The sequence below is a fragment of the Ursus maritimus genome, unplaced genomic scaffold, assembly GCF_017311325.1.
Source record: "Ursus maritimus isolate PB19 unplaced genomic scaffold, ASM1731132v1 scaffold_34, whole genome shotgun sequence".
NCBI classification, from domain to species: domain Eukaryota; kingdom Metazoa; phylum Chordata; class Mammalia; order Carnivora; family Ursidae; genus Ursus; species Ursus maritimus.
This window is the reverse complement of record NW_024426008.1, coordinates 24831568-24901405: the sequence shown is the minus strand read 5'-3', so window position 1 is coordinate 24901405 and position 69838 is coordinate 24831568. Positions and strand designations below refer to the sequence as shown.

At 40.6% G+C, this 69838-nt stretch overlaps 1 protein-coding gene and 1 non-coding gene across 2 annotated transcripts; both read left to right on the top strand.

Moving 5' to 3' along the window:
* The first annotated feature begins 14142 nt into the window (after positions 1-14142).
* Positions 14143-62148, top strand: LOC121100132 (serine/threonine-protein kinase MRCK alpha-like). Its single transcript, XM_040620318.1, is given in 11 exon segments — positions 14143-14213; positions 16218-16346; positions 16695-16814; positions 18216-18280; positions 20671-20747; positions 33226-33336; positions 46508-46591; positions 48892-48997; positions 50160-50296; positions 50966-51105; positions 61978-62148. Coding segments are annotated over 11 exon segments (1140 nt in total). The 3' UTR covers positions 62078-62148.
* Positions 41372-41583, top strand: LOC121100175. Its single transcript, XR_005831910.1, has one exon. It is a non-coding gene; the product is annotated as a small nucleolar RNA U3 (small nucleolar RNA).
* Positions 62149-69838: the final 7690 nt, after the last annotated feature.

The window sequence follows — 69838 nt, the reverse complement described above, 5'->3', positions numbered from 1 at the left end:
GCCTGTCGAATCAGTGGTTTCGACTGAGTTTCAGTGACCATTTCTAGGACTGTTAATTAGAATTCGCTTCATTCATTCACCAACGGGTATTTCCTGGGCGTTCTCTTCGGCACTGGAGTCCCAGGACCACAGACAGGGGACGTCCCACCCTCCTGGAGTGTACCCTGTCGTGGGAAGACTGACCATAAACGTGCACAACTAAAGATGTGGACTAAGGTCATGAAATGCTCTGTAGAAGAGGAAAGTATGCACAGAGATAAAGAATTACAGAGTGGACAAGGCAGGCCTCTCTGAAGACATATCATCTGGACAGAACTCAATAGAGCGAGGGAAGGAGACCCACGAGTGTCTTGTGAAGGAGTGACGCAGGCAGAGGGAAATGATGGGGAGATGCTTGGAGGGTTCACGAAACCCCAGATTGTGGCTGGCGTGGGGTGAGCACGGCTCCTGCTTGGCCCCCAGTGGCAGGGGTGGGCGAGGTGGGAAGTCCTCATGCCTGACACACCGTTTGAAGGCGGAGCTGATAGGATATGCTGCTGTGGGGTGGGAGGGAAAGGGGATCAGGGACACCCCAAGATCTTCCCCAAGACTACACTGTGTGTAGTCACCGTTTCTAAGATGGGGAAGATGGAAGGAGAGGAAGTCTGGGAGTGGGCATCGGTCCCCCACATGGAGACGTGCCAGGGGCAGGTGGGTGTTCGGGTCTGCAGTTAGAGGAGAGGCCGGAAATAGAGGTGTACAGCTGACAGTCTGGTGGCTGGAAGAGATTCTGAAACCCCAGGGAATGAGTGTAGACACAGGAGAGAAGAGGGGAGGGCCTCTGCCTTGGAGAGGCCCTGATCTACTGGGGTAGGTTTTCTCAAGAAGCTCCTGGGTGATATGCAGCTCCCCAAAGAGGGAGCAGACAAGAAAGAAGCCGGCATGGGACAGCTCATTCAGAAAAGAAAGGGAGGAGATCCCGGATGGCAGCCAGGGGGCAGGCCTCCCTACCGTGTGACAAGATCACAATGGATGAGGGGGAATGGACCTGGGTGGGTCCACCACCCAACAAATTAAGAAAAAGAGGCAATTACGCACAGAGAAGCAGGGAGCAACTAGTCCCATGAGCCAGGACCCCTAACTTGTTACTGTCATTTGGGTGCCCTGTTGCAGACGATGACTTCTCTCTGGTCCTCTGCGGAGGAGGGACAGAGGGACAGGGCAGCTCTGGGGGGCCCTGGGGCAGAGGCCACCCTGGCTCTGAGGCCCCTATGCAGCCCCAGGCCAGAAGTCCCGGATCCTTAACAAATCTCTCTCTCTGTTCCCTATACTGGGCAGAATATAAAGATTCTTTCAAATGACCGCACTGGTTTTTAGTTGAGAGTCTTCTTTTCATCAGTGACCTTTACTATTGCTACTGTGCAGCCAGGGTGAGTTATCTACAAAGGGCTGCAGGGCCTGTCAGTTAAGTTTCTGGAATGTGGAAAATACTCCGAGTGCCTAACATCTCTTGAAGGTTCACTGAACCACATGGGGTTCCAAGTGAGCCCTGTGTGGCCCGTGAGTGTGCTGGTGGTGGCACTGGGGGCAGCACTGGGCCTGAGTGCTGGGCCCACGGGGGGCTCGCCGAGATGGCAGGCCAGGGATTTGCCACCTCCCTGTGAAGTGCTGCCCAGGGTGGCCGCTCCTGAATCGGGCCAGGCACGGGCCTGGCACCCGCCCCAACTTCCTCCCACCTCCTGCGGACAGAATTTTACCTGCTTTACCAAGGTAGACCCTGCTCTGTTCTTCCAAAGGGAACAAAATGTAATCAAGATAGAATTTCCAAAACAAAACAATACAGAATCTGATTTCCAAAGTTAAAAATGAAAAGAATTCACCTGGGGTCAGAGGAGTCAACCGAACAATGAATTGGAACTGCTAGAAAGAGAAACATGAGAGATTATGTTTGTCTGTGCAGGCCGGGACTGTCTCTGCGCTGGGCTGTGGCGGCAAGCTGTTCTAGAGGGGAGCCCCGGGAATGCTTCGGGCACACAGACGGGATGGTGAGCTGAAAATCACCACGGACCCTGGACCTGGAGCAGAGCAGTGCTGTTTAGATGGGGACCCTCCTGCCCCTCCACGATGTGTGCATCATGTCAGGGAGAGCAGAGGGTGCACAGTGGCTACGTGGACAGGGTCCAGCCCCACATCCCCTCTTCCTGCTGTGTGAACTCGGGCTAGTTGCCAAACCCCAGTGCCTGGTTTCCTCATCTGTCAGGCGGGTATGATGTCAGTGGTCGTCTCCTCGTGTGACCGTGGGGATAACAGAGCTGGCATACGCTAAGTGTTCAGAACTGTGCCCTGCACGAGGCCAACACTCACTGGACATTTTACTGTGCTTGTGTCCGGAAAAAAACCTGGTGTTCTAAAATGAAAAATTTCTACCAAAAACCTTACATTTTTCCTTTTATTTTGCTTCGTGTTCTATGTTATTTTCAAACCTAGTCCCACTAGTCTTCATTTCTGAGCACACGGCATGTTTTAGATTTGGTTCTGGGAGCTTCCAGGGAGCTTATTCGTGCAGCAACTCAGAACCTCTGGGTCCGTGGAGGGTCCTGCAGGGTTTCAGACGAGGAGAGTAGAATTGTGAGCTTGTGCTGCTCAGAGAGAACCTCCTGGAAGAGAGACGTGAGCTGGGCCACTTATGGAGGTGGCGGAGGAAGCGAGAGAGGCGAGCAGGGGGTCAGGCTCTCAGGAGAGGGAACAGCGTGGGCACGGACAGGACGGCAGGGATGGACAAAGTCCTCCCAGCACACTCGGTCACCTTCCCTGGTGACAGGGAAGAAGAGAAGGCAGAGCTGCTCAGATCCTGCCAGGTGGTCACCAGGTGCCCATGCAGCAGCTAGGCCCACGCTGCCAGCCGAGATGTGTCACTGGCATGTTTCATTCATGAAGCAGCTTTTGAAATTGAGCATTGCCATCCGTCTCAAAATGACACATGACCCAGGAGTGTGCCTGTCTAGGGCAGCTCGGGGTGTTGTGTGGAAGTGCTGAGTCACTAGACTGTACACCTGAAACTAATATCACTCTGCGTTAGCTAACTGGAATGAGAGCTGGCCCGATCTGTCAGTCCTGGGGGAGGAGCCCGAAGAAGTGGTGGTAAAACCAGGGAAATGCTGCGGGGAGCCCGAGGAGGGGCTCTGAGTTCCTCGGAGTCCCTATCACTACCCCTCCCCACGCCCCACATTTTCTTGATTTGGAAAGTCAGCTCATTCTCCGTCTTGCACAAAGTGCCTTACAAAGGCAAGGCCCAGCCCCTCCCAGATGGAGCCTTGAAGTCACTCCTTCATCCCAAATCTGGATTGAGTTGGGTTCAATTAGCTTTTTAATGTGAAACTCAGATGTGCTTTTTTTGCAACCTCAAGCTCTCAAACAGAGTCAATTTTTTTAAAATGTCACAGACTGAAGGAAATTAGTAACCACTCTTTTTTCATTCCAAACATGTGTGTGTTCAGGTGTGTGGCAATGCCATCTTGAACCCAGCGTGCATCCTGTTTGGGTGGGAAAGGGTGAAGGAGCCAAGGAAGGTGGGAGTGTCCTGTGTCTTCCTGAATATCTTGATGAGAATTAAGTGCAGGGTTTCTGGAGTCAAACTTTCAGGATCCACAAGGAGCAGGACAAGTTTGACAACATCATGTTCTCCTTTGTTAGATTCCTTTGAGTTGGATTTCTCAATAGCAGGTTTGCACAATAGCATTTAAGACGCCTACAGAGCTACCCGTTTTAACACTGTGTTCCCTGTTTATCCCTCTGATTAAATGTGGATTTAAATCCTGGAACTGCATTCTTAGGGAGGGTAAGAGGTTTTCCCAGTCCAAACTATGGTTGTTGACACATGAGTTCTAACACCTTTTAGAATTCCTGAGGAAACTGGAAGGTGGTTAGGAATTTACTGACTAACCTACCTGAAACACTTCCTCCTCACTCCCTATAGGGAAAATCAAGAATGAAATCACCATAGAACTAATTGCAGAACAATGTTGCTCATGTCTTTGTTACTCGTGGTTATGTTTTCTTTAAATTAGTAAACCTTTTGGGAGCAGTTTTAGGTTCATGGCGAATACTGAGATGAATGTACAGATATTTCCCAGCTAGCCCTGTGTTCCCCCACTATAAACATCCCCACCAGAATGGTACGTTCATCACACTTGGTGAACCCACACTGACACATCATGATCACCCAAAGTCCACAGTTTGCCTATGGGTTTAAATGTACGATGACATGTTTCCACCCCTGTAGTAGTACTATGCACAATAGTTTCACTGCCCTAAAAATTCTCTGGGCTCTGCCTATTCATGCCCCCATCCCCCCAGGAACCACTGTCTCCACAGTGTTGCCTTTTCCAGAATGTCACAGAGTTGGAATCATATAGTATGTCACCTTTTCAGACTGGCTCCCTTCACTTGGTGATACACGTGTAAGTTTCCTACATGTGTTCTCATGGCTTGACAGCTCCATTTCTTTTTAGTGCTGAGTAACATTCCATTGTCTGGATGCAACATAGCTTATCACTATCCATTCACCCAGTTGGTTGATTCCAAGTTTTGGTAATTATTAATAAAGCTGCTATAAACATCCATATGTAGGTTTTGGTGTGGTCATAAATTTTCAAATCATCTGAGTAAATATCAAGAAGCATGATTCTTGGGTTGTATAATAAGAGTACCTCTACTTATGCCCATCCACAAACATCCATAAATACACATATTAAATACATAGTGGCTGTTATTATTTTGAACAAACTGTTATCAGATCAGTTAAGAATAAGAAAAGTTTTTATTTTACCTTCACTTATTCCTTCCTTGATGCTCTTCCTTTCTCTATGTAGATCTGAGTTTCTGATCTATTTCATTTTCCTTCATCCTGAAAAACTTCTTTAAAGGTTTCTTACAAGGCAGGGCTGCTTGCAACAAATTCCAGTTTTTGTTTGTTGGAGAAAGTCTTTATTTCCTCCTCACTTTTATATACGTAAGTGTAGTTTTTTTGGACATTTATCCTACTTGTTGCTTTCTGAGCTTCCCGGACCTGTGGTTTGGAGCTTAATGTTAATTTGGGGAGTATTTCAGTCATGACTGCCTCAAATTTTGCTGCTGTTCCTTTGTCTCCTTCTTCTCTTTTTTTTTTTTTAAGATTTTTTATTTATTTATTTGACAGAGACAGCCAGAGAGAGAGGGAACACAGCAGGGGGAGTGGGAGAGGAAGAAGCAGGCTCCCAGCAGAGGAGCCGGATGTGGGACTAGATCCCGGAATGCCGGGATCACGCCCTGAGCCGAAGGCAGATGCCCAACAACTGCACAACCCAGGCGCCCCTCCTTCTTCTCTTTCTGATGCTCCTGTTACACGTATGTTACAATTTTGCAGTTGTCCTACAGTCATTGGATATTCTTTCATATTTTTTCCCAGTCTTTTTTATGTTTGATTTTTGGTTTTGGAGTTGCTATGCTCACATCCCCAACTCAGAGAGAGATTCTTTCTTCAGCCATGGCCAGTCTACTAATGAGCCCATCAAAAGCGTGCCTCAGTTGTGTTAAAATGTTTTGGATCTCTGACTTTTCTTTTTTTCTTTTCTTTCCTTCTTTTCTCCTTTCTTTTTCTTTCTTTTCTTTTCTTTCTTTCTTTCCTTTCTTTCTACCTTTCTTTCTTTCTTTCTTTCTTTCTTTCTTTCATTCTTTCATTCTTTCATTCTTTCATTCTTCCTTCCTTCCTTTCTATTATGATGTCACCATACAGTACATCATTAGTTTTTGATGTAGGGCTCCATGATTCATTGTTTGTGTATAACACCCAGTGTTCCATGCAATACATGCCCTCCTTAATACCCATCACCGGCCTAGCCCATCCCCCCACCCCTCTCCCCTCTAAAACCCTCTGTTTGTTTCCCAGAGACCATAGTCTCTAGTGGTTCATTTCTTTTAAACCTTTCTTAGAATTTCCATCTCTGCTTACAATGCCCATATGTTCTTGCATATTGTCTACATTTTTTAATTTAAGTCCTTAGCATTTAATCTGAGTTGTTTTATTTTTTTTTAAAGATTTTATTTATTTATTCGACAGAGATAGAGACAGCCAGCGAGAGAGGGAACACAAGCAGGGGGAGTGGGAGAGGAAGAAGCAGGCTCATAGCAGAAGAGCCTGATGTGGGGCTCGATCCCAGATCGCCGGGATCATGCCCTGAGCCGAAGGCAGACACTTAACCGCTGTGCCACCCAGGTGCCCCATCAGAGTTGTTTTAAATTCCCCAGTCTAATAATTCCAACAGCCCCACCATATCTGAGTCTGGTTCTGATGCCTGCTCTGTCTCTTCAATCTGTGTGTTTTGCCTTTTGGTATGGCTTGTGATTTTTTCTAGATAGCCAAGCATGATGCACTGGACAGAAGGAACTCCCAGAAACACCCTTTAGTAATGTGGTCGTGAGGTGTGGGAGGAGGGGAGGTGTTCTCTAGCCCTGTGATTAGGTCCCAGTCTTTTGGTGAGCCTGTGTCCCTGGACTATGAACTTCACCAGCTTTTAAAATTGTCCATATATTTACCTTTATTGAAATCTTTATTTCTCTATGTACACTTGAGTTACTCTTTGACCTTTAATTGCACCTTGCAGGACTCCCTTGACCTTTTTTTTTTTTTTTTTTTGAAGGGCAGGTCTAATCACAGCTCCCTCAGCTATTGTTTTTTTCATAATGCCTTGATTTCTCCCTCACTTACAAAGAGTGCTTTAACTAGATATGGGATTTCTTGGTGACAGTTTTCCTGTTTGCACTTTGAATATATCAGCCAACTGTCTTCTGGCCTTCTAAGTTTCTGATGAGAAATCTGCTTGCAGCCTTACTGGGGACCCCCTGCCCTGTGTTGACTCAATTTTTGTCTTTAGCTCTTAGAAGTTTAATTATAGTGTGTCTCATTGTAGGTCTCTCTGAGTTCATCCTACTTGGGGTTCACTGAGCTTCTTTGATGTTTATGTTCATGTCTTTCTTCAAATTTAGAATTTTTCAGCCATTATTTCTTCAAGTATTCTCTCTGCCCCTTTCTCTGTCTCTTCTGTTTCTGGGATTCCCATGACATGTGTATTGGTCATTTTGAAGGTACTGAAGTTCTTCTGGGTTCTGCTTGCTTTTCTTCAATCTTTTCTCCTTTGTTTCTCAGCCTTTATAACATCAAGTGTTGTCTTCAATTTCATAGATTCTCTTCCTGCCTGACTAGCACTGCCTTCCAATGCTTTTCCCACGTTTACCATTTCAGTTACTGTACTTTTCAGTTCCACGGTTTCTTTCTGGTTTCTTTGTAAGTTTTCTGTCTCTTTATTGATGTTTCCATTTTGTTCACACATGGTTTCCTTGACTTCCTCCAAGTCTTCTTTTAGTTCTTTAAGCAACCTTAAGGGCGTGATTTTGAAGTCTTTGTTTAATAGATACTCTGTTAAGTCTTTTCAGGGACAGATTCTGTTGAATTAATTTTTCCCTTAGAATGGGCCATACTTTCCTATTTCTTTGTATGCCTGGAATTTTTTTTGTTGAACACTAGACATTTGAATTTAATAATGTGGTAACTCTGGAAATTTGAATTTCCTCTTTCCCCAGGGTTTGCTATCTTTAATTAAAAAAAATTTTTTTTTAAATTGTGGCCTCTCTGTACCAAGGATCAGCTTGCAGGATAAACGTAATTTCTTCTTAGGACTTTTCTAAGCCTTTCCTTGGGCATACACAGTCATTTTCTGCTTTTTCCTGTATCTGCAGTTGTTTTTGAATGTCCTAGTCTTTAATGTCTGGCTCCTGAAGCAGAAAAGAAAAAAAAAATGGAGGAGTAATAAAATGGAACTGGTCCTTGAAATCTCCTGGATATGTCTTGAGCCAGGGATTCGCAACACTGGGGGAAGAACAACAACAGTTGTTTGTCTGCACCTCTGTGATCAGAAGCAGCAATCAGGGATCATGGCACAGATTCCCAATATTTGGAGGACAGAGTCCTTTTTGCCTGCTCTACGTCCTGCAAACTGTGTGTGAGCTGTTTCAGGAACACACGCACAGCTGCCTGCCACATGGCTGGGGGTAGGGAATGGGTAGCTGCTACTGTGTTAAGAGCCTAAATTGCTCAAAATTGAATGCAATTTACCACCCAAGCCTTCTCCTGGAAGTTGCAAGCCTTCAATAGACACCAGATTTCCCAAAGAGTTACACTGGACAGATTCTGCCAGTGCAACTGTCATCTAGGTGGGGAGGCAAAACTCCTGGTGCCTCCTACCCCACTGTCTTCCCAGAGACTGCTCCTGCCAGGGCTTTTTCTACAGCAATTGCTGCCTGGTGCATTCCCACCAGCAGTGTAGGAGTGTCCCAATTTCTCCACGTCCTTGCCAACACTTGTTATTATCTGTCTCAATAAATGTTCTTTCATCGATGAACAGGTGAGTAGCAGGGACGACCAGAGGAACAGAAAAGAACTGTTCAGAAGAGAAAGGACTAATGGAAAACTCTGTGAAAAGGGAGCAGGGGGCGGGGGGGGGGGAGGAGTGGCAGGGAGCAGAGGGCCAGGGTATGAAAAGGCTGCAGAACACTAGGGCGTGAACAAGGGCAAACAAATGGAAGGGGACAGACAAAAGCAAATGGGTGGGCTGGGACAAGGCCACAGATGGAGGAGCAACTGGACAGATGTGAGCATCAGGACCTGTGGACTGGAGGCCAGAGGCCGGGGCTGTCGGTGAGTGTGGCTGCAGCTCCACTGACAATGGTTTGGGATTCTGTTAAGAAAACTCAAGCCTGCCTGGTGTGTAGTGGATCCATGGAAAATACTACTTTGCAGGACAGAACTTTTGGCCATTTGTGCTGTAACAATCCTTCCTTCGTCATGAAAAACGTCGATCTGACAAACTGGCACTTGGGGAGCCCACAAGGCTGGACTATTCTCTTCCCAGGAGACAATTTATACGAGTTACAAAGGAGGGAATGGAGGTCTGGTGAAGTCTGCATGTCTGCCTTTTGATGCGAGAACTTTTAGATGCTTCCTATTTGGTGATGTTTCTCTTAGAGGTGGCTCCCCTCTCAGTTCCAAATGAGAAAGAAGGAGTTAGGATCCGATGCCATTACTCTCAGTCATCTCAGACATGAATGAGGGAGGCAGGTGCTTAGCCTCGAGGTCAGGTGTGTGGACACACACTTGCCTCTTTGTCTGCTTTTCTAGGAGGGATGGGTGGTGGCTCTTTCTGTGAAACCACTCAAGGAAAGAAATCTCACTAGCAGAATATCTGACTATTACTTAATGTGTGTGGAAAACTGAACAAGTGTGGCTGAAAAAGTCTTCTGACGGGGCCTGTTCCTTACTGTTCTAGGTTTTTCCATTCCCTGCCTGCCTGGGAGAAACGAGCCTCTCTTAGGTCCAGTGCATTCACCTCAGACCTTCTGGCAGTCAGGCTGTAGCAGAAGGCCCTGAGGAATGGAGCACCTTTGCTGTGGGGCTGGTCCTTCCGTAGATTTGATGATAAAGTTGCTTAAAATACAGTGGGTTAGTGTGTTTCTCCTTTCTCCTTTTCCTTTGTTGTATTTGGTGATCTCTTAGAACAGTCAAAATGGAGGATAGTGGGACAAGGCTAAAGGAAATCCCCAAATAAGAATTTTCTCTCCTCTAGTGGCCAAAAAGGAGATCAGTTCATTGAGCCAGAAATGAGTCAAATAGAAAATGATTCCAAGGTTACCCACAACTGTAGGGAAAAAGAAGTTTTAAGAATTCAGAGAAGCACCACAACAAGATACACATCAAATGAACCGTCCTTGAAGATCCCCTGTGTTTCCTGACTGCAACTTAATTTGTATAATTTAAGAATTTTACAGACAAGGGGCACCTGGGTGGCTCTCAGTCGGTTAAGTGTCCAACTCTTGATTTCGGCTTAGCTCATGATCTCAAGTTTGTGAGATCCAGCCCTGTATCGGGCCGTGGGGAGTCTGCTTCTCTCCATCTCCCTCCACCCCTACCCGCTGCTCGTGCTCTCCAAAATAAATATCTTAAAAAAATAAAAATTTTACCAACAGTAAGTCAATATTATTTTGGGTATACAGTTGTGTGAGTCTTAACACATGTACAGATTACTGTATCAATGGAATCATACAGAGGTGCCTGAGTGGCTCAGTTGATTGAGTGTCTCTTGATTTGGCTCAGGTCATGATCTCAGGGCCGTGGATCAAGCTCCAGGTCGGGCTCTGCACTCAGTGTGGAGTTTGCTTAAGATCCTCTCTCTCCCTCCCCCTGTGCCCCCGCCCTCCCCTTTCTCTCTCTAAAATAAATAGATAAAATCGTTTAAAAAAAATGTAGTTATATGGGGCGCCTGGGTGGCACAGCGGTTAAGTGTCTGCCTTTGGCTCAGGGCGTGATCCCAGCGATCTGGGATCGAACCCCACATCAGGCTCTTCTGCTATGAGCCTGCTTCTTCCTCTCCCACTCCCCCTGCTTGTGTTCCCTCTCTTGCTGGCTGTCTCTATCTCTGTCAAATAAATAAAATCTTAAAAAAAAAATTTAAAAAATGTAGTTATAGGGGCGCCTGGGTGGCACAGCGGTTAAGCGTCTGCCTTCGGCTCAGGGCGTGATCCCGGAGTCCTGGGATCGAGCCCCACATCAGGCTCCTCCACTGTGAGCCTGCTTCTTCCTCTCCCACTCCCCCTGCCTGTGTTTTCTCTCTCTCTGGCTCTCTCTCTCTCTGTCAAATAAATAAATAAAATCTTTTAAAAAATGGAATTATATACTACGTAACATTTTGAGAATGCACTCAGTGTAATGTCCTCAAGCTTTATCTAATTTGTGATTAATGATCACAGTGGGATTACCATGATTTATGAAGAGAGCTGTGTATAAACATTTGTGTACAGGTTTTGGGTCACAGCTTTCACTTGCCCAGACTGAATACACAGAATTGGGATCAACAGGTCAAATGGTGTGTGTGTACTTAACTTCCTGAACTTGCCAAGCTATTTTCTGGAGTGGTTGTGTCATTTTACATTCCCACCAACAATGTGTGAGAGTTCCAGTTACCCTGTATGCTTGCTAGACGTGGTACTGACATTTACAAAGACTTAAGCCACTCTAATAGATGGGAACTTGCATCTCATTGTAATTTAATTTGCATTTCCCAAATATCTCAAAGATTTGCCCATGAGTTGCAGGTAGTCATATTTTCTCTTTCTCTTTGTTATTGTTTCTCGTTTGAATATCTCATACTTATAAAAATGTTTCCTACTTTTGATGGATGTCTGGATGGTTTCTAGTTTTTGACTATTATGGAAGAATCTGCTGTGAACATTTATGTCCATGTTTTGTCTCCAAATCTTGACGTTTGTACTGTGTTCCAAGAGGAGGCATTGCTGGATCACAAGCTGTGCGTGTCCGGCTTGAGAAGATTCTGCTGAAGCCTGTGCCAAAGTCGTTTTATTTACACTCCCACTAGCAATGTGTGAAAGTTCCCGTTCTCCCATATCTTCGCCAACTCTTGGCCCATTATGTCTTTTTAATTTTAGCCATTTTGGTGGCTTTGTAGTAGTATCACACTGTTTTTAATCTGTTTTTCTCTGATGAGCATGAAGTTGATGTGCTGTTGTGCCGCCTATGTTTTTCCACTGACTCTACACACACGCATAATCTGTATTATATATTAAGTGCATATAAATGATATGGGGCATGAGGTCACAGGTCATATTAACATTGGATAGGAGACCTTCAACAGAAACATCAGCTACTGATCTCTTCTATCCTCAGGCTTCCCTCTTTGCTCTCTTATCGGTGTCTTAGGATGAATGGCAATTCTTAATTTTAACATGGTCCAGCTTAGCCTTTTTTCCTTTATAGTTGGTACTTTTTGTGTAAGTCTTATTTGGGGAAACTTTGCCCACATCAATCATAATAATTTCATGATTTTTCTTTTAAATGTTTTCTTGTTTTACGTTTCACATTTAGATTCATAATCTGTATGAATTTTAGAATTTACTGACAGTGTGAGGACCTTGAAACACTAACTCCATTTAGCTCCTTTCTGCCACTCCTGGACTGTCATTTATTTTACTCCCACGCATATTTTAAAGCCCATATTAGTTTTCCCGTTTAAATAGTCAGTGTTGGGACGCCTGGGTGGCGCAGTCGTTAAGTGTCTGCCTTTGGCTCAGGGCGTGATCCTGGCGTTCTGGGATCGAGCCCCACATCAGGCTCCTCCGCTGGGAGACTGCTTCTTCCTCTCCCACTCCCCCTGCTTGTGTTCCCTCTCTTGCTGGCTGTCTCTATCTCTGTCAAATAAATAAATAAAATCTTTAAAAAAAAATAGTCAGTGTTTACTTAGATTTATCCACATATTGACCTTTCTGCTTTTCTTCTTTCCTGCATTAATTACCATGTTCCCATCTGTAATTCTTTCCCTTAGGATTCAAACTTCCACATTTCTTTCAGTGTGGATCTGTGGAAATACATTCTTTGATTTGTTTGTTTGTTCATTTGTGTGAAACATTTTAACCGCCTTCAGTCGGTTCCCACTTTTACTGAGCTACAACTGACAGCACTGTCCAAGCCTCAGGTGTACAGCAGGAGGACTTGACTTACATGTAGGGTGAAAGGAGGACCACAGCCAGTCTAGTTAATACCCATCACATTATATGGACAGAAAAAAAGATGTTTCTTCCTTGTGATGAGAAGTCTTGGGATCTGCTCTCTTCACAACTTTCAAATCACCACCCAGTAGTGTTGACCACAATCACCATGCTCTATCCCCGGCAGAGGCACCTCCATATTGGAAGTCTGTCCCATACGGGCTATAGAATTATCAACTGGCAGTTATTTTTACCAAGCACTTCAAAGATGCTGTTCCATCATTTATTTTCTCAATTTTGTAATTTTTGTAAAAAATCTTACTGTTATTCCTTTGAAAGTAAAATGTCATTTTCCCCCTCTTCGTCAGTAACTTAATCAATGGTGTGTCAATGCTGAATTTCCAGGTTTTTTTTTTTTAAAGATTTTATTTATTTATTTGACAGAGATAGAGACAGCCAGCGAGAGAGGGAACACAAGCAGGGTGAGTGGGAGAGGAAGAAGCAGGCTCATAGCGGAGGAGCCTGATGTGGGGCTCAATCCCATAACGCCGGGGTCACGCCCTGAGCCGAAGGCAGATGCTTAACCGCTGTGCCACCCAGGCGCCCCTGAATTTCCAGGTTTTTATCCTGGTACTGTGGTTATACAGGAGGTGTCCTGACTTTTTTTTAAAGCTTATTAATTTGAGAGAGAGAGAGGGTGCACGTGAGTGAGCAGCAGTGAGGTAGGGACAGAGGGAGAGGGAGAGAATATCCTGAAGCAGACTCCCGACGAACACCAAGCCCAACGTGGGGCTCGATCCCATGACCCTGAGATCATGACCTGAGCGGAAACCAAGAGCTGGCCACTTAACTGACTGAGCCACCCAGGCACCCCAGAGGTGTCCTTATTCTTAAGTATTTAGTGTCTGCACCTTATTTTCAAATGGTTCAGAAACAACATGTACATATTGCATATGTGGAGAGAGAGATAAAGCAAATGGGGCAAAATGTTTAAAATGGTAAATCTGATAAAAGAATTCATAGGAGCTCTTTGTCTATTGTTATACTTTTCTGCAAGTTTGAAACTATGTCAAAATTAAAGGTTACCAAAAGAAAATCTCATGGTTAAGCAAAAAACTTACAAAACAAAAACCCTTATGATTCCTATTATCCTGTATGTACACACATATTCATGTATATACATCTTCACATATATGGAACTCTATCTGGATATATATCTTCATATACATATGCATCTGAACACTCATAATTCAAAGGCTGTGACAAACAGTCCAGTATCACAATGTCATCTCCCGAGGGCCCTCCCTGATTTCTCCCACCCTACTAGCCAGGGAAGGATGAGCTCCTTCCCCCAGGCTAGACTATTACACATGGGTGCCCGTCCAGCCTGCACAGCCGAGCCACCATGGGTAACTGCCACTTGGGCAGGAGCCGGCCTCGGAACCCCTGGGGAGCAGCAGTTGGGCTGCAGGCAGTGGCTCCTTTGGGCTGTTGAAGGGCTAGGAACTAGGCTTTCAGGACTTCCTGGTCCGGCAAGATCTCCAGGAGGGAAACCCTGGGAGTATTCACATCACTATGAGCAAAGAGAGAACTCCGTCCTTCTGCAGGATGAAAGGTTAGAGGCCCCTGCAGAATGCCTCAGGAAGGTACGTGGGCCCCTGGCTGTAGTTCTTTCCCTGTTAATTCACTAACTATAACCTAAGCACACTTTCTTATATATCTAATAGTGTCTGTACTCAGCTGAGATCAGGGCTTGTGTTTTAAAATGTGTATTTCTAAGATACATTTCTATTTGCTTCTCTTACAAATTGCAACAGAAAATCATGCTCAGAAATGCAGGTAACCTTAGGTTTAAAATACATCATGAAATTAATGAATTCGGAAATTAATTTATAATTCCTAAACATTCTTCAGTTCACTTTCCTGAGTCATCAAGTCTAAGGTTTTGACTGAAACTTAAAATTAATTACAATTTCTGTAAGCTAACTGTTTTTTAGTCTGTATTTAACAATACACAGTTAAAGCTGTGTGCTCAGAATGTTCAGGCGTCAGAAGATCAAAAGACGTGTGTGTGTGTGTGTGTTTATATTTTGGATGCTTCTAATAACAATGCCCATCATATGTGCATTAATAACCCATTTCACGCTTTCAGTTCGGAGATGTTTTGTACGTCTGGGCTCTAACTCCTTGGAGCTAGACCCGATGGTGCTCAGGACCACATGGCCTAATGCCTTACGATTTTCACTGTTATGTTTCTTCCCTGCACAGATCTTGGTTTGTGTCTGAATTGTCTAACATCTTTTCATTGTGATTTGTTCATGGGCACTTATTTCCTTTTATTTCCCATAAGAATCTGGTCACGTGTTGTGCCCAGTTAGCTTCTCTGATTAGTAACATACAGGAAAGAAATATTTTTTCTCCTAAAAGCCTCTCCTATCATGCATCCCCTGTAAATATATTTGAGATGCAGCCTTGTTTCAACAAGTTCCAATACAGTTACATGTAATATAAAAGCATCGTAGTTGGCCCCAACAAAGTCTCTGTAGATCAGATTTGAAGAAATAAATTCTCCAAGCACATCAAGCTCAGTGATGAGAATCTGTGACATTTCCTCTTAGGGTAAGGATACAAGATGCTCTTGTTCTCATTAGCAACAAAAATATTCAAAATCACGTAGCTGGTTTCTAAAGGGCATATCTTCAAGGGCCTCGAGGAAGGCGCCTGTTTCCAGGTGGGCGCTGGCTGGGATCCAGAAGCAGTGATCTGTGAGGACTGCCGGCTTCCCGGAAATCACGGAGCAGGCTGCACTCGGCCTGTGTCTGCTCCGCGCCAGTCCCAGCGCTGGAATTCCCCGGGGCGTCAGAGGCAGATCAGCATTCACTGACAGTATTTTACACTTAACTGTAAGTGACTAGTTAGGCTGTCACTCTTCTTGGGTTCTTTGTCTCCTTCTTTCCTGAAGTCAGATTTTGTTTTGTACCGGCAAGCATCGTGGAGGAATTTCAGAAAAGTCTATGTGTGGTAAACCTTCTCTCTCTCTGCATTGCAAACGTGTCTTTCGTTTCTTTCGCACCCGAAGTGCCATGTGCCAGCCTCAGAACTTGCTGCGGAGTGACAGGCCCGTCCAGTGACGGGACGATCCTTCTGGGAACAGAGGCCTAATGCTGTGACATTACTAGGTGGTGGGCACTGTACAGACTGCTCGGCGGTCGACTGTTCCACCGACGGGTGGACTGTAGAATTTCAATGCCTATGCCAATATTTAAGTTAATCTCTAAGAATAAAATGTTTAGAACAGTGCCCTTTCTTAATCAGGTCTGTAAAACTGTCTTTGCCTTGAAAGAAGGAATGGTTTCTCCAACCAGACACATGATCTGAGTCCAGGAAGTAGGCTGCTCCTGCCCGATGTGTCTCAAGTTGACGCTACCAGTGCACTTCCTAGGAGCTTTGTCAAAACCCAGGGCTCTACGTTTGCACTGGTAGCATCTCGAGGTTCTTACTCTTTTTTGCTGGTAGGAAAAAAAAATTCTTTAGGACTCTTTCGGTAGTCTCATGCTATGATTTACTGTCATGTGTCTTGGCTTCTACCCTTACGCTGATTTTCTTTTTTCCACATTAGCATTTCATATCTTTTACTTTCTACATTCTAGCTTCAGCGATGAAAAGGATACTCAGGGCTTGACCTTAGAAATAACCAAAGAAGTGGAGTCTTTAAGAAATTCCCACTGGGTTTCAGGAGCAAGGGTGGGTGTCACTCACAGGCCAGCACGGCTCACAGGGTGGAAAAGACAGAAGCTGGAAACCACGATGATGAAGTGCTGCACTATGTCAAGATATATGGGTCTCAACCCACAAAAAGCCTTTTCCTAAGACACCTGCCCCGCTCTTTGCTGGCGGGGGACAGCTATCATGGTGATAAGGATAAAAATGAGACTGTTCATATGACTCTTTAATACTATGCCCAAACTTAATAAAAAGTAACGGGTTTTAACAAGCAATTTTCCTGTTTACTATTCAAGAAAAGTAACAGTCCTGAGCACCTCCTCAATCTTTCTGGATGTGATTTAAAACATCATAAATAGAAGACAAATGAAAACCTACTTAACTGATTTTGTAGAAAACACCAGGGCGATGGAGCGATTTGATACACTGGACGTGTCGGCCTTGCTTCAGCTGGAGTCGGCTCCGGGCAGAGCACGAGCTTCCAGACAGGTGCTCCCAGACGCTGCTCCCTGCACTCCAGACTGGTAAGCCGGCTGCGCCATTCTCAGAACCACGTAAAGTCTGGCTGCAAAGTGCTCATGGCGTGGTGACAGACTCTTCCTATGACATCAAGTTCAGTTTTCAAAAAAAAAAAAAAAAAGATTTCTTCTATGAATGGAAAGTTATGAAAAATTTGAAAGCAATTGGTTACTTTGAGCATACATAATTTCAACAAGCTTTCGTTGATTCCGCATCTATGGAGATAGATGGCGACAGCTTCTCCTCAAACTGCTATCAATGCTTCTGAAAACTGGTACATTTGTGAATGAGGTTCTGTTGTTTCTTCTTCCTATTTGTAAAAGTTACCGATTCCCAAGCACCCAAATCTTCCTGTAAGCAATGCCCTGTATATGCAGAAAAACACCTGTGAATGAAAACAGGATGAGGGAAACTAAAACTTGTTGCCTATTTCCCACAGATCTTTAATTTCTGAAGGGTCTACTGATGTTGGTTTTCACATGTTTTTAATTATAGCTTATAATTTATCTTGTATACTGCAATATGTGTATGTTTTTAAAAGTGCCTCTCCCCATTCTGCTTAGTGGAGAATTTTGTTCCCTTCTTAACACAAACATAGGGCAAATTAAGCCCCAACAAGGTGAATGACAATACAATAATCATACAGATAGACAATAATCGTAGCTAATGATACGTCAGTGTAGGTGAGATGGTGTAATGGTGCAGAATAAAAGGGAAAAAAAATTCAAGCCAGCGTAAAAATATAAATATGACATCGATTTCCTACATGGACGTGCTCTAAAAGAATCACTGAGCTGGAAAGAAACACGTGCCCGTGAGAGCCCCCTTTGTGCCTAAAGCCGGGAGCATCTGACGGTAGTCATCAACGTCTGGATGAACTTCAGTGCAAGAAGGTGAATTACTGAGAGCCAAAAGCTTCGTATGTTACAAATGACTCAGCTATAAGAAGACCAGTATCCTTTATTTAAAGGTGAAAAGGAAAAGACATTTCCCAGTATGAGAATGAGACAGTGTACAAAACTATCAATAACTTCTGTTATTGATAATTATTTCTTCATTTCACAATAAACATGTATTTCAAATTATGCCCTGGGCATCTCAATTCATACCTTCGCTCAAAAGCAGGAATGAGAATCAGATGAAAAACAGTATATATATTCATTTATTTGTTCCATTATGTATATAGTCACTATTCATTTTTTGCTCCATTATTTTGGTTCCCTATTAAACCACCCTGATGCAATTGTCAAATCTCTTTTATTTGGAATGTTTTAAACACAAAGTTGGGCTTGACTGAGGATCCTAACCGAATTAGCCCCACACTCCAGTTATATAGGGTCCAATTACAGGTCAGTCTCCAGCGCTTAGCGCCTAATGACATCTTCCCTTCTTTCTGCCTCTTTTAGTAAAATGAAAGCCAAAGAGAAGTACCAGTCTGACGTGTGGTTAGAATTTGAACACCTGAATAAGGGTGAGGAGCTCAGATCTAAAGGGTATGGGGCTAGTTGTTGCCTAGGTCAGGACCTATTGCCCTCCACTCCCATGGGTCCCCGAGGCCACGTGAGAGCCAGCTTACTGCTCAGGTGGGAGAACAGCAGCCTGAAATCCCAGGTGTGTGTGTGTGTGTGTGTGTGTCTTTACTCTTGATAAAATGTCGAAACAGCCATTTTGTTTGGTCTAATTTAACACAATTTAGAGATTTTTCTATCACGGTAAAAGCTTTAAATGGAACGCCCTCTTCTCAGTGCCGTGAAATAGTTCATAAAAATGTTTTTGTCATCAATACAACCTTTTTTATTTTGCCCAAGTCACTCCCCGGTTTTGGAACGCTGCCATGTGTCGCAGCCTGAGGCGAGGCCGCTCTGGCCGTCTGCAAGTCGGCTACGGGGGAGGCTGGGTAGGGCTGGGCGACACGTGTCTGCATGGTCCAAGCTGTGTGAGGTCGTGTGGGGAGACACCAGACTCACTCAGGCTCGCATCGGGGTGTTTGTAATCGTCCTCCACGTTTGATTCCTGGAATATCTGTTTCCAGCCATTTTCAACAATGTATTAACCCCCCTTCTTTTTCCCCGTTAAGATTTCCTGGACATTTTCCCATGAATCAGGAAGCTAATATATGAATTCCTTAAATTTTCTTCCACTATGACAGTATTACTGATATGAGAATTTAATAAAAATAAGCAGTGAATGTTACCTTTAATGAAGGGAGATTCTGTGCTCTTAACGAGGCCATTTCTTATACACATCAGTTAGAGGACGTTCTACGTGCCTGAGCTCACCTTTCTGTTCACCGCACCGTTCTGCGGCTCACGCTGGACTGGATCACAGGGGGCTTGCACCAGCCGACGAATATTCTGGAAGGCAGGGAGCAAGCTACTAAGGAACTCGAGATGGGCAAACTCTGGAAAGCAGTGGCTGTTGAAGAAATATTTGTGTATTGGCGTTTTTGTGGACAGTAGATGGAACAGTTAAAGAGAACTCTAGTGCCCTTGTGAAAATGAGAACCAGGACAGGTTCTAATTCGAGAGAGATGTGAAGAGGCACTGAGTGTGGGATAAGACAGCATGCAGGGGGTGGTGGCCCAGGGGCGGCTGCTCCAGCAAAGTCAAGGCCACACTCTTGCCCATTGCAGAACACCCCTGGATGGGGTACGCTGGGTGCCAAAACACTGATTGGTGGGAGTCCTGATGGGCTTGACATTTTTAAGAAGGAACCTAAAAAAGAAAGGCCGCATATTATCATCATGTTTTATGAAGTTAACATTTTCACCTCAAGTTTTATTTTTACCATTATTTTGTCTCTGACTGCCGCAGAGCAATGAAATCTTTGTTCAGTGTTCTGTGACATTTCTGAGCACACCTCCTTATTTGACGATTAAGCAGTCATGTTAAGGATTTATAGCTCAAAAACACACTTCTAGCAATGTCACTTGCTAAAGGTATGCTTGCTAGAGAGTTTCAATCTGTGCTTTTCCATCTCCGATATTTAAATTGAATTATAATCATACTTCAAGACCTCATTTTGAATACAGTGTATTTAAAATTAGTACAATTGGTAGATGATAAAGTATGGAATTTCTTTAAAATTCCTTTGAGGAGGGGTGCCTGGTTGGCTCAGTTGGTAGACCATATGACTCTGGATTTCAGGGTTGTGAGTTCAAGCCCCATGCTGGGTGCGGAGCCCACTTAAAAAAACAACAATGACAACAAAAAAAAAACAAAAAACACCTTTGAGGGAAAAATAACCTCATAGTTGGGTACTGTATTCTGTCTAAATAAATAATATCTTGATACTATGATAGGAGTTTTAAGTATCACTAATATTTGTTCTCTACCTGCCTGTGTTCTTACTACAGATAGCTTAGGTTAAAAAGTACACACTAGGTATGTGGAGTGTGTGGAGGGGGTAATGTGAAATTGATTCCTGGATAGAGGACAAGCTGGCCCAGAAAAAGCAGCCATCCTTTGCATGACCATGTTTCTGAAATCCCCTCGGGTCTTCCAAAAATATGTTAAGTTTGGTTTAAATGTAATACTTTTGGGAAAAAGAAAGCAAAGATGTGATATACAGGAATTAAATTTGTGAAAACTTAGATAATTTATTTCTGTACTTTCATCATAATTTTAACATGAATTTGCTAAAAATTGCTACATTTGAGATGCAGAGTTCTAAGATACAGTAAATGTGCTTAATTTATATGAATAAATAGAAACATTTTGATTTAAATATGTATACATAAGAAATCAGATCATATCTGAAAAATACAGGCTGAGAATAATTTTAAATAGATTGAGACCAAAAAAATTGCATGAACATTAGTTTTAGTTTTCTGGCTTAAACCTGTTTGCCATTGTCTTCCAGGGACAGTGCAAGAAGACCCTAGGTCATCCTCTGTGGCACTCCGTGGCACAGCCACTGATGCTGCGCCTCAGCGTGAGGTAAGCGCAAAGCTCCCGAACAATGTTCTGCAGCCTCGTCAGAAGTTACTGATGTTCTCAAAATCACACCTGCCTCTTGCACCAAAACCGCTGTAACATCCTTCCAAGGGAGAGGCCCAAAGGCTTGACGCAAGCACACGGGAAAGACACGGGTGTGGTGGGAAATAAGGCTACAAGTTTATGTAAGATGTAAAGTCATTTTAGTCATTCGATTACAATAACGAACAAAACATTTTACATGGTGAACTATGACCCACGTGCAGAGACGTGCCTCAAACAGCCATGTGACCCGCACTCAGGGGCACACGGAAGCTTGGCTGACGCTCAGGGAGGCCCGCTGCTGGGCCGCAAGCCCTCCCCCTCTGCGGGGGTCTCCCTGCTGCTCAGGGCCGGCCCCCTCACCTCTTGGTATGTGTTCACGCTCCACACAGGACTCTACTTCAGCACGCGTGTAGTGGAGCCACACTGTGTGCCACGGTGCTGTGTTTGTGAGGTCATCCACGTGGTATGTTCCTTCTGTGCGGTGGTCCATGATGTGACTATGGTGGAGTGGGCGTCCCCATTCTACTGCTGAGAAAACTCTGGATGTGTGTCTGGCTCCAGTCAGGAAAACAGGAGCTGTATCAGTTATTTTAAAGATTTCTTTATTTATGACAGACAGAGAGTGTGCACGTGCACAGCAGTGGGGAGAGGCAGAGCGGAGAGAGAATCTCAAGCAGACTCCACGCCCAGTGCGGAGCCCAATGCGGGGCTTGATCTCACGACCCTGAGATCGTGACCTGAGCCAAAACCAACAGTCGGACACTTAACTGACTGAGCCACCTATGTGCCCCATGTATCAGTTATTTTAACAGAGACATTTTATTTTATTAATTTATTTTAAACAGCTTTATTTAGGTGCAATTGATATGCAGTCGACATACATGTTTAATGTATACAATTTGACGCACACAACTGTGAAACCACAGTCAAGGTAACAGATGTACCCATTACCTCCAGAAGCTTCCTTATGCTCTTTCTCGTTGTTGTGGTAGGAAGAGTACACACGAGATAAACCCTCTTCACCATTTTTGGGTGCACAATACAACATCGTTAACTATAGGCACAGTGTTGTGCAACAAATCTCTAGAACTTATTCATCTTGCATAACTGAAACTTCATGCCCGTGGACTGACATCACCCCATTCCCCCTCCCCGCCCAACCCCTGGCAAGCACATTTCACTCTCTGCTTCTGTGAGTGTGACTATTTTAGATTCCTCGTGTAAGTGGAATCACGCCATATTTGTCCTTCTGTGACAGGCTTATTCTATTTCGCATGTCTCTGGGTTCATCCATGTAGTAAAGACATTTTAAAACAGAGAACTGATTAAACAGGCATCAGAGGACTAACAAGGCCAAAAACAAACAGTGAGGGAACACCGAGGCAGCAACTGCAAGGAGTAGCTACCACCTCTGGGGCTTACGAGGCAAATGGACGGGGCTGGGGTTTCAGAACTCGGAAGCCTAGAAGACAGGCTGGTTCACGTTCACAGAGTGCCAAAGGGAGCTGCAGACTGGGCCAATGACCTCTGGGAGGCAGGGCTCTGCAGACGATTATAGAATCGCTATGCTGTGGACAAGAGGAAATACCCAAGTCAGAGATTGTCAATGCTAATTCCTTGGTCCCCCACCATGGTCCACCAGTCAGCATGGAGCTGTGGCACACAGGGTGGCAAATGACATGACATTTTGGCCGGGGACTGTCTCTCAGTGGAACCAGTGGTCCATGCCTCTAACTCACAGTGAGTTCCATAGTCATTGAACATACGATGGGACTAAACATACTCAAGACCTGATATGACCCATGGCCTGGGGCTGTTCCTTGTAGAACAGTCTTGTAGGCAGGATTCTACGTGATCTCTAAGATCCCTGCCACCTGCTGTACAAATGCTATAAAATTCCCTCCCCTGAGTCCGGGTAGGACGAGTAGAATGAGATAAGACTATCAACTCCCATGGTTGTTACTAATCAGTTGACTTTAAGTGAATTAAAGGGGAGATGACCCTCGGTGGACCTGACCTAATCAAGTGAACAAAGTGAACAAAGGAGTTTGTGTCAGAGAGACATTCTCCCATTGACCTTGAAGAGGCAGCCCCTAGGAGTTTGATAGCCGCAAGGAAAGGAATTCTGCTAACAACCATGAGAACCACTAAAAGGACGCCAAGCCTCAGACAAGACCCCAGCCCTTTCCAACACCTTGATTTCAGCCTTAGGAGACCCTCAGTGGAGGATCCCGCTCTGCCGCGCCCAGACTCCTGACACGCAGAACTGTGAGATAATGGGCGGGTATTGTTCGAGGGTGCCCATTCTGTGCTGATTTGTGGAGTCGGCAAGAGGAAGCTAAGACAAACAGTAAAGCAAGAGCAGTGCCATGTCCAGGGCCAGTTGAAGAATGCCATGCAAAGACCTGAAAAACGGTGGGCTACTTGTCTTCATCAATCCTCCTCCATCGCCTGTTTCTTCTGTGCAGAAGCACACAGATCTTGGAGAATGAAATCGTTCATCGAAACTTAGTCACACGGTGACTCCAACTGCAACTCCTATTCCGTATCTGGTATCTTTACTGGAGGAAAAGATCTCTCACACCTGTCTTATCTATCTTACAAATGCTTTTTTGCCTTTTAAACCAATTTCTAACTTTCATTTTGTACACATATTAATGATCTCTATGGTCTTTTGGCGGATAGTAATTATGAAACAACATTAGCTTCCATACATATATCTATTTCAGAGATATTAAAATGTAAAAAAAAAAAAAGAGTGCATCTTACAGTTTGTAAAATATGGCCAATGACAAACCTGAAAATAACTGCAGGGAAAAGCAATAAAATGTGGCATGCCGTATTCAGAAAATGATCAAACAGATCTCCTGGAAATGAAACTTAGCTGGCAGGAAAAATGAACAGAAGGGAGAATTAGTGAATTGTAAGACAAATCAGAACAGGATGGAGAGAGAAAATTCTAGAAAATATAGCAGAGAGGATAAACATAGCAGGAGTGAGGTGAGAAGTTCTAACCAGCATTCAGTCCAAGCTCTGAAGGGTGAGTGGAGAGAACACAGCAATATAAAAAGGCCAATATAAAAAAGGTGATAAAAAGGACATCACATAGTTAAAGATAATGTAGTACATAATAACTTTGGACCATTTCAAAATATGAAAAAAATTTCATATCAATATGTAAGAAAAATCTGAACAAATTATTAGAAAATATCACTTATTCAAATCAACTCAAGAAAAAATGTGAAAAGGCTGAATATTCCTATAGTTATTAAAGAAATTGAATCTGTTGTTAAATATCTTCCCACAATAAAACTCTAGGTCCAGATAGCTTCTATCAAACATTCAAGAAGAAATAATTCCAATCTTACTGAAATCTTTCAGAGAACAGAAAAGGAAGAAACACTTCCTGTGATGATTGATTTTGTGTGTCAACTTTACTGGGCTACAGGGTGCCCAGACAGTTAAAACATTATGTCTGTGAGTGTGTTTCTGGATGAGATGAACATTTGAATTGACTGAGTAAAGCAGATTGCACCCCCATGTGGGTGGGCCTCATCCAATCAGTTGAAGGCCTGAATAGCTCACATAGGCTGACCCTCTTGTGGATAAGAGAGAACTCCACCTGCTTGACCAAATGGGCTGGGCATTGGTCTCTTCTTGACTTGAATAGAAATGTTGTCTTTCTTGGGTCTTAAGCCTGCTGGCTTTTGGACTGGGACTTACACCATTATAGCTCTCTCAGACCCCCGGCTTGCTGACTGCAGACCTTGGGACTTTGCAGCCTCCATAATCATGTAAGCTGATTCCTTTTAATAAATTTTATATATCTACAAAGTTAAAATGACTCATATAAAAATAAAAAGATATGCAAATAAGTAAATATATATGTGTGTATGTATGTATGTATGTATGTATTACAAGGAGTTGGCTCACATGATTATGGTAAAGAACCAATGAGAGGTAGACAGAAGTAGATAAATGGACTTCTCCTGATGGATCTTTTCCTCTGGAGAGCCCTGACCAACAAGGATTTTGATGCCCAGAAGTAAAGTGCTGCTCCAATAAATACCTAAAAATGCAGAAATGCCTTTGGAACTGCGTGATAGGCGAGGCTGGGAGAGGCCTGAAGCACAGCTAGAAAAAGCCCAGATTGCCACGAAGGCTCTGTGAGTAGATTACAGGTGTTCTGGGTGATTCTGGAGAGAGCCAGGAGGGAAAAGTGGGGAGCTGAGGAAAAGGCCTCCATCTTCTTAGAGAGCACATAAATAATCACGACAGAGCGCTGGTGGAATATGGATGTGAAGGGCTGTTCTAGACAGTTCTCAGACAGAAATGAGCAAGAGCTTACTGGAAAGCCAAGGGAAGGCAGACTTTGTTGTAAAGTGGCAAAGAGCTTGGCTGAACTGTGTTCTAGGGTTTTATAGAGGGTAGAACTTGCCCTATTTAGCAGAGGCGAGTCCTCATTACAGGAGAGAAAGGAGTTGATAGAAGGAATCGTCAAGCAGCGAGGAGCCAGAGGGGAGAATACTGTGTGGAGGGGCAGAGACCCAAAGGGAGGAAGAAGCCCAGGAAGATGGAAACAGACGTTGGAGCTATGCTGCTGTGAGCGCGGGCTGCCTGGGGCCACGGTAGCTGGGACGGCAAGGAACAATCCTCCCCTGAAAGCCTCTGAGGAGCCTGGCTCTGCCTGCGCGCTTCTAGCCTCTAGAACTTCTAGCATCGTCAACAGGTCGCTTGCACTTTCCCTGTAGGCTTGTCCGAGGCTCTGCCACACACTATAGACACTGCTGAGCCTTCAACAGTGAAGGACAGTGAAGGCCTCGTGGAAACAAAGACTGTATCAGCTGAGAAACAGATGACTCACGAGATCAGCCTGCTCTCTGCCCAAGATCCAGTGGAACGAGAGTTAATTAGGAAGTGAATGAAGTGCTGAAGGAAATCGAGCTACGGTCACTTTTTATGGAAAGTAGGATGGTGTTGTTGCTACATGTTCGCTGTTCTGTTTTGATGAGTAGAAAAAAAGCCTTTTCTTCTTGATCCATTTCCACCCCTGGATTCAACAGACTATGCTTTTGCAAACTGAAATAAAACATTTTTTAAATTAAAAAAAAAGGAATGAGAAATTAGAAGTTTGGAAAATTCTCAAGCCTAACCATATTGCAAAAAAGGAGAAAGCTTTTTTTGAGGACACCAAGGGTATTGCTGAATCACCATTTGATAAAGACGTCATGGCTGTGACTCGCGAATTTAAGCAGCCCTGTCTGCAAGGGCCGGGAACAGAGATGGCATTAAAGCAGCAAGGACACTGTCAGTTTGAAGCGAAGGGGACCGAGAAGGCTGGCGGAATGAAGGACTGGATTTGACAGTGCTGGACAGAGCACTAAGCTCTGAACGTGCACTATTCCTTAGGAAAGGGAAAAATGACCCTGAACGCAATTCAGAGACCACAAGGGCTGGGGCGCCTGGGTGGCTCAGTCAGTGAAGCGTCTGCCTTTGGCTCAGGTCATGATCTCAGGGTCCTGGAATGGAGCCCTAAGTCTGGCTCCCGCTCAGCCAGACTTCTCCCTCTTCTCCCCAGCTGGAGCTCCCTGTCACTATTTCTCTCTCTCAAATAAATAAAATCTTAAAAAAAAAACAAAACAAACCCAAACCAAACAAACAGAGACCATAAAGGCTGACCCTCTCACCGCAAGCTCAGGGGGCAAAACTATGTCTGTCCTCCTTGGTTTCAGAGGGCAGAGTGGCTACAGAGTACCAGGAGGGGATGCTGTCACCTCGGTGGGCCTGGATGGGAGGACGTGGAGCAAAACAGATTATTCTCGCTTCTTAAGATCTACTGGAATTTGCCTGTTTGGACTTGCCTGGGACCTGCCACTCCTTCCTTCTCTCCTGTTTCTCCCCTTTCGGAGTGGCAAGGTCTGTCCCCTGGGCCTGTCCCACCAGTGTATCTTGGAAGCACATAACTTGTGTAGCTTCACAGATTCATGGCTGGAGAGGAATTTGCCTTGGGGTGAATCTACTTCCGGTCCCTCCCAGACCTGATTTAGGTGATACTGAGACAGGACCTTGGACTTCCGACTTAGAGGTTGTGCTGGAATGAGTAAAGGCTTTCGTGGATGTTGGGGTGAAATCCAAGAATTCTGTATGTGAGAAGGACATGAATTTGGGGGGACCAGGGACTGTAACTATAAAATGAATTGTGTCCTCCCCCGCCCCCAATTCTTATGTTGAAACCCTGATCCTCCATGTGACTACCTTTGGAGATAGGGTTTTTATAAGACTATTAAGGTTAAATGGGATAATAAGAATTAGGGGCTCTACTCTGATGGGATTGGAGGGCTTCTCTCCCTCCTTCCCTCCACTCTACCTACCCCCACCCCTCAGTGAGAATGCAGTGAGAAGGCGGCCATCTGCAAACCAGGAAGAGGCTCTCACCAGAACCCCACTGTGCTGGCACCTGGTCTTGAGCAATAAACTCCAGCTGCAGGAGCCCCCCACTTTGCAGTACTTTGTTTTGGCAACCCTAGTTAACTAAAACACTCCCAGATCATTTTAAGTGGCGAATGTAACTTGATAAGGACACTACTAGAAGGAAAGATTACAGTCTAATCTTAACTATGGATAAAAAGAATTCTTTTTTTAAAAAATCGGTATTTTGTTGGTTTTACATCTGCTGTGAAAAATACAAGTTTTTGTCTTAACTGAGAACAAAGCCTTAAGTTTTAGCCACAGATTTAACAGACTGTTGAGGGTAAGCTTATAATAATGATGCTCCCTTGGTTATTAAAGAAAATTGTATACAACCCAGAATTCTGGCTGAAAATACAGAAGCATCTTTGAGCTGTAGTTCTGAATTTTCACAAGGACGTGCATGGTTTCACCTGTGCTGATAGCAATGGTAGTCCTTGGAACAATTCAAAGATAATATACATTGTTTTCCATATATTTCATTGTTATCACCGAAAGGTGGAACAGCTTTGTGAAACACCAAATCTGACCTTTTGAAAGACCTTAGCTATACAATGGTAAGTCCCATGAAATGTTGACCATGAAGAATTCTTTTAAAAAATTGCTGAACTGAATCCAGTTATATACATTTAAAAAAAGCACAGAATGACTGATTTGGTACTATCCCAGTAAGGCAAAGTTTGACACTAGAAAATGAACCATATAACATATTAACAGATTTCAAAAAAACCATGAAAATATCTGATTAAATTCAGTATATTTTTAACATACAAAAACAAAACCCATCAACACAGCTGGATACAGAAAAGAACCCTTTTAATCTCATAGAAGGTATCAGCAACAGCCACACAATCCTCAACAAACAGCCTTTTTAATGCTGAAATATTGAAACATTTCAACTTTTTCATTTAAGAACAGGATAAAGATGCCTGTTATGACTATTTCTATTCGATATAATACGTAGGGCCCTTTCAATATATTATTAGAATTAATAAAAAAGTTTAGCAAGATGGTTGACTTGCTAATATACATATACAGAAATATTTACAGAAATCAATATATGAAAATCAATATTTGAAATAAACTGTACGTCTAGAATATATGGTATATGCAGAATATATTGAGACTGCCATGTCGATATACAGATATCAAATGGATTTCTAGATGTAGTTGAGAAATATTATGTAATTACCTTTTTTTTTAATAGACATCATTAACAATAGCATAAGAAATCGAGTATTTAGAAATAACTCTAATAGTAGCTAAAAGACCTCCCGGAAGAAATATTATAAAATTGTAAAGAGAGACATTTGAAAAGGCCTAAATGAAATAGAGAGTAACACTATATCCCTAGACCGAAAGTCTTGATATTGTAAAGATCTCAATTCTCCCTTAACTGATCATGTATCAGTTCAACCAACATTCTATCAAAATTGAAGATTCAATAGACTATATCAAGATTCAATATAGTCCTGATAAAAATCCCAATTTTTCCCCATGGAACTTGAAATGTATATGGAAATGCGAAAGAGCAAGAAAGTAAGGATGTTTTTGAAGATGAAATTGGCTGAGCTTGCTCTACAAAATGTCAAGACATTAAAGAACTACAGTAATTAGGGGTGCCTGGATGGCTCAGTGGGTTAAGTGTATGCCTTCAGCTTGGGTCATGATCTCAGCGGCCTGGGATCGAGCTCTGCATCGGGCTCCCTGCTCAGCGGGGAGTTGGCTTCTCCTCCTCCCTCTGCCCCTTCCCACAGCTCCTTCTTTCTCTCATAAATAAATAAAATCTTAAAAAAAGAACCACAGTAATTAAAACAATATGGTACTGGCAAACGTGTAGATACATAGACCAAGAGAAGAGAACACTATCCAGGAAAAAAGATAACCTGTGGATACTTGACTTATTATAAAGCTAGGACTGCAGAGCAGGGGAAAGACTATGAAAACACAAGCGTCCAAGTGGAGAAAGATGCTTGCACCGCAACAACTAGCAAAGGCTCAAATGCGGAGTCTACGAAGAACCCTGTAGCAATAGGAAAAATTCAGTCAGCTCAGCAGGAAAGGGACAAAAAGCTTCACAGGCAATTCATAAAAGAGGAAATCCAAATAGACAATACACACATTAAAAGTTCTAGACCTCCTGAGATAGCACGACACAGTGACTGCGGTGCAAGGCAAGCAGGAATGAGGACGGCATTGCTTACTATACACTCAAGCAATCCTGCACATCTGTGCCAGGAAATATGTCTAAGGATGTTCTTAACAGCTAAAACAGGAACAAACCTGTTCAACCGGGGAGTGAATAAAGGAATTCCAGCATATTCGTACAATGAAATACTGCAGAGCAGTAAAGATGAGTAGGCCACAGCTATACACAACAGCATGGACGAATGTCGTCAACACAACGTTGAGGGATGGGGTCACTGGGTGATGGGCATCAAGGAGACACGGGACGGAAAGAGCACTGGGTGTTATATACAACTGATGAACCTCTGAAACTAATAGTACACTATATGTTAATCAATTGAATTTAAATAAAATAAAACTTAAAAAGTCTCCACAGTGTTGAGTGAAAAACACCAGACACACAGAAGAACACAGTGGGAACAAAGTGAAACTGTGGCTGTGTCCCGGTCAGCCGATCAGCAGGGATGCTCTCTGCTACGCCGGCCTGGGGCGCTCAGCTGGGCCTGCATCACTCGTGGAGAGCCCTGCAGACATTTCCCACAGCCAGTGCTGCGGCTGGACTGGCCGTCATGGTTCTCATTATGATTGCAGGACTCATTTCAGCAACAACCTTCCGGGAACTCTGAGGAGCTGAGACTGATCACTGACAGTCCTGCAGAATACATACAGAGCAGGCCCAGGGCCACTTTCTATAGGCGAATTGAAAGTATAAGCCTAGGAATGAGGGTGTGGGAAGGGAGAAGCAGGGTCACTCAAGTGGCCAGGTGTCTAGGTCACCCAGGGCTTTCTGAAAGAGAAACCCTAACCCTGCGCGGTGGGGACAGCCTCCTTCCTTCTCTGGCTGTTTGGCTGGGAGCCGTGGGATGCAGCTGGCAGTGTGTTTATTCAGGATGGATGGCTTTTGAATGGGAGGCCTCCGTAATCAAAAGCTGAATGTCAACCATTTAAATTACCATCAGGCACTTACCCCGCAGGAGTGTTCAGGGATGCATACCGAATGTGGTAAACCTCTAAACAAATGCAAAGAGGTGATTATTGTACCTAGGATGGTGTCCTGTAGGGAGGAAGGAAGTTGTGCCTGGGACACAGGAGAGACTTACGCCCTTTTCCCTCTACTTGCTACATCTCATGCTGAAAAACACAGTTCACTGAACAAAGAGGGAGAAGACCAATGTCAAGGGAATAGCTGGTGTGGTAGAGGACTGTGAACCCCTGCGGCTGTGATCAGAGGTTGGGAGGGTGGAGTGTAGGCAGCACAGCGAGTGAGGCGGGAAGACTTGAGTTGCCAGTGTGCACCGTGATGACAGCTGGATGAGCACAAGGCACGAGGACCCTATGGGGGAACACATCTACCAGCAGTAAGTGACGGGCTGGCTTGCTGGTTTTTGAGTCCTAACCTTCAGCGACAGGCTTCATGACTTTGTTGGGAACCTTGCTGATTTCTTAAATATTAGCCACAGAGAAAATGGAAATAATGAATAGGAATTAATCCAAAAGCGGACTTTTAAATTCTCCACACCAGAAAAGCACCGATCAAATATTACGTGAATAGTGTGTCCTATTTCACAACCGGGGTCACACGAATTTACGGTTGAAGACACTGTCTCCAATTTGAGGAAAAAACCCAGGGCATCTGGGGACTTAAGCCATGTACCTGATGCTGCCCTGAACTGAAAACAAGTTCAGGAAAAAATTTACTACGCAGCAGAGATTTCTGCTTTGCACATCATCAATTATTTCTGCTTCTAATTATTTGGCCTCTCTGAAGAGTTTGTTCTGCTGGCCCAAGAACGTGCTCAAACAAAGCCTTAGGCTTTTCTTCATCAGTGAAGGCTCCAAGACTAAGGGCTGCTCAGGCCACGTTTTCTGTAATGTCTCCCAGCTCCCCCAGAATCCCTAAGTCCCCAGTTACAGCTGCCATCACCACCACAATCACCACAGGCGTAATTTTATGTGTATTATCAAACAACGGAAATTCAACTGAGTAAATTTAAAGGTCTAATTGGCTTCATTCAACAATTTACGAATCAGACTGCATCTCATGTAACAAACAGAAGGGAGCCCGAGGAGTAATACACAACGGAGGGACTGCATAGGCAGAAACAGGTGGTGCAAGGACTTTATTAGCAAAAGAAAGACAGGGTGGTGTCAGGGAGGTCACCTTCTCTTAGCAGGAAGGGCATCAACAGTGTGATGAGGGAATGCCAGACTGACTGGCTTACAATTCCACCGCTGGGAGAGGCTGAAACAGCACTTAGATTACGTGTGAAGCCTTGGGGGAGCTTAACATAAGTGACTCTATTTCGAGTATATTGTTTCTTTTTAAAAACATCAAATACTAAGTGTACGAAAATAGCAAAACACTGTTTTTCTTCTCTAGTATCCTACAAAACACTGTGAGCACCCAACCCCAAGAAAGCTCCCCCTTGTCTTCGGACCCATCCTCTCCTACACAGAAATCCTGCAGCTGTCTCTGCATTTTAAGACATTTTATAACTTTGGAAATGACTAAATTACGTATTATATGATCTTCCAAACTCGATTTTAAAAATTCCTTATTAACGTAAAGGGTGTTGGTCCTGAGTGCCAGTGTTTCTGTGCTGTTAAGGAAGCAGGGGTTTGTCTTTGCAGCATGTCATGAGGCTGACTAGTTTCCTGCACTCTCGCCTACTGCCTAACGCAGCATAGGGGAGGAACAATTCTCCCCTCCTCTGTCTCTGGGTCTCTGGCTGGTCCTGAGAATTAAACTGACATAAGAGATTAACAAGAGAAAAACACACAAATTTCAACTGAATGTTGACTTGTACGTGAGAGTCTCCCTAAGAGAAGCAGTGGCCAGAGCAGGAAGCTCTTAGACCTTTTAGACCAATCCTATACGGAGACTTGACATGATAAAGGGGTTGGGGCAGTGGGCAGTGAATGCAGAAGTAAATAGGAAGATACGGGCTAGTTAAACAAGGTTTGTTTATACAGCCTTCCTGGTCCCAGATATCCCATCTCTGTGATAAGGATGTCTTCCCTCCTCCTGGTACAGGGAGGGCACCTTTCCCAGCGGAGATTTATCGCCAGCTTTTAGGAAGACAAAGGAGGGCCAGAGTGTCCTTCTTGCACTGTTTTTCAAGTAACTTTAATTCAAAATAACCAATACGCCAAATTGGCATACCTTCATTAGGGACCCCGCAGACAGAATTCCTCTCTTTAGTTTCTGGCTCATTTCTCTATTACCTACTCTGAGTGGAATCCACCTTTCTTTTGACATCTTAGCACTTGCTCTTTTCTTTCTTTTCTTTTCTTTTCTTTCTTTTTCTTCTTTCTCTTTCTTTCTTTCTTTCTTTCTTCCTTTCTTTTTCTTTCTTTCTTTCTCTTTCCTCCCTCCCTCGCTCCCTTTCATTTTTAAAAATATTTTACTTATTTATTTGAGAGAGAGAACAAGCATGAGCAGGGGAGGGGCTGAGGGAGGAGGAGGGGCAGGGTCCGACCTGGGGCTCCATCCCAGGACCCCGCGATCATGACCTGAGCCGAAGGCAGACGCGTCACGGACGGAGCCGCCGGCGCCCTGCGCCCGCGCTCAGCAGTGGAACGGAAGGATGCGTGTGTGCGTGCGGAGCAGTGCTCGTGCTGCGGTGGGAGCAGAATGCTCCTCTCAGCAGCCTCTCATGTTGAAATACCGCTAACAAAAATACTCAAATTATAGTCTGTTGTTGAGAAAGATTGTAATCTTCACGACTGACATTAAGAACTGTGAATTCTAAACAACGAGCTTCTGATTTTTTTTTTCTAGACAGATCCTGTTGAGAACATATTTGAGCAGAACCTCAAGATCCAGTTTTACATCAGTTCTGGGTCCACATCTCCGTCCTCACACAGTGGCGACGAAGCCGACCCAGTTAAGGTGCCTCCCTGGGGTAGCTCTGCTCCCAAACTCTTCCCGTGTAACAAAACAAAGGGAGAACGAACCCCACTGAGAAAGAGAGAGGCGTTTCTCTCTAATCAAATACACTGCTTGCTTGGCACAGTCCCTTAAAGGGTATTAAGGTTAACTGATAACACTGGAAGATTTGAAACTCACATGAGAACACTATTCCCGAAAGTCAGTAACAAATGACAAAGCTTCCACGGGTTCTTGAAGAACAGGCTTCATGACTGTGTCTACTGTGAACATTCAGGAGTCAGGATAGAGCAGGGACTTAAATATTATTACATCAAGTTTGGGGTTATGTATAATTAGTAAGCTATAAACATTTGCGACAATGCTTATTAAAATTTGAGATATTTTTTATTTCTATACAATGGTACGCAAAACAATGCTTCATTGGCCCTTCCTTCATGTTAATCAGAGACTGTGAGTCTCTGCAAAAGAAAACATTCCCTCCAGAGGTCCAAGGGTCTGGTGTCTCTCAGCTCGCACGCTTCCTGCTCAGAAATGCCACTCCCCTCCTGCTCAGCATCTCCTTCACCCCTACTAATCTGGGCAGGGATTCTTTCCTGCTGGCCTAGGAATCCGGGGGCTGGGCCGCAACTTGCAAGGGGAATGTGTAGTTTAGTTGGAAAAGTTTCGGAGGCCCTTGTGGCCAGGCCAGACATTATCTGCAAATTCTGCGCAGAGCCTCTGCAATTTTGATAACAATTTTATCTTAATTTTAGTAACAATTTTATCTTACTGTTTTAAAAGTTTAATAATGAAGTATTTCCATCATAGATCTATCACGAATCCATATAGCTACTAATGTACCCACAGCTCACAAATTTAGCAAAACACGGCCATTTATGTGTCAGATAAAAGGAATTAAGATGAAATGGCAAGCACCGCACACATGAACCGCACTGTCCTCCCTCCTGGGAGGTTAGCGGACACCGGCCGACGTGGGCATTCTTCCCGCCGCCTTCTTGCACTCTACGTCGCGTGCATGTGTCCTTCAAGTGTGGGGACTGCTGAGCTGGCTTGAAACGCTCACACAGTCTCCCCACCACTGCACAACTAGCCATGCTGAGACGCGTCATTCATTCCGACTACGGTGTGGTGTTCCAGTGTATTGGTACACTTAGATTCACAGGACAGTGCTCCTTTTGAGGCACATCTGGGACGACTCCATTTCTCACTACCACAGTTTCTCCATTATAACGAGACTGCCGGGTACCTGCTGTTTCTACGGTGGTCCCCTCCCCCCCAATCCACTGTTTCAGTCATCTGCAGTCAACCAGGGTCCAGAAGCAGATGACCCTCCACCTGACCCGTGCTCAGAAGGTCAGTAGTCCCCTGACACCAGGTCACAGTGCCTACAGCATTCACCTCGCTTCATCTCATCATGCAGGCATTTTATCATCTCACATCATCACAAGAAGAAGGGTGAGCACAGGACAAGATGTTTTGGTGGAGAGAGAGAGAGAGAGACTACATTCACATAACTTTTATTACAGTATATTGTTAAAATTGTTCAATTTTGTCATTAGTTATTGTTGTTAATCTCTTACTGTTCCCTATTTATAAAGTAAACTTTTTCATAGGTATGTATGAATAGGAAAAATACAGTTTATATATAGAGGGTTTGGTACTATCTGTGGTTTCAGGCATCCACTGGGGGTCTCTATACATACGGGAGAGTTGTTAGTTATTTTCACATATATGCATATTTTCAATGTAAATTTTTGGCAATAGAGTGCTTTAATTTTGGGGAAATAGTTATACATTTTATGGAAACTTTGCAGGTACAATATGATTTATTTTTACTAGACTACTGAAGGCTGCCATCTGATTTTCTATCACCTCTAACACTTCAGCGTGTATTTCTTACAATTAAGAATATTCTCCTACACATACCATAAGAGACTCTTAATCATAGGAAACAAACTGAGGGTGGCTGGAGGGGAGGAGTTGGGGGGATGGGGTAACTGGGCATTAGGAGGGCACGTGATGGAATGAGCACAGGGTGTTATATAAGACTGATGAATCACTGACCTCTACCTCTGAAACGAATAATACATTGTATGTTAATTAATTGAATTTAAATAAAAAATTAAAAAGTTAAAAAAATACTCCTACATATATATACACCCACAGTACAACCACGGAGCCTCATCATGATGCATTCCTGACCCCGAGGCCCCACTCAGGTTTCACCGCTTGTCCCCGTGGCTCCCATCACAGCAAAAGGGTCCTGTTTAAAATCCTGCTTTGCGTGTGCTTGTCATCTCTCTTTGTCTCCTCCCATCTGCAACCATTTCTTAGTCTTTGTTTGATTTTGTGACCTTGACTCAAAAGCCAGAGGCCAGAGTCGAGTTGAACGCTCCTCGTTTGAAAAATCAAAAGAAGTTTCCTCATGGCTTTATGCAGGTTATGCATTGCTGGCCAGAATATCCGAGAAGTGATGTTGTGGTTTTTTTCACTGTCCTACCAGGCGGGATGTTTGCTTTGACAACTGCACTAAGGTGGGAGTTTTCAGGCCTCTCTTTTCCTTTGTAATTGATAAGCATTTTGTAGAGAGGTACTTTGAAAGCATTTAAGTACCCTATTGCTCACCAAACTTCCCGTTTATTTATATCTGTATGGACTCATGGTTTCTTATTTTATTCAATGGCTTACAATCCCTTAGCATCATTGTTTATTCTGGTGTTCATATGGTCGCAGACGTGCTCTGTGTGAGCCCTTTGGTACTGTGTCCTTTTGACGTGCCTTCATCATTCATTGAGCACCTTCTTTCTATCTGGCAGAACACGATGCATCAGCTCATCTAGAAGGTATTGGCCCAGCCCTACATTCAGCCACTTCTCCAAGGAACACGGATTGCTTTTAGTGGAGAACGGTCTTTGGAAGTCTTGCTCTGAGTGTTAGGTGTGCCCATTGCGATTGGAGTATCACTATTCCAGGCCCTTTTACTAGAGAAAATTTGTACATCAGTCTAAATGTAGAAATCTTTTTTTTCTTTTTAAGATTTATTTAAAGAGATAAAGAGCGCGTGTACATACGTGAGTGAGCACAAGTGGGGGGAGGCAGAGGGAGAGGGAGAGAAAGAATCCCAAGCAGACTCCCTGCTGAACACAGAGCCCTACTAGGGGATCGATCTCGTTATCCCCGAGATCACGACCGGAGCTGAAATCAGGAGTTGGCCACTTAACTGACTCAGTCATCCAGGTGACCCAAAATCAATCAATCTACCTACCTACCTAAGAACACTGAGTTCGTGCACACATAAATAACTAATTCCAATCCAACATCATAGGGTTCATTCCAGTTTTGTCTCTTTCCACATTTCTAACTTCCTTCTGTGACCAGTCTTTCCCATCTCTGCAGATAGCCTGTCCTCACCCCACGTGGGCTCTTCATCCACACTCCAGGCCCTGCATGTGCACACTCTTCTGCCTGGACCAGAGAGTTTTTGAGAATCAACTTCCACTTTTACTTAGCAACATGTAAAAATTCTCATTTCCTTATAGCCATGTCAACACTAACTGCCACCAGACATTTGAAATTTGTAATTCTGATGGCTATAAAGTGGTATCTAACTATTGCTTTCTTTTTGTCACGCAGAGGTTTTTAATTCTAACACCATAAAATTCATCAGTCCTTTCTTTTATTGCTTGTACTTTTTGAGTGTTTTCTGAGAAATCCATTTCTATCATATCCTGCTATCCCAAAAGTTCCAAAAAGGTTTACGATTTTGTTTTTCACATTTGGGAAATTCGATCTTTGCTTGCTAGGAAATACAAATCAATTTTTACTAGCATGATAATTGTCCAATCCCATTCATTGACTAGTCTATTATTTCCCTGGTAATTTGTACAGGTAAACCTCCTTTTCCTGTGCTTTGCTGCACTGCACTTCACAGATACTATCTTTTACAAATTGAAGGTTTGTGGCAACACCGTGGCAAGCAAGTCTCTTGGTGCCCTTTTTCCAATAGCATTTGTTGATTTCTTGTCTCTGTGTCACATATTGATAATTCTTGCAATACTTCAACTTTTTCATTATTATTATATTTGTTATGTGATCTGTGATCAGTGACTATGACTTCCTGAAAACTCAGATGATGGCACTTTTTAGCAAGTATTTTTAAATTAAGATATGTACCTTGTTTTTTCTTTTTTTTTATTATTGAAGTATTGTTGGCATACAATGTTATATTAGTTTCAGGTGTACAACATAGTGATTCAACAATTCTATACATTACTCAATGCTCACAGCCATAAATGTAGTCACCATACATTATTACAAAATTACTGACTATATTCCCTATGTGGTATTTTTCATCTCCATGAGTTATTTATAACTGGAAGTTTTTATTTTTTATTTTTATTACTTTCTTAAAATTTAAATTTAACATACAGTACATCATTAGCTTTTGATGTAGTGTTCGATGATTCATTAGTTGTGTATAACTGGAAGTTTGTATTTCTTGATCCCCTTCACCCATTTCATCCATCCCTCCACTCGTCTCCCCTCTGGCAACCACCAGTTTGTTCTCTGTATTTATTAGTCCATTTCTGGTTTTTTTGTTTGTTCATTTGTTTTATTTTTTAGATTCCACATATAAGTGAAATCATATCGTATTTGTCTCGGTCTTATTTCACTAACTACTCTTTAGGTCTATCCATGTTGCTGCAAATGACAAAGATCTCATTTTTTATGTCTGAATAATAATTTGTTATATATATATACATATTCACATCTTCTTTATCCGTTCATGTATTGATTGACACTTGTGTTGCTTCCATATCTTGGCTATCGTAAATAATGCTGCAATAAGCATAGAAGTGCATATACCTTTTCAAATCAGTGTTCTTGTTTTCTTTGGGTAAATACCCAGCAATGGAATTACTGGATCATATGGTATTTCTATTTTTAAATTCTGGAGAAAACTCCATATTATTTTCCACAGTGGCTGCTCCAGTTTGCATTCCCACCAACGGCCAATCAGGGCCCCTTCTCTCCATATGCTTGTCCACAATAATTTCTCGTCTTTTTGATAATAGTCATTCTGACAGGTGTGAGGTGGTATCTCATTGTGGTTTTGACTTGCATGTCCCTGATGGATGAGTGCTGTTGAGCATCTTTCCATGTGTCTGTTGGCCATCTGCATGCCTTCTTTGGAAAAAATGTCTATTCAGGTCCTCTGCCCATTCTAAAATCAGATTATTTGGTTTTTGGTGTTGAGTTGCATGAGTTCTTTATATATTTTGGATATTAACCCTTACTGGAGATAGCATTTGCAAATATCTCCTCCCATTCACTATGTTGCCTTTTCATTTTGTTGATAGTTACTTTTGTTGTGCAAGTTTTGTTTTTTTTTTTAAATTTTGGTGTAGTCCCAATAGTTTATGCTTGCTTTGTTTCTCTTCCCTAAGGAGACATGTCCACCAATATGTTGCAAAGTGTGATGTCCAAGAGATTACTGTCTATATTTTTCTTCTAGGATTTTTATGGTTTCAGTTCTCACATTTAGGTCTTTAATCCATCTTGAGTTTATTTTTGTGTATGCTGTAAGAAAGTGGTCCAGTTTCATTCTTTCACATGCAGCTGTCTAGTTTTCCCAACCCCATCTGTACCATCCTTTTTGTACTGAATGGTCTTGGCACCCTTGTTGAAAATCTGTTTATCATATAAGTGAGGGTTAATTTCTGGGCATTCCACTGGTGCGTATGACTGTCTGGATGTCAGTACCACACTTAACTTTCTAAGTGTGAGACCCCCAACCCTGTTCTTCTTTTCAGTACTGTTTGGGCTATTTGGATCCCTTGAGAGTCTATATGCATTTTCGGGTAAATTTTCCTATTTCTGCAAAAATATCTCTGAGATTTTGATAAGAATTGCACTGAATCTGTGGATCGTTTTGGGTAATATGGACATTTAACAATATTAATTCTTCTAATACATGAATATGGGATATTCCATTTATTGATGTCCTCTGGATTTCTTCACCAGTGTTTTGTAGTTTGCAGTGTACAAGTTGTTTGCCTCCATGGTTAAGTTTATTCCTAAGCATTTTTTTTTTCCTTTCCATGCTATTACAAATGGAGCTTTTCTTTCTTCATATATGATCATGTCATCTGTGAATATTCATATATCCTCTTTCCACGTAAATTTTAGAATAATATAGTTTATATCTATAACAAAGCCTTATAGTACCAGTATTTTCAAAGAACTGGCATTAAACCTGTATTTAATCTAGAGCGAATTGGCATCTTTCCTATGTTGAGTCTTCCAATTCATGAACTCAATATGCCTCTCCACTTATTCAGATCTTCTTGGACTTTTCTCAACAGCATTTTGTGGTTTTGAGCACACAAGTCTTGGATGTGTTTTGTAAGATTTATATCTAAGGTGTTTTTTTTTGTTTTTTTGTCGGTTTTTTTTTTTAGCAATTGTAGATGGTACTATACTTTAAACTTCAATTTACATGTATTGTTGCTAGTATTGTTGAGTATTGATTTTTGTATGTTGACCTTGTAACTTGAGAACTTGCTAAATTCATTAATTTCTAGGACGTTTTTGTTTGCGTGTGTGTATAGATTCCTTGGAATTTTCTATGATCATGTCATCTGAAAATGGGTATAGCTTTGTTCCTTCCTTCTTAATCTGTATGACTTTTATTTCCTTTTCTTGCCCTACTGCCCTGGCTAGATCTTCCACTGCTCTCTGATAAGAATGGACATCTCTTGTACTCACATTAAGGGAAATCAATTCGATCTTTCACCATTAATTATGATGGTAGCTGTCGGGTTTTTGCAGATGCTCTTTTTTTTTTTTTATCACAAATGGATGTTAAGTTTTGTCAAATGCTTCTTCTGCGTTAATGTATTATATCATGATTTTTTGTTCATTAGCCTATTAATATGATTGGTAACATTGATTGATTTTCAAATATTGGATCACATTTACTTTCCTGAAATAAATACAACCCTCATAATGTATATGCTTTGTATATATTGTGGAATTCTGTTTGCTAATATACAGTTAAGACTTTTGTATCCACATTAATCCAGAATGTTGGTCAGTAGTATATATGTGTGTGTGCTGTGCTTGTCTGGTTTTGCTGTCATAGTAATACTGGCTTCCTAAAATATGTTGGGAAGTATTCTCTTTTGTGGAAAACATTATGGGGAGTTATTGATAATAATTTTTTTTAAAGATTTTATTTATTTATTTGACAGAGATAGAGACAGCCAGCGAGAGAGGGAACACAAGCAGGGGGAGTGGGAGAGGAAGAAGCAGGCTCATAGCAGAGGAGCCTGATGTGGGGGGCTCGATCCCGTAACACCGGGATCATGCCCTGAGCCGAAGGCAGACGCTTAACCGCTGTGCCACCCAGGCGCCCCTGATAATAATTTTTTAAACAGTTGCTATAATTTTCCAATAAAGCTATTCTGGAGATTTCTTTTTTTTTTTTTTTAAAGATTTTATTTATTTATTCGACAGAGATAGAGACAGCCAGCGAGAGAGGGAACACAAGCAGGGGGAGTGGGAGAGGAAGAAGCAGGCTCATAGTGGAGGAGCCTGACGTGGGGCTCGATCCCATAACGCTGGGATCACGCCCTGACCCGAAGGCAGACGCTTAACCGCTGTGCCATCCAGGCGCCCCTATTCTGGAGATTTCTTTTTGGGAGTTTTTAAATTACAAATTTGGTTTCTTTAATAGTTATCAGGCTACTCAAATTACTTATTTCATATTGGGTGAGTTGTAGTTGTTTGTACTTTTGGAGAAATTGGTCCATTTCATTTAAGAGATTTCATTATGGATACATAATTTACTACTATATTGTGTCAACAACATGTTATCTGATCAAATGAAGTGTGGCAACTTCACCTCCCTTTACATCATTTTACTCTTCCCTGTTTGTAATATAATTGTGTTACCTATTTCTCTCTATGCACTGAGGGATATTAGTGTTATAATGTTTGCTTCAACCACCTAACATAATTTGGAAAATCCAGCAAGACTATACTTTCAGAGATCATTTCTATAGTCTGTTACTAGAGAAGTTTCTCTGAATGTGTAGAGTACCCGAAACCACAAGAAGGAAACACAGTGTCCCTTCCTGAGGGTGAAGCGGCTCCGTATGTTGTTTCTCCAGCTGCCCTTTGCTATTGATGATCGTTTTTCTCCTCCTTTGCGGAGTAAGAGGGAAGGGACACCTGTTGAGTGGTTTCTAAAAAAAGCAAAAAACAAAACCAACTATCCTATTTACCCATATTTTCACTCCTTCCATGTTCTTCCTTCATTTTGATTCCTTCATCTCCTTTCTGTGTAGAGAACTTACTGTAGCTATCCTAGGTATACTGCAGACAAGTTCTCTTAGAGTTTTTGAGAATGTTTTGATTTAAAAATCACTTAAAAAATTAGTGGGCTTTAGGGACACCTGGCTGGCACAGTCATTAGAGCATATAACTCTTGATCTCAGGGTTGCAGGTTCAAGCCGCACACTGGGTGTAGAGATTACTTAAAAATAAAATCTTTTTAAAAAATATTTTATTTATTTATTTGACAGAGAGAGAGAGAGCGAGCACAAGCAGGGGGAGGGGCAGAGGGAGAGAGAGAAGCAGGCTCCCCGCTGAGCAAGGAGCCCAATGTGGGACCCTGGGATCATGACCTGAGCCGAAGGCGATGCTTAACTGACTGAGCCACCCAGGCGCCTCTTAAAAATAAAATCTTTAGAAAAAATTAATGGACTTTATTTGGTGGTGGTTTTACATTCACAGAAAAATGTAGTGGCAAATACCAAGTTCTTACTTACCTGTCTCACCATTACTCAGCAACCCCCTGCCCCAGTTTCTTCCACTATTAACAACTTACATTAGTGTGGTACATTTGTTACAGTTGTGGGCCATTATTATTAACTGAAGTCTATCGTTAAGGTTCACATTTTGGATTATACATTTTACAAAGGTACAACTGGATAAATGGCAAATGGGTAATGACATGTATCTATCACCATGGTATCAGAAAAGTGCAGTTTCACCGTCTTAACAATTCCTGTGCTCCGCCTACTCTTCCCTTCCTTCCTCCTCCTGCAATCCTGGAAACCACTGATCTTTCTACTATCTTCATAGTTTTGCTTTTTCCACTGTCATATAGTTAGAATCATACAGCTTTTTTAGATTAGCTTCTTTGATTTAGCAATGTGAATTTAATATGTTGTTTCTCTCTGGCTGCTTTCATTATTATTATTTTTAAATTTAATGTAATTTTTTGCCTTTAGTTTCCAGAAGTTTTACTACATTGTGTCTTGCATGTATTTCTTTGGGTTTATCCTATTCGGAATTCAGTCCCCTTCTTGAATCTATTGTCTATGTCTTTAGCCAAACTTAGGAAATTTTCAGACATTATTTCTCTGAGTACTATCTCAGCCTCACTCTTTATACTCTCCTTCTGGGACTCTGATGTTAGATCTTTTGTCATAGTCCCATTTTCCTGTCTATTTTCTCTCTGATGTTCATATAGGGTAATTTTCATTGTTCTACAAGTTCATGAATTCTTTCATCTGTCTTCTTCATTCTTTTATTGGGCCATCCATTGAATCTTTAATAGTGATTACTGCATTTTTTTACAGTCTCATATTCCACTGGTTCTTCTTTGTATCTTCTATTTCATTACTGAGACTTTTTACAAGTTTTTAAAAAACGCTTTTGGCATTCTAGTTTCTTTGATTCCATATAAAAATTAGAATCTACTCATCTATATCTACAAAAACTCCTTCTGGGAGTTTGATTGGTATTGCATTAAATGAACAGATTACTTTAATGAGAATTAATATACTAACTATATGGCATCTTCCAGTTCATGAACATGATATGTCATTCCATGTATTTAGGGCTGCTTTAATTTCTGTCATCAGTGCTTGCTAGTTGTCAGTCAACAGATCCTGTGCATGTTTTGTTAGGCTTATTTACATATATAAATATATATATATTTATTTATTTATATATATATTTAAATTTTAGAGGTACTATAAATAGTACTTCATTAGTACTTAAAAAATCAGTTTCCTATAGATTCAATGCAATCCCAGTCAAAATTCTGGCAATGTTGAAAAATTGATTTTATAGTTTATACAGAGAGACAAAAGACCAAGAATAACCAACATAATATTGAAGGGGAACAACAAAGTTGGAGGACTGATGCTACCCAATGTCAACCCCATGTCAACACTTACTATAAAGCTGCAATAATTAAGACAGCGTGGTATTGGTAGAAGAATAGACAAACAGATCAATAAGACAGAACAGAAAGCCCAGAAATAGACCCACATAAATATAATCAACTGATCCCTGACAAAAGAGCAAAAGCAAAGCAATGGAGCAGAGACATTCTTTCAACAAACAGCAATAGAACAACAGGACATGCACACACCCACACAGACCTCACACGCTTCACAAAAATTAACTCAAAATGGATCACAGATCTAAATGTCAAATACAAAACTATAAAACTCATTGAAGATATCATAGGAGAAAATCTAAATGACCTTGAGTTTGGCAATGACTTTTTAGATACAATACCAAAAGATAAGCTGGACTCCATTAAAATTAAAAACTCCTCTGTAAAAGACAAGGTCAAGAGAAGGCAAAGACAATCGACGGATTGGGAGGAAATATTTGCAAAAGGCAAATTTAAACTGCTATCCAAAATATACAAGGAACTCTTAAAACTCAACAATAAAAAAACCAAACAATTCAATTAAAAATGAGCCTAAGACCTAAATAGGTACTTCAACAAAGATACATGGGTTACAAATAAGCATATGAAAAGACTTTTCCTATCATTCATCATCAGAGAAGTGCAAATTAAAACAATGAGATACCACTACACACTGTCAGAATGGCCAAAATCTGGAACACTGACACCACCAAAAGCCAGTACAGCAACAGCAACTCACATCATTGCTACTGAGAGTGCAAAATGGTACAGCCACTTTGGAAGACAGTCTGGCAGTTTCTTACAAATCTAACATACTCTTACCATACTATTCTGCAACTGCACTCCTTCATATTTACCGAAATAAAACAAAAACTGATCTCCATATTGAATTATGTACATGGATGCTTATAGCAGCTTTATTCATAAATGCCACAACTTGAAAGCAATCAAGATGTCCTTCAGCAGGTGAATGGATAAATGGCACGTCCAGACAATGGAACACTACTCACTACTAAAAAGAAATGAATTATTAAGCCATGAAGAGACATGAGGAGACCTTAAATTATTAAGAAGTAAAAGAGCTAATCTGAAAAGGCTACATACTGTACGATTCCAACCATATGACATTTGAAAAAGGCAAAACCACAGGTATAGTGAAAAGATCAGTGGTTTCATGGTTTGGGGGAAAGGGATGAATAGGTGAAGAACGAGGATTTTCAGCTGTGGAAATAGTCTGTATGATACCATATTGGTGGATACATACCTATACATTTGTCCAAATCAACAGAATGTACAACACCAAGAGTGAGCCCTAATGCAAACCATAGATTTTGAATGATTATGATGTGTCAGTATTCCACTGATTCTAATTCTGGTGGGGGATGCTGATAATTGGGGAAGCTATGCATGTGAGGGGGCAGGGAATATGTGGGAAATCTCTGTACTCTCCCCTCAATTTTTCTGTGAATCTTAAACTGTTCTGAAAAATTGTCTTAGTAAAAAAAATCAGTTTCCAATTATTTATTGGTGTTATACAGAAATATGATTAATTTTGTGTTAACCTCGTGTCATTATGATGTTACCAAACTTAGTAGTTCAAGATTTTTTTCCTTTGACATTCCTTGGAATTTTCATACAATCATGTCATCTGCAAATAGGACAGTTTGTTTTCTTCCTAACGTGTATACCTATCTTTTCCAGTTCTGCCTGGCACACTGGCTAGGATTTTCAGCTCGATGTTGAATAAAAGTGGTGGTAGTAGTCACTCTTGCCTTATTTTCATTCTTAGGTGAAAGCATTCGATTTTTCATCCTGAGTGGTAATGCTTGCTTTTGCTTTTTTTAGGTGCCTTTTATCAGATTAAGGAAGTCCTTCCTATTCTTAGTCTGGTGAGAGTTTTACCATGAATGGATGTTGAATCTGTCAAATGCTTTTGCATCAACTGGTATGATGTGGTATCTCTTCTTTAGACTGAAGACAGTCTCTTTTTAAACAAAAGAAAACTAAAACAAGGGTAATTCATCGATACATGTATCTAAGATTTTTAAGAGGGAATCTTTATCATGTTCGTTTTTATAAATTCATATGAAAAAGTCTATTTAATGCAATACATAGTAATTAGCATAGTGAAACATCATCAACTTTTTAAAGTATTTTTGGCAAATGTCCTGAGTCTCCTGCATTTACTACCAAACTTGTATGTTTTCTCCATGGTATCTGCCATCCTGAAAGGAGGGACATCCTTCAAGTCTGTATACTTACATATTCTGCTTAACCTTTTAACATCTTCCTTACAACTAAGCTGTACTCCCCAGTAACACCCACAAGCATCCAGTTCTTCCCATTTCAAGAAATATCTTCTATGAGTTCCCAGGAAAGAAATGTTTTATATCATATAGGCAGCAAAATTTTATATAGTTGTTGAAGCCTAACTACATAAAGGTGATCTAGATTACCTAAGAATATTTTTAGATAGATCGTTAGTATTCACAAAATCTTGCTGAACTCTCTGTAATTGATTTTAATATATTTCTATATATGTACAGCCATAAAATCCCCACTTACACTTCTAAAACAGGTATTTCCAAAAGTCTTTTGAAGATTCTGATCAGATATCTACTTATTAAAAGTCCCTTTCAAATATACTTATGATAAGTATTCTTTTAATGTAGTCTACATGCTATGACATATTATTTTAAAATAGCCAACTTGCAATAAATTGTACAAAATATATATATATATTGTTTGTAGAAAGTGAAGGATATATCGAAATTACTTAAAATATCTTTTCACTACTGTAAGGATTTTAATTTTTCTATGTTTTTGTCTATTAACAAGTATAATTCTTTTGCCTCACTTGAGGAATTATTTAATTCTTATAATTTTGGAGATATATGTAACCTGCCCTTGTTTATTTTCATTTCCTTGATTCAGATTGTGGATTCTGCTCACCTACCGGTTCACACACCAACAATACAGAGAAAGGAATATCATGGTAGTACCCTCTTTCCAACAAAGGTACTTGATTTAATTATAAGCTTAGTGGTGTCCTGTCAAAATGAGAATAAATTGGTTTTGCTGTTACTGTCTTGGCATTTACCAAAATATTTTGCATTACATTCATCAAACCTCCAATCGAATTTAAAAATTAACACAACAGAAAATTCAACTATGAAAATCTTCTTAAGATTTGCATACAGCCAACACAGGGGTAAAACATTTAGTGACAATTTCAGGGGAATGTCTTTTCTATTAAATGGGTTTTGCTGTGTCTGTCAAGTCTCATTTAGAAATTATAGATGATGGTAAGCTAATTAACTGAGCTTTGCCCTGAAATCCGCTCAAGGGATCCACATCCTGTATCTTATAACTTACTCCCAGATAAATTCTAAATTCAGTCGTAATTCAAATGTAAAACTGAAATCACGTAAGTACTAGAAATGTACTAGAAAGTCTTGTAATTTTGGAGGAGAAAAAGTGTTTGTTTTTTGAATCAATGTACTGCCTGTTTAACAAATAATTAAAAATGACCAAAATATTCAAAGCATTCCTCTTTATTAGCAATAAGTAACCAGAGGCTGTAACAAATAGCAATAAAAAGAAAATTCATAAATACAATAAACCTGTTTTCCCAAACCTGATAGCAAATACTATCATAAATGATGAAACACTAAATCTTTTCAATTAAAACCAGAAACAGTATCAAATTACCCCATATCACCATTAGTATTCAGCAGTTTCTAGGAAATACAATAAAAATGAAAAAAAAATGACTGGAATAAACATCGGAATATAAAAGTCTTTCATAAGATTGATATGATTGTTTGCCACAACACCTAAGAGACTCTGGTTTAAAAAAAAAATAAACTACTAAAATTAACAAGGTAATTTGAACATAAGGTAAATCTAAGGTAACACGGGTTATCTCTGTTATATAATGAACACCTAGAAAAGAAATAGAAGATATTTATATGCCAAGATCAACAAAAATGTATGTTAAAGAAAACTAAGAATAAAATAAACACGAGCGTTTTGTCCAAATTAATGTATTATGAGGCAATATCAATTAGAATATCAAAAGTATTTTATTTTCTTCTTTCCTGTTTTCCTCCCTTTTTTTCCCTGGGGTCTTGTGGTTAATCACAGTATATTAAAGAAGGCATACATCTCTGCTTTCTAATGAGAGCCAATAAAGGGAGAAAAAAGTTCAGGCAATTAAGTCGGCATAAAGTTGGAAGATGAAAGTCGGGGTGAGATTAGCCGGAGTTGAGAAATCTGCACGCCCAGTGACGGGGAGGGCCTGCCGAAGAGTCACAAGACAGTCGGTCCCTTAGAAGCCTAGAAGGACTCAGGGATTGGAGGCATCAGGTCCCGTGGGAGGCGAGGGTGATGTACAGCTCTGTAAACAGGCAAACTGAAGTCCTGAATAGGGAGCAGGGAGCCCCGTCCACACACAGTGCCCACGGCAGGGATTGTAGACTCTGCCCTACTGTCCACCTTACGACGAGGAGAGAGATATACAAAGAAGGAGAGCAAAGCTGCCGACTAGTGTTTGGAGAAGCCAGAGTTTGTTAGGATTTACATATTGCTAATTTATGATAACAGTAATTTTGAGGGCAAAGAGGCCCTTGAAGATCATGAAATGGATAATCCTCGGTGGGTGACTGATTTGTTGCCAATTCTGTGCCAGCATTTGCAGCTTTCTTTGTCGGGGCTTCAGTTAGAAATTTCAGGATGCCCTGTCCCAGAGAGTGACACTGCCTGCTTCACTGGACCTTCCAATTCATGATTATTTTTTTATTGATAGTAGAAAATAAAACACACGATTTGCCAGAGAGGGAATTTTGAAATTATTCTTTCCTTCCAAAGAAGGTATAAAAACCGGGTTATTTTTTGCTTACCCTTTATCAATAAAACATATACACAAAGGCAATTCTCACTCCACCGGCTGATAAGGAATCATTTGAAGGATCTGTCAGTCGAGAAAGCATCTTTGCAAGGTTCAGGATATATTGGCCCAAATAAAAGCCAGGCTTGATTTATTTGGTTCCAAACTGTATTAATGAATATGTGATCACCAATGAAATAACTCTCCTCCTCCTCCTCTTCCTATTCTTGGTAGTTTTGGGGGGATCTCTTGCTCAACATTTCCTAATTATGAAGTAATGAAGGGACAACAATCTTCCATTCTGGTGAGAAAGTGGGGAAGCTGCTTTTCTTGGTACATAAAATGATATTTGGGGCAAGGATCTGTGACCAGAATCACCTCTTCACCATTATGTCGCCTTCAGTGCTTGGTTGGTCTCTCTGTCTTGCAGAGCAAGAGCCACCGGTTTTTCCTCACGTCCTTCACTGCCCCCACCAAGTGTCACCAGTGCACGTCTCTGATGGTGGGTTTGATAAGACAAGGCTGTGCCTGTGACGGTAAGACCCGGGGAAGAGAGGTACGGGGGGCCGGGGCCGGCATCTCTATACTCGCGCGCCCTAGTCCGCAGGGGCTGCCGCGGCAAACACACACCCCGCGTGGCTTATAAACCGACAGTGTATTGCTCACAGGCCAGAAGTCCGAGATGAGGGTGCCAGCGTGGTCCGGTTCTGGTGAGAGCTCCCTTCAGGGGGGCAGACTGCTGACGTCTGCTTGTACCCTCCTAGGGCGAAGGGGTCAGGGAACTTTTGGGCACCTCTCTCACAAGAGCATTCATCCCATTCGTGAGGGCTCCACCCTCAGTTCCTCAGCACCTCCTAATACCACCACATTGAGGGGTACGATGTCAACATACGAATTTTGGGGGGACACATTCAGTCCATTGCAATACGTTATTAAGCAAAAATTTTGTTGTCTTCGAATTGCAGAAGCGTGGCAGTAAAGCGATCCCTTTGCTAAAAATCTCTGAGTCTGTTTCATATTGGAAAGACTGGACCCATGGCCATTGGGAATGTTTGGGGGGGACCCTGGCACTGCGTGACTCCAGCCTTTTCAGCCCGTGAATGCTGTCCCTGGAAGTCCTGCTGTGTGGTCTGCAGGCAGGGCCGCGTCTATTGAGAACACGTATTTAGATCTTTGTTCTCTGTAGCACTGGCACAGCATGAGGACGAAATTCTCTAGCTAGTGCGGCAGGGAAACGGAATGCTGGCGTGAGCTGTAATGGCTTTATCCGACTCATTTAATTTATTGCGGTAAATATTATTTTAAGGGAGCAATGTGCTTCTGGAAATATCAAACAGTGGATCACTGTGCCCTCAGACAAGGAATGAGGAAAACATCTAGGGAACAGACTCTGCCCGTGGGTTCCCTTAGCCAGTCCTGTCCAGTGCTCACTCCAGGACACCACACTGAGCAGGACAACTTTCCTGCCCTCAGCACTGCCACGGCTGAATCCACCTTAACCACAAACGCAACCTAGTGCATGAAACAAAACAGGATTTAAAACGGGGAATTAGGCACTTGGCATATCCTTCCAGGGCCTCGGAGCAGGCTTTGAGCTGAGTACTCAGGAGTGTCTCCTGCCTTCAGTGCGGCTGGGTCTCCGCTGAGCCTGGTATTATGCATCTATTGGTATGATGTCTCTTTATTCCCTTCAAAAAGCATGTGGGTTCTCATGTCACACCACCTGTGTAGAAAAAGCTCCAAGAGCTTGTCCAGTGCCTTCTCAACAGAAGAAAGGTGCCCTCTGTCCAGACGCACAGGAAGGCATGGGAACAGCCTATGAAGGCCATGTCTGGGTAAGTGTCATTATTTGGGGTTTAGATGAACTCTTGATAAGTTTATTAATCAGCTCGCATTCCATGAGCACATTTGTAAAAAAAAAAAAAAAAAAGGATATAACAGATTATACAATACAAATTATATGCAAATGAACGTACTTGTTCCACCTTGAGAAGATAGTTTGAGAACAAATTTAGCTGTCCCCGGTAGGATATTTTGAAATGTTGCAAAGTTTTCTGTTCAAGCCTTACCCTGTGATGAACAAATGTTGAAAACTAATGATGGAACTTTGAATTCCAGTCAGCAATGACAGATTTTGAGACTAAAAGTAAAATAACCTTTTTGAGAAATATTTAAAATCTGAGTTGAATTTCAGGCATGGTGTTACCAAATTTGAATTTATTGTTACTAGAGACAAAGAAGTCATTTGAATAAATTGCTAGTGTTAATCGAAATGGTGTCAATCATATTTTCTCCCGAGATATTCAGTCTTCACGGGAATTTCCTTGTTTTTTTAAAATTTCAAGTATGTTATACACAGTTCTGTTCCACATCTTTAATAAGAAAAGTGAGAGATTTATAACATGTTTATTATTTTAATTTTATATGTAATAATTGGATAGTATTTGATGTTTCAGCTCAGATTGTTTTTGTTGTTATTCTTGTTTTTTAAATCAAAACTGAAGATCCCAAAGAAAGCAGGGGTGAAGAAAGGATGGCAGAGGGCACTGGCTATAGTGTGTGACTTCAAGCTCTTCCTGTATAATATGGATGAAGAAAAAGACTCAAAACCCAATGTTGTCGTGAGTCAAGTGATTGACATGAGGTAAGCTTTGAAAGAGAGAATTTTTTTATTAAAAAAAATGGGAATAAAAATAGCTTCTGATATTTTCTTTAAATAGTGTTGTCATTAAAATTTAACTTTATGTTAAAGTTCCTAATTTTCTCCATTGCCATGTAAATGTCAAAGTAGAAGTTTTTTGCCTAAGTTTGCATCACCATCCCTAAGGCATGGATTATAATTCAGTGTGATATTTTAAGAGTTTTTTACTCAAAAGTTATCTTCTTGTGTATGTGTGTGTGTGCGCGTGTGTGTCCGGCAAGAGAAGAAATATCATCTCAAAACCAGACACTCTTCGTAGTGAGATGTAATTCACACACCATAAATGTCACCATTTTAAAGTGTGCAATTCACTGGTTTTTAATATGTTCACAAGGTTGTACAACCATCACCACAGTCTAATTTTAGAACATTTTTGTCATGCCAAAAAGAAACCATATCTGCATTAGCAGTCATTCTACCTTCTCCCTTGCCCCAAGCCCCTGGCAGCCACGAACCTGTTTCTGTCTCTATGGATTTACCCACTCTGGTTATTTCATATAAATGGAATCATATGTGAGGCTTGCCATTAGCTTCCTTCACTGAGCATACTGTTTCCAAGCTTCCTCCATGTCGCCTGTATCCATATTTCATTACTTTTTATGGCTTATGCTCTTTTTCAGGTTGAGGAAATTCCCTTCCATTTCTAGTTTAAGTGTTTTTATCGGGAAAGGGTGTTGGATTTTGATAAATGCTTTTGCTGTGTCTATTGAGGGGATCATATGGTTCCCCCCCCCCTTTATTAACATGGTGTATTACATTGATTGATTTTTTAAATATAGAACCTAGCTTACATTCCTGGGATAAGTCCCACTTGGTTATGATGTGGGAAAATAAGGAATACCCTTTTTACATGCTGCTGGATTGGATTTGCTGGAATTTATTAAGGATTTTTCCATCTGTATTAATATAGAATACTGGTCTATAGTTTTCTTTTATTAGATATTTTTGCCTGGTTTTGGTGAGAGTAACAATGGCCTCAGAATGAGTTAGAAAGTACTCTTTTCCCTCTTAATTTTTGGAAGAGTTTGTGAAGGACTGGTATTAAATATGTTTGGTAGAATTCACTAATGAAGCCATCTGGTCTTGAACTTTTATTTATGGGAAGTTTTCTGATTACTATCTCAATCTCTGCTTGTTAAAAATCCATTCAGATGTCTGTATCTTCCTGAGTTAGCTTCAATACTTTGCGTTTTCTAGGGATTTTTCTATTCTTTTAGATTTTCTAATTTTTTGGGCATGTGATTGTTCATAGTATTCCCTTATGCTTCTTTTTTTCTGAAAGGTCAGTTAGTTATGTTCCCTCTCTCATTTCTGATTTTAGTAATTTGAACCTTCTTTCATTTTTTTCTTGGTTTAGCTAAAGGCTTGCCAATTTTGTTAATCCTTTAAAGAACCGACTTCTGCTTTTCTTGATTTTCTCTTATTTTTCTATATTATGTTTATTATTGTTTAATTTTCACTCTATTCTTTGTTATTTCCTTCCTTTTGCTTATTCTGGGTTTAGTTTGCTCTTCTTTTTCTAGTTTACTAAGGTGAAAAAGTTAGGTTATTGAGTTGAGATCTTCATCCAATTTTTCCTTTGTCCCCTTTTGTCTCTTCTCTTACTTTGGGATTCCCACGATGTATATCTTAGCATTATTTATGGTGTCCTGCAGGTCTGTGAGGCTCTGTTCGTTTTTCTTCATTCTTTTTTCTTTTTCTTAGATTGGATAATATTAATTGACCTATCTTCAAGTTCAGTGATTTTGTCTTCTGCCTACTCAAATCTGTTTTTGAGCCCAATTAGTGAATTTTTCATTTCAGTTATTTTACTCTTCAACTTCAGAATTTCTATTTGGTTCTTTTTTCTTTTTTACAATTCTGAATTCCTTATTGATATTTTCTATTTGGCGAGACATCATTCCTAAAGTTTCCTTTAGTTCTTTAGCCATGGCTTCCTTTAGGTCTTCAAGCATATTTAAAATAGCTGATTTAAATCGTTGTCTAATAAATTCAATGTCTGGGTTTCCTGGGGAACAGTTTTTACTGGCTGCATTTTTCCTGTGTATTGGTCATGCTTTTGTGTTTCTTTGCATGTCTTATAAATTTTTCTTAAAAACTGGACATTTCAGATAATGAACTTGGCAACTCTGGTAATCAAATTCCACCCCCTCTCCAGGATTTGTTGTTGTTGTTACTTGTAATTGTTGTTTGTTTCTTTGGAGACTTTTCTGAATTAATCTGTAAAGTCTTTATTCTTTGTCTTGTGTAGTCACTGAAGTCTCTACTTTGGTAGCTTAGTGGTCAGCTAATGATTGTGCAGAGATTTTTTTAAGCATGGGATCCAGTATATCTCCCAGTCTTTGTGGAAGGGCTTTGTGTGCAAATTGGGGCACTCCTTCAGTACTCAGCCAGGCAGCTGACCACATTGTCTTAGCCTTTACTTTGTACTTGTACAAGTCCTCAAGAGTAATGGAAGAAATAATGGCTGAAAACTTCCTAAATTTGATGTAAACATTAATCTATACATCCAAGTCAGCAGGAAGTGAGAATGTAAGGCCTTCTTAGGTGTTCCCTGAGTATAGCACAGCCCCAGGGATGCTCATAGCCTGTACATGTGCATCGACAGCTAGATTCCTAGCAATGTGCCCAAGCTTTTCAAAGACCCTATGGACATCTCACTTCCTACCTCATCTTTTTAAGATTTTTGATTAATCTCTTTTTTGTTAAAAAAAAAAAAAAATCTCTGCTTTGTTAAACACTGCCTAGGCAGCTGTGTAGTTAAGATGCTTCCATGTAGTTGTTTTCTTTAAGTGCCCCCTGAGGATAGATTTTTCAAGCTTGGAGAGCTCTGGGTTAAGTCAAATACACCAGTTTCTTTCTCATACCTCCTCCTCTTTTCTGCAACCTCACCCCCCCGTATCCACTGGCTTCTAGGATGCACTGTAAATGCAGGATGCCATTTTTCAAGGCTACTAAGGAGCTGGAAAATGGAGTATGCAACTAGGGCAAGTTAAATTACCACAAAGCTCATGATTCCTACCAAGATTTAGCGTTTTTTTGTTTTGTTTTGTTTTAATAAATCCTCCTCAGATTGCCACAAACTTTGGTTAATTTATAGAGTTCTGAAACAGTTGATTCTGATGAATTTTACCAGTTTTTTCAATCTTTTTTTTTTTTTTTATGAAGGAGAGAATCTTCAGAGATCCTTACTCTGCCATTTTTGCAGATGTCTCTTTAAGTATTTATTATTAAAAAATACTGAATCAGTGAACCTGTAGCAAGTATATCTTATTGAAAGAAATGCAATAATATGTTCTCTCCTCCCCCCTGCCTGTTCTGAATCTTTAAAGCCCCTTTACACATTCCTCTTATTGTATCTGCGTATCTGTCCTTGGCCTTTTACTCTTCCCCATCTGCACACACTCAAAGTGATCCCATCATTTCCTGGAGCTCCTGGTATCACCTGCACCATGATGACATGCTCTGCCTAAAAGTTCTATCACAGATTATTTGGGTCTCCATATTCATCCTGTCTTATTTTGATTCCTTACTCAAAAACTCTGTACTATATCCTTCACACTAGTTAATGTCACCCTTGTCAGAAATTTGATAGTACCTTGAATAACTGGCACAGGAAATCAGATTATCTTGAAGATGACTTTAAAAGATTAGTCTGGCAGTAGATTTTTTTTTTTTATAAGATAGCGATAGAGAGAGAGTGTGTGTGTGTGTTTGGTGTGGGGGATGGGAAATGAAAGCAATGCTGGAGTCCAGTCCAGCTTGCAATCATCCATTCTTCAGACTGAATGAGTGCCTGCACTAATGTGATGGCTCCAGGAATTACAAAAGAAGAGATAGGTACAAGAAATACTACTAAGGTGATCTCATAGAGAAAGGAAAATGAAGAAAAGAGTAATAATAATAGATGGTGCCAAGGTTTTAAGTGATGAAGAATAAGAAAGGGTGACAGCAGTAAAGTTATAATGGAGAATGATCATATTGGGTGAAAGACATAACTTAGTTTTAGATGTTGAAGAAGTAGAAAATTACCAAGTGAGCCGGATCAAACAGACTTCTACTTTCAACCAAAATGGAGTAACAGGCTCAGAGTGCGGGACTGGCTCAGTCAGAAGAGCATGTGACTCAATCTCAGGGTTGTGAGTTTGAGCCCCATACTGGGTGGAGAGATTACTAAAAATAACTTTTTTTTTCTTTAAATGGAGTAACAGGGACCATATTTAACCTTCTCTCTGAAACAACCAAGAAAGTGATTTAAGGTGCTAGACATCAGATAATAAAAGGCAGTGACCCCTAAAAAGTGGAAACAAATGAGGTGATCTCTATATTTGCCTCAAGTTACTGCCTTGTGAGAGTTTCTGGGAAATAACACAGGAAGCGGAATTCCAGGCAGAGCCAGGTAGATTCCTAGAGTTGAAGACAGGGAGCCGAGAAAGAGACAGAGAAATCTCCAGGGATCTACATAAGATCTCATTCAAGGAGTCAGCAGATTACTGATCAGCATACGCATGTGAGGAAACTACCAGAGGCCAGTGAAAGAACCACCTGAAGGATTAGAGAGAAGAGTGTGTATTCCAACCAGCCAGACTGGAAACCTTGAGATAAATGAATAACTCTGTAGCTACTAAGTAATTGATTTTTAATTAAACATTATCCCAGAAAGAAAATTCCAAGTCCAAACAGTTTCACTGAGGTTTTTTTTTTTTTTTCATTTTTGACACAATACCAATTCTACATAAAATTTTCCAGGAAATTGAAGAGCAGGTTCCTAACTCATTCTATGGGACCTGCATTACCTTGATACCAAAGTCAGACAAGAAAAGTACAAACCTTTCTTCTCAAACTATTCCAAAACAGACAAGGGGAAGGAAAACTGCCAAATTCATTCTATGAGGCCAGTATCACTGTGATACCAAAACCAGATAAAGACACCACTAAAAAAGAGAATTACAGGCCAGTATCTCTCATGAATATAGATGAAAAATTCTTCAACGAAATATTAGCAAACCAAATCCAATAATACATTAAAAAATCATACAGCACACATCAAGTAGGATTAATTTCTGGGACACAATGGTGGTTCAATAGTCACAAAACAATCAACATGATATGTCACATCACTGATAGGGTAAAAACCATATGATGATTTCAATAGATACAGAAAAAGCATTTGACAAAGTACAATGTCCATTCATGATAAAAAACGTTCTGCAAAGTAGGTCTAGAGGGAATAAAGCTCAACATAATAAAGGCCTTATATGGAAAACGCACAACCAACATCATACTCAATGATGAAAAACTGAGAGCTTCTCCCCTAAGGTCAGGAACAAGACAAGAATGTCCACTCTCACCACTTTTATTCCACACAGTACTGGAAGTCCTAGCCACAGCAATTAGACAACATAAAGAAATAAAAGGTATCCAAACTAGTAAGGAAGAAGTGAAACCCTTGCTATTTGCACAAGACATGACACTATATATAGAAAGCCCTAAACACTCCACCAAAAAACTGGTAGAGTTGATAAATGAATTTGGTAAAGTCACAGGACACAAAATCAATGTATAGAGATCTGTTGCATTCCTATATACTAATAATGAAGCGGTAGAAAGTGAAATTAAAAAAATAATCCCATTTACAATTGCACCAAAGACAAGAAAATATCTAGGAATAAACTTACCCAAAGAAGTAAAAGACCAATACCCTTAGAAAACACTAAAAGAAAGAAATTCAAGACAATGCAAAGAAATGGGAGCATATTCCATGCTTTTGGATTGAAGAACAAATATTGTTAAAATGCCTATAGTACCCAAAGCAATCTACAGATTTAATGCAATCCCTATCAAAATACCAGTAGCATCTTTCACAGAAGGAGAACAAACAATCCTACAATTTTTATGGAACCACAGAAGGCCTCGAATAGCCAAAGCAATCTTGAAAAAGAAAAAACTGAAAGTATCAAAATTCCAGATTTCAAGTTATATTACAAAACAGTAGTAATTAAAACAGCATGGTACTGGCATAAAAATAGGCACACAGATCAACAGAATAGAACAGAAAATCCAGAAATAAACCCGTAATTATATGGCCAATTAAACTTTGACAAGGGAGGAAAGAATATACAACAGGAAAAAGACAGTCTCTTCAACAAACGGTGTTGGGAAAACTGGATAGCCACGTGCAAAAGAATGAAGCTGGGCCACTTTCTCTCACCATCTGCAAAAATAAACTCAAAATGGGTTAAATACCTCAATGTGAGACCTGAAGCCATAAAAATCCTTGAAGAGAGCAGAGGCAAGAATTTCTCTGACATCAGCTGAAGTAACTCTTTTTTAGATATGTCTCCTGAGGCAAGGGAAATAAAAGCAAAAATAAACTGTTGGGACTACATAAAAAAAAAGTTTCTGCGTGACAAAAGCAACAATCAACAAAATTAAAAGGCAACCTACTGTATAGAAGATATTTGCAAATGGCACATCTGATAAATGGTTAGTATCCAAAACATATAAAGAACTAATACAATTCAATGCCCCAAAATCAAATAATTCAATTTAAAAATGGACCGAAGACATGAACAGACATTTCTCCAAGAAAACATCCAGACGGCAAACAGACATATGAAAAGGTGCTCAACATCATTCGTCATCAGGGAAATGCAAATCAAAACTACAATGAGACATCACCTCCCACCTGTCAGAATGGCTAAAATAAAAAACACAAGAAACCACAAGTGTTGTCAAGGATGTGGAGAAAAAGGAACCATCTTACATTGTTGGTGGGAATGCAAACTGGCACAGTCACTGTGGAAAAAAGTATGAAGGTTCCTCAGAAAGTTAAAAATAGAACTACCCTACAATCCAGTGATCGCACTACTGGGTATTTACCCCAAAACACTTTATTCAAAGGAATACATGCATCCCTATGTTTATTGCCACATTATTTACAATAGCTCAACCAGGAAAGCAGCCCAAGTGTCCACTGACAGATGAATGGATAAAGAAGATGTGGTACACACACACACACACACACACACACACACACACAGAGGAATATTATCCGGCTATAAAAAAGAATGAAATCTTGCCATTTGCAACAACATGGATAGAGCTAGAGAGTATAACGTGAAGCAAAACAAGTCAGTCAGAGAAAGACAAATCCATATGATCTCACTTATATGTGGAATTTAAGAAACAAATGAGCAAAGGAAGAGAGAGAGAGAGAAATCAAGAAAAAGACCCTAACTATAGGGAACAAACTGATGGTTACCAGAGGGGAGGTGGGTGGGAGGAAGGGGGAAATAGGAGATGGGGATTCAAGAGTACACTTACCATGATGAAATAAAATGAGATAAAATAAAATATTTAAAAAAGCACAAACCAATATTCTTTGTAAACTTAGTTGCAAAAAGTCTTTACAAAATGTTAGTAAATCAAATCCAATGTTAAGTAAAAATTATATTGCATTATGAACAAGTATAACTCAGGAAGGTTGGATTAATATTCCAAAATCAATTTACTATGTTAACATAAGAAAAAAAAGAGCATTCCAACAGATACAGTAAACGCATTTGACAAAATCACATTTATTCTTGATGAACTCTTAGAAGGGAGCTTCCTCATCCTGATAAGGGCATCTATGAAAATCTTGTTAACATTACAGTTAGTGGCAAAAGACTCAATACTTTCTAAGATCAGAAGCAAGACAAGGATGTTTACTCTCACCACCCTGATTTATTTAACATTGTACTGGGAATCCTAGCCAGGGAAGAAAAAGAAATAAAATACATCCAGGTTGGAAAAAAGGAAGCAAAGTTATTCATAGACAAAATGAACATCTATGAAGAAAATCCAAAGCCATTTATAAAAAAGTTATTAGAACTAATATATGAATTTAGCCAGTTTGCATGATACATGACCAATATATAAAAATGGACTGTACTTCTTTATACTAACGACAACTAATCAGAAATTGAAATTAAATAAGCAGTACCATTTGCAATAGCATCGAAGCGTATTAAAAGTTAGGAATCAATCTGACAAAAGATGTGTAAGACTTGTACACTGAAACTATAAAATATTGATTAAAAAAATTAACAAAGACCTAGGGGTGCCTGGGTGGCACAGCGGTTAAGCGTCTGCCTTCGGCTCAGGGCGTGATCCCAGCGTTATGGGATCGAGCCCCACATCAGGCTCCTCCGCTATGAGCCTGCTTCTTCATCTCCCACTCCCCCTGCTGTGTCCTTCTCTCGCTGGCTGTCTCTATCTCTGTTGAATAAATAAATAAAATCTTTAAAAAAAAAAAATTAACAAAGACCTAAATAAATGGAGAGTGACTGTGTTCATGCATTGGAAAAGTCAGTATTTTTAAAATGTGAGTGTTCCCAAAACTGATCTATATTTTCAACACAACCTTAATCAAAATTCCAGCAGGTTTTTTCATTTTTTTAGAAATTGACAAGTTAATTCTAAAATTCATAGGGAAATGCAAAGAGGTAGAAATGCAAAGAGTTTCAAAACAACTTTGAAAAAAAGAAGAAATCCAGAAATACATACACAAATACATGCATGTATAAAACATTTATAATATACATACAAAATATATTTGCAAATATACAAAAATATAGTTACATATATATACGTAATAGATTTGTGTATGTATTTCTGGATTTTCTATTCTATTAATGGACAGTTGATCCCAGAACACAGGTTTGTACCGCGCGGGTCCACTTAACATGCAAATTTTTTTTGATAAATACAGTACAGCATACTGTACTGTAAATGTATTTGCTTTTCCTTATGATTTGAATAACATTTTCTTTTCTCTAGCTTATTTTATTATAAGAATTTAGAATATGTGTTATATATAAAATATATGTATATTTTATATATATATAATACAGAATATATGTTAATCTACTTGTTTATGTTATCAGTAAGACTTCCAATCAACACTAGGCTACTAGCAATTAAGTTTTTGGGGAGTTAAAAGTTATACATAGATTTCTGACTGCATGGGGATGGTCAGTGCCCCTAACCCCTACATTGTTCAAGGATCAACTGTATATAATATTTTCTACAATTTGTAAAGGCTATCAACAAATGATACTGGAATTTTAGATATTTGTATGCAAAAAAAAACCCCAACTTTGATCCATACTTTTTAACATATACAAAAATTAACTCAAAATAGATCATAGAACCAAATGTAAGACCTAAAACTATAAAGTACCCAGAAGTAGACATAGGAGAAAACCTTTCTGATCTTGGATAAGACAAAGAATTTTTAGATATAACACCAAAGCACAACACGTACAAGAAAAAAAACTGATAAACTGGACTATGTCAAAATTTAAAATTTCAGCTCCTTGAAGTACACTGTTAAGAGAAATAGCAAGCTGCAGAGTGGGGGAAATCAAACTCCTGACAAGGACTTATATCCAAAATGTGGAAAGAATTCTTAAAACTCAATAATAAGAGAATAAATAGCTCAATTTTTTAAAAATGGGCAAAAATTTGAAACAATACTTCAACAAAGATGATACCCATATGGCAAGTAAGCACACGAACAGATGCTCGACATCCTTCATTATTAGGGAAACTCTAATAAAACCACCATGTGATGCCACCACACGTCCGTAAGAAAGGCTAAAATTGAAAAGACTGACCATTTCCAGTGTTGGGAAGATGTGAGGACCTAGAACATTCTTACACTGCTTTGTAGATCGAGTAACTGCTTTGGAAAAGTTTGGCAGTTCCTTGAAAAGTTAAATGCACACCTATGATATCATGAGAGACTGGAATACCCGGAAATACTCCCAGGTATTTCCCCAAGAGAAATCCTATGTCCATGAAAGATACACATGAATATTCATAACAGCTTTATTCAAAATAGCCAAACTTGAAAGGACCCAAATGTCATTATTGGGTGAATGGGTACGTTGTGGCATAGCCATACAATGGAATATTGCTCACCAATAAGAAGAAATTTAGTATTCATCGTGCAACATGAATGAATCTCAAGATAATTATGCTGAGAAAAAGCAGCCAGGCAGAAAAAAATACATATTGTATGTCTCCACTTATATAAAATGCCAGAAAATTCAAATTAATCTGAAGTGCCAGGGAGCAGATGAGCGACTGACTGGGGAGGGATTACAAAGCAGTCCCAGGCAACTTTTTCAGGGGATGGACATGTTCATCATGGACGTTTTGTGGTGATGGTTTCATAGGTGTATACATAATCAAAACTTTTTTAATTGTTCACTTTATAAATATATGCAGTTATATGTCAAGTATAAATTAGTAACATTAAAAAAAATCTGTCAGATCAGCTGATCTGAGGGCACAAGGCCCTTATTCTAGGCAGTGGCTTTGGAGTCAGTCAGGTGCTCTATTCCAGTCCGTGAGGACTGTCTGAATTGGGGTCAGCCTAGAGTTTACTTGGGTTTTCTTTCTTTCTTCCTTTTTTTTTTTTAATTAATTAATTTATTTGAGAGAGGGAGAGAGTGCATGAGTGAGAGAAAGACAAAGGGAGGGGGAGAGGAGAATCAGACTCCCCACTGAGAGGGGACCCTGCCATGAGGCTCGATCCCACAACCCTGAGATCAAAACCTAAACCAAACCAAACTCAGCCATCTGAGCCACCCAGGCTCCCCTGCTTGGGTTTTCTAATATGCTGCTGGCTGAGCACTGCTGATACAATATTGTGACTGCTGTCAGTCACTACAAAAAAGAGGGTCCAAAATCAATGAAATTGAAATTGATGATTATGTTTATATATTGTTTTACTCACTTTTAGGTGATTCTACTCACTTTCAGTGTCTTGCTTTTCCTTCAGGGATGGAGCATTTTCTGTCAGTTCCGTCTGGCCGTCCGATTTTATTCCTGCACGGAGAAAGGAAATGCCCCGTATGTTTAAAGTAAGCATGCGTGCTGCCACTGGATCTCTGATGGTACAGTTTGCTTCAGCCCATTCTCGGCTGTCGATAGAGGGTCAACGCCCTTTGTGCTGCTGAAGGTCACTGGAGGTTGAGATTTCAGAAGTGCTGGGGGATCATGTCCCCCTTCCCACCTCCCACTTGCCACAATAATTCTACCCCCCTATTTCTATTTGGGGATAATGTAAAGAGCTTTCTACATGAGCCACGGTCTTTTCATCCTACAGTTAAATCTAAGCCTTAAAATGCAGATGTTCCTGAGGAGGTCCGTTCATCCCACACAATAAGGTAAAAGGACAGATACCAGGTCTATAGCTGAGAACAGAGGCTTACACAGCAGAGTGGTATTGGGAGTACGAACAATAGGGGAAAAACAATGACAAAGTGAGACGCCCTCCTTCAAGGTTATCATCGTGGACCTGAGTGTGCGGCTTCTGAAACTAGAAGCACTTTGTAAAATTGTTTCCTTTGAGGCAACCTTCTGAAGTCACTTCCAATTCAAACCAAGATTACAAAACAAAAAATCAAGGATGAATGTACTTTAGCAATCTTTTAAAAAAAAGATTTATTTATTTTAAAGGGAGAGAGAGAAAGTGCCTGCACAGGGGGTAGGGGCAGAGGGAGAGGGAGAGAGAAACACAAACAGACTCTGTGCTGAGCATGGAGCCTGACTTAGGTCTCCATCTCACAACCCCGAGATCATGACCTAAGCCAAAACTAAGAGTTGCACATTCAACCAATAGTGCCACCCACGCACCCCTGCAATCTCTTAAAAAATAAACACTCCGCTCTTTAAAATTCATATAAAAAATTAAAGTGATTTTGGAAGTGATTCTCTATCTATAAAGTGACAGAGAAAGCAAAGGACTGCAGTCCCCTCGTGACCCAGGTGGTTACAGTCAACCCATGACTCTTGTATTTAACAAAGGCTGCACAAGGGTATCCTAGTTCCTCAGTCCAGGGATAGAAATCTATGTAGACTCTACCCAACCACCCAGAAACCCTACAAAGGCCTGGCCATTGGTACTGACTTAGGAAGCAGGAATTTATTATGCTACTGCTGCTTAATTGATGTTTACAAAAGAAAGTTTTACATATGAATTTAGAGTGCTGCTAGGCTAAGAATATATTTTTAAATTTAAATTTTATTTGCCATTCACTAGTAGTGATGTAAATCATTGGCACGTAGCAGCCAGGAAAGCATAAGTACTTCTAAGTATTTGTGACTTAACAACAAAAGACCCCTGAATGTTGCATAATATCCAAATTGATTACGATGACTGCAATTAAGACACATTGCCTGATTGCAATTAAGACATTTACCAAAAGGTACAAAGCTGTGTCTAGAATTGAAGAAACAGAGAGGCTCAGAGTGGGGGTTCTGGCATCATACTGCTAGCAATTTTCACCACTGTGCCTGTCTTCTCACTTGTAAAATGGACAGAACAGTGGTGTCCCCCTGTTGAGTTTTCCACGGGGATTAAATCAATTAACATATGTACATTCCTTAGAGCAGTTCCTGGACAGAGTCAACACTCAATAGATGGTAACTATTTTCATTATGAAGCTCAATATTATTTGGACAGAGTACCCAGTATTTTTATGAGGATCAAAATAGAAGTGATTCTGACATTTTGCTTTTGGCCTGGGTTCTGATGCTCACGTCATTTATTCTACTAACCAGGGACAGGGTGATAAACAGTATTACAAGTATCATCTACCCATGGTGATATTGATGAAAAACTCTAAACAGGCTGGCATAAAGAGTTCTGCTTTCTTATAACTGAGATATTCCTTAAATCATTGCAGGTCACAGCTTCTCAGTTCTCAGCGCCTGGCAATAGGTACTCAGTACCAATCCTAGCAGACAGCGAGAATGACAAGTGTGAGTGGGTGGGAGTGCTGAGTGACTTGCACACGATGCTGAGAAAAAGTCACTCCAGAGACCACTCAGTCTATGTGCTGAAAGAGGCTTATGATAGCAGTCTGCCCCTTATCAAAACCACCCAGACAGCTGCAATCATAGGTATGGATTTACAACATTTATGCCCGAGGTTCGTATGCCTCACCCCAATCTCCACATCGAGATCTGAAAACCATCCCTTTATTCATAACTCATGTGTCAGCCAAGCCTGACTGACTGGGGCTGTTGGGGGTCTTCCCCACAGCCCACCCACCCATTACTACTCTGCAAAAATATTAATATCCTTCATTCTATGATGGTTCCCCAGGCCCTGTGCCAAATGACGTCTCTTTAATATACAGTAATACCTTTCTTGAGTCTGGATAATTGACTCCCCAAACCCATCTGGCTCCAATGCACCAGCGGTGTGACCCTGTTTAGTCACTGTGAACTATCTACCTCGAGGGCAGAGACTATCTTTCATACCTGTATTCCCAATGCCCAGAACTCAATAAGTAAATGAAAAATAAGTGACCAGATGAGTGAATTGCCAAGATCAATATTCAATAAAAAATTTTTATTTCCCAAACATCATTTCTTTTGCCTTTGCTATTTACTGCTGTGTAACATGGAACCTGTTACTACCGTGCTCATGCGTTAAGCGCAGATAATTCCTGCTTTCCAGTTATGAAGAGGATTAAGTAAGCTAATACATGGAAAGTTCTGTGCTTTGAATTTAAGGCATTCGCTCAATAAATGCTATCCTTGCACTCTGAGTTGTAGTTCTCGCTGTGTTCTTACACACCCCCAATGCTGTTACAGTTCAGGCCAGGAGCACCCACAAATTAAATGATACAATTTTTTTCTATTCATGAGACAGTTACTTACAGATAGCAAATAAAGAAATACACCATTGCTTAGATATTATCTTCAAGTATTCATAAAGATAATGATCTTTCTAATGAGAAAAGTCATGTTTTATTTTTACTTCTATAATCTGAAAGAAAACTACTGCAAATTATTATTATTGTTTCTTTTCATTTTTATATATGCTAAATATGTATCTAATTTGACTTTTAAACTTCTTCCATACTGATACATTTGTCCAGTTTATTTTAATAGCTTTACTTAATGTTCACCGCCCCCACATAAAAATCCTTGACGTTTATATTTATGTGTCAAATATAGATCACAACAGAATCGCTCTGGGAAATGAAGAAGGGTTATTCGTGGTGCACGTTACCATAGATGGTAAGGAGAGTCTTTACTGTCCTGGAGTTATAACTAAAAATAACAATATCAGATTTGTTCTCTTTCATTCTGTAAAAGAAATCTTCCAGATCTGGTTTGATATGTTTTCAAGTCAAAAGACGACTTTTCTACTATCTGGAGATCCATAATCCCCCAGGGTCTAAATATCTTCACAGGTGATTTTATATAATAAGTCCACTGTAAGAACTCAGTTTACTGTCTTCCAATTGGCACCTGAAAAAAAACACAGCTTCTGCTTGTTACCCCCCCCCCATTACATCAGCACCACAATGAGTAATAACATATAATTGGGTATTTCCTGGAGAAGATAGAAGAGTTCTTTGTTTTTGTCTGGTGCTCATGGTTGTTTGAAGGAGAAATGGAGGTCCAGATGAAGTCAAACAGAGCCATTCTATACTACTGTCCTCTTGGACGTCTGGCACCTATACAATGGCTTAGCTAAAGAGAACCCATATTTGACGGACCCCAGAAATGGACCCTCAGCTCTTTGGGCAACTAATCTCTGACAAAGCAGGAAAAAACATCCAGTGGAAAAAAGACAGTCTCTTCAATAAATGGTGCTGGGAAAATTGGACAGCTACATGCAAAAGAATGAAACTTGACCACTGTCTCACACCATACACAAAGATAAACTCCAAATGGATGAAAGACCTCGATGTGAGATAGGAATCCATCAAAATCCTAGAGGAGAACATAGGCAGCAACCTCTTTGACATCGGCCACAGCAACTTTTTTCATGACACATCTCCAAAGGCAAGAGAAACAAAAGAAAAAATGAACTTATGGGACTTCATCAAAATAAAAACCTTCTGCACAGCCAAAGAAACAGTCAAAAAAACTAAGAGGCAGCCCACGGAATGGGAGAAGATATTTGCAAATGACACTACAGATAAAAGACTGGTATCCAAGATCTACAAAGAACTTCTTAAACTCAATGCACAAGAAACAAATAAATCAAAAAATGGGCAGAAGATATGAACAGACACTTTTCCAATGAAGACATACAAATGGCTAACAGACACATGAAAAAATGTTCAAAATCATTAGCCATCAGGGAAATTCAAATCAAAACCACATTGAGATACCACTTTACGCCCGTTAGAATGGCAAAAACTGACAAGGCAGGAAACAACAAATGTTGGAGAGGATGTGGAGAAAGGGGATCCCTCCTACATTGTTGGTGGGAATGCCAGTTGGTACACCCACTTTAGAAACCGGTGTGGAGGTCCCTTAAAAAGTTAAAAATAGAGCTACCCTATGACCCAGCCATTGCACTACTGGGTATTTACCCCAAAGAGACAGACGTGAAGAGAAGGGCCATAGGCACCCCAATGTTCATAGCAGCATTGTCCACAATAGCTAAATCGTGGAAGGAGCCGAGATGCCCTTCAACAGATGACTGGATTAAGAAGATGTGGTCCATATATACAATGGAATATTTCTCAGCCATCAAAAAGAACGATTTCTCAACATTTGCTGCAACATGGATGGGACTGGAGGAAATAATGCTAAGCGAAATAAGTCAAGCAGAGAAAGACAATTATCATATGGTTTCACTCATTTATGGAACATAAGAAGTAGGAAGATCGGTAGGAGAAGAAAGGGAAGAAGAAGGGGGGGGGTAAACAGAAGGGGGAATGAACCATGAGAGACTATGGACTCTGGGAAACAAACTGAGGGCTTCAGACGGGAGGGGGGTGTGGGAATGGGATAGGCTGGTGATGGGTATTAAGGAGGGCACGTATTGCATGGTGCACTGGGTGTTATACGCAAGTAATGAATCATAGAACTTTACATCAAAAACTAGGGATGTACTGTATGGCGACTAACACAATATAATTTAAAAAATTATTTAAAAAAAGGAATAACAAGTGTTGGCAAGGATGTGGAAAAAAGAGAACTCTTATATGCTATTGCTGGGGATGTTATTTGGTTCAGCTGCTGTGGAAAACAGTACAGAAGTTCCTCAAAAAATTAAAAATAGAATTACTATATGACTTAGCAATTCTAGTTCTGGTGATTTATCCAAAGAAAACAAAAACACTGACTAGAAAAGATATCTGCCCCTATGTTCACTGCAGAATTATCTGTAATAACCAAGATATGAAACAACTTAATTGTGCATCAATGGATGGATGGATAAAAAATGTGGTATTCTATAAAATGGAATATTATTCAGCCATAAAAAGAACATCTTTTCATCTGTGACAACATGGTTGGACCTTAAGGGTATTATGCTAAGCGAAATAAATCAAAGACAAATATCATATGATGGCTCTTTAATGTGAATCTAAACAAACAAGCAAAAAAACACACATATACACACACACAACACACAAATATCATAGATAACAGAGAATAGATGGGTGGTTGCTAGAGGTGGAGAAGGGAGGGTGCAAAATGAATGAATGGGGTCAAAAGGTACAAGTTTCCAGTTATAAAATAAATAAGTCTTGGAGGTATGATGTTTAACATCATGACTCCAGTAATACTGTATTGTACATCTGAAAGTTGCTGAGAGATTAGATCTTAGAAATTCTCATCATAAGAACACAAATTTTGTTAACTATGTATGGTGCTGGATGTTAACTAGGCTTATTGTGGTGATCATTTTGCAGTATATACAAATACTGAATCATTCTGTTGTACACCTGAAATTAATAATGGTATACCTCAATTATACCTCATTAAACATTTTTTTAAAATAAGAAGACATTGCTAACTTGAAGGTGTCTTACCATCTTATTTGTAAAGAATTTATTCACATTAATAACATTAAGACTTATGAGCTCATTTTTATGGACATTTTTTCAATTGCTTTTGTGTAAAATTGAGGAGAACATTCAAAATAAATAAATAGGGATTATTTTGAATTTGAAAATGACTTAGAACTATGTTTATTTGTGTAGAAATTATTCGGGTTGGTGACATGAAGAAGATTCATCAGATTGAGCTCATTCCCCATGGCCAGATGGTTGCAGTGATCTCTGGGAGGAGTCACCATGTGCAACTGTTCCCCATGTCAGCTTTGGATGGACAGAAGACTGATATTCACAAGCTGGCAGAAACAAAAGGGTGTCAGACAATGACTTCCGGAACAGTGTGCCAAGGGGCCCACATATGCCTCTGTGTAGCTAGGAAAAGCCAAGTCTTTTGTTACGAGCTGTTTCAGAGCAAGAAAATTTCTCACAGAAAATTTAAAGAGCTCCAAATCCCAACCAATGTCCAGTGGATGGCCATCTTCAGTGAACAGCTTTGTGTAGGATTCCAGTCAGGATTCCTGAGATACCCCTTGAGGAGAGAAGGAATTCCATACAAGATGCTCCACTCACATGACCCTACCCTATCATTTATTGCACATCAACCAGTGGATGCTCTCTGTGCAATTGAGATCTCCAGTATTGAATATCTGTTATGTTTTAAGAGCATTGGAATTTACACTGACAGCAGGGGCCTCCGATCTAGGCCAATTGAACTGATGTGGCCAGCAACTCCAACTTATTGCCGTAAGGCTATCTTACAATTTGTTCTCTTGTCTTTCTGTATCTTTCTTGCCTTTTTTTATTATATTTCTATTTCAGCTAACTATTATTACTGACAGGTTTTATTTCTGAAAACAATATCACTGAAGGTATTTCCTGATTTTTCTAAGTCTTTTTAAGTAGAACAGCTTTAATGAAGTTATATCTAAGTCATACATGTGATAACTTAGCCCTTATCATTTTCTATATTCATAGGAAAATTCACCTTGAATATATCCTTAATCCAAATTGTTGCTCTTTGTAAGCTCCTAAATAGGTTATCTTCATGGTCACTGAAAATCACATACACATTAATAAACCATAAGAAATAGTTACTATGTTTTCCCTTTTAGCTTTAGTTTATGTAAAGTATACATGTAAGGTTCCTAAATAATTTTAGCTTATTTCATATTTTATTGGTGCAGGCCATCATTTTATCAATTAAATACAGCCTTTTTTAATTCACTTAGAGAATAGTTGAGCACTTAATATGAGCAACTTACTCTGCCAAGGGTTAAGGGCACAATATTAAACATAAAGTAGTCTGTGTCCGTTATGGAGATTATAATCATGAAACAAGACCAATAATTAAGCAAGTGCTGTGACAGGGGAGCAGAGTATTCTACAAGAGCGCACTGGGCGGGATACTTACTCTAAGCCAGTGGGTCAGGGAAGGCCAGCTAAAGAAATGAGAAGTGTTTTTTAAATTCTTTTTTCTCTCCTTCAGTTTGGATAATTTCTATTGAGCCCATCTTCACTTTCATTGATCATTTTTCCCTGGTTTATCTAGGAATTAAGCATTTGAGATATTGTATTCTTCAATTTTTTTTGAAGTTTCCAGTTAGTGAAACTGTCCTATCTTCTAATATGTTTATATTTTTCACAAAGTCCTGAGTACTTACAATAATTATAATTATTCCAACATATGGTTCATCTGTGGGTCTGTTTCTATTGACTATTTTTTCTTCTGGATCAAGGATGATATTTTCCTGCTTTTTTTTACATCTTATTTTTTTACCCTTTGCTGGACGTTATGAATGCTATGA